The sequence below is a fragment of the Durio zibethinus genome, chromosome 6 (genome assembly GCF_047325235.1).
Source record: "Durio zibethinus cultivar Kanyao isolate XHJ-2024 chromosome 6, ASM4732523v1, whole genome shotgun sequence".
Lineage (NCBI taxonomy): Eukaryota > Viridiplantae > Streptophyta > Magnoliopsida > Malvales > Malvaceae > Durio > Durio zibethinus.
Window position 1 is genome coordinate 26,024,035 of NC_143167.1, and position 72,089 is coordinate 26,096,123.

General features: G+C 28.5%; 2 protein-coding genes across 2 annotated transcripts; one reads left to right on the top strand and one right to left on the bottom strand.

The window, feature by feature from the left end:
• The first annotated feature begins 17,475 nt into the window (after nucleotides 1-17,475).
• On the top strand, nucleotides 17,476-21,061 carry LOC111286306 (heptahelical transmembrane protein 2-like). Its single transcript, XM_022876207.2, has 4 exons — nucleotides 17,476-17,861; nucleotides 17,947-18,039; nucleotides 18,132-18,210; nucleotides 20,232-21,061. Exons 1-4 carry the CDS (start codon nucleotides 17,599-17,601, stop codon nucleotides 20,907-20,909), a joined length of 1,113 nt encoding a protein of 370 aa, XP_022731942.2. The 5' UTR covers nucleotides 17,476-17,598; the 3' UTR covers nucleotides 20,910-21,061.
• Nucleotides 21,062-21,270: 209 nt separating this feature from the next.
• On the bottom strand, nucleotides 21,271-34,919 carry LOC111286305 (Tetratricopeptide repeat (TPR)-like superfamily protein). Its single transcript, XM_022876206.2, has 23 exons — nucleotides 34,087-34,919; nucleotides 33,733-33,794; nucleotides 33,488-33,580; nucleotides 31,800-31,872; nucleotides 31,410-31,700; nucleotides 31,247-31,311; nucleotides 31,019-31,150; nucleotides 30,746-30,787; nucleotides 30,112-30,636; nucleotides 29,865-30,022; nucleotides 29,026-29,539; nucleotides 28,720-28,782; nucleotides 28,531-28,632; nucleotides 27,251-27,571; nucleotides 27,073-27,165; nucleotides 26,865-26,966; nucleotides 26,664-26,768; nucleotides 26,155-26,288; nucleotides 24,970-25,153; nucleotides 24,585-24,716; nucleotides 24,398-24,510; nucleotides 23,972-24,050; nucleotides 21,271-23,886 (listed from the first exon to the last, which is right to left on the bottom strand). The coding sequence occupies exons 1-23, from the start codon at nucleotides 34,154-34,156 to the stop codon at nucleotides 21,778-21,780; spliced, it is 5,562 nt and encodes a 1,853-aa protein (XP_022731941.2). The 5' UTR covers nucleotides 34,157-34,919; the 3' UTR covers nucleotides 21,271-21,777.
• Nucleotides 34,920-72,089: the final 37,170 nt, after the last annotated feature.

Here is a 72,089-nt window from a genome sequence, read left to right on the forward strand (position 1 = left end):
TCTAAAAAATAAAATAACATTCTCTATAAATGATAAGTATTGATAACTCTCTAACATCTAAGTAGAGTACTAATTAATTATATTTCATGGAATGCTATTTTAATTTTATTTATTCAAAACTAAAAATTTTAAGAAATTTTTTTAATAAAAAATGGAATATAATACAATTAATACTAAACATCCATACTAGAGCAAACATGCATATATGCATTTGAAACAAAACATATGCAAAATGATGATCAAGTGAAAATTTAAGGATCAAATTTTTAAATATAAAGAAACTACCTAGACTCTCCAATATCTAGATAGAGTTTGGATATGAATTTTTATATTTAAAATTTCATCCTATTATCCTTTTTATTTTACACTTGTTAATTTAACAAATTTATTTTGAGTAGCGAAAATGTATGAAAATTCTTAACGAAATAAAATTTCTTGAATACCCTAACATCTAGGCAACATTCGAAAATAAATTATTTCATAAAAAATTTTTATACAAATCATTAAAAATTTAAAATTTTAGGTTTTAGGCAAGGTCGGGTTTGAATCTTAAGAATTTATGAACCTCTCTAAAAGTCTTCAACATCTAGGCGAACTTTTGAGGTAAGCTCGTTTTTATAATTCTTTTAAAAATGAATTTTTATATTCTTATACATTTCGTAAATATTTCTTGCTTACTTTAAAAGTATTATTATTATTATTATTATTATTATTATTATTATTATTGGTATAAATAAAATATATCAAACATAAATTTAGGTATGAAAGATTAAATTAAAACTAGAATAGGGATCCAAACAATAAAGAAATCAATAATGCATAAATTAAGCTTGCAATTGAATTTAAGCAATAATTAACAAATTACATGAGTATAATTAAAATTAAATACACATAAAAATAAACTTCATAAAAAACAAACTTTAATTTTAATATTTAAAAATTTATTTATCACAAGACTCAACTGAGGTATTTTCAAAATTACCACTCTATTTTCTATTAATCTACTCATATTAAGCCAAAAGAAGCACATAAAATCCAATTACTCTTCCCCTATGATCCCCACGTCTTTTATGGATAGCTTTATTTCTTCTTCACACGGCTTTCTTTGGGTGCTTGTATGTATTATTCCTTTTTTTACTCAAAGGAAACCATCCAGCACACATCAAAGGCAATAGGAAAAGTTTAGACTCACAGCCAAATAGGGAACACAGCTAATAGTCTAGACATGTCCTTGGACCACTTCATTTTTTTTCTTAAAAAAAAAAAAGCCATATATATATATATATATATATATATATATATATAACATGTGAACTGAAAAGAATAGTAGAAGCTTTATCTTCTATTGCTTTTCAAAAAGAGAAAGAACAACCACCAGAACTAGAGCACTTTCATAAAAATAACAATGCTGGACGGGCTCCCTAATAGCATCAAACAGTTCACGCACGAAGGCAAACACGATAACAGAAAAGGAAAAAACTCTAAACTTTCATGCATGACCACCATGTCGTGACAACATTGAATGTATGAATGATTTCAACATTTCCCAAACAGAATACGTGCAAGGAAACAAATGAGCATTTATAGAAACATTAAAACCTCAAACTCATACGCATAGGCCACGCAGAAGAAAGAAACCAGAAAAGAATAAAAAGCTTGAAGCTTTATGGCTTGTACAAGACTCCCCACGTGAAACAAAGAGCAGGAAAAGAAAGAACGCAAACTTTTAAACCTTCCTTTCTCCTTCAACAACTTATCACTCCCTATTTTGGAAAGCATTTTCTGTTTAAGTCTTCTCTCCATGTCAAAAAATGTGAGATTGTATGGAAAGACATCCAAACCGTAACTACTCATGAAAAATCAAGCAGCACGGTTTGGTCATTCCAAGCTGATTTCCATATCTTATTTGTCTTAACTTAAGCTAACTAAAGGCTAGTTATGAAGGATGGAAAAGCAAAGGGCTTTGAAGTAGCAAAGCAATGGTGGCAAGGTTGGCAAGGTTTGTGGAGTGAGCTGACTGCTGCTGCCATTAGAGTAGACAGAAGCTGTTCGGCAATACCAGCAAAAAGGGAGATGAAATTTCAACCATTTTGTAACAAAAACATAGAACACATACAGCCTTAAACTTCATCAACATTCACACCAAAGTCAAAGCATGTAAGAAACAAATAAGAACATTTTGCAAAAGAGATCATGACAGGTGCAAGAATGGTGTAAAAACAGTGATGTAAACAGCAACATATGCCCTTGTATGGGCTGTCTTACCTTTGAACTTTTTTCTTTTTTTTTTTTCTTTTAGCTTCTTTTCTTTGTGTTTTGGCTCTTTTTTTTTTTTTTTTCCAGAAGCCTCTCCTCTTCTTCAGCCAGTCCTCCTTTTCTTCTTATTCGACAAACTTACCTCCAAGAAAGAAAAGATTTCAATCTTGATTCATGAGGACCCTTGGATGAAATCTCATTGGATGAAATCTCATCCAAGGGTCAAAGTTCCTCCTCTTCTTCTTTCCAATGAGCCACCTTTTGCTATTGGATCAAAAGTCAAAAAAAGATCCAATGGCCCATATTAAAATGCTGTAAAGGTTGAATTTTTATGCTCCCAAACCCACGAAAAAGATCATTTTACTCTTGGTGCAAAATTTTCAATATTTATGGTCATTTTCTTATAAATCAATGTTCTCATGCTCATTTTTTAGATTTTAAAGCAGCAAAATCATAAAATAATATGAAATTAAAATCTGAAAAGTTTTGTAAAAATCCAAATTTGAAAAAGTCAAATTACGAAAATATCATATAATTATGAAAATATCCCTATAAAGGTATTTTGGTAATTTCATATTTTTCAGGATACTGCTATGATTTTAAATGCACCTAAAATCATGAAATATTGTAAAATTAAAATTAAAAAAGTTTTGTGAAATTATGAGCTCAGAAAAGCCAAATTATGAAAATACCCCTTAAAAGGTATTTTGTTAATTTTACCCTTTTCAGGGGTATAGTTGTAATTTTAAACTCACCAAAAATCATGAAATATTATAAAATTTAAATCTAAAAGGTTTCACAAAAATTCAAGCTTGGGAATACCAAATTACGAAAATACCCTTATAAAGGTATTTTGGTAATTTCACTCTTTTTGGGGTATTGCTATGATTTTAAATGCACTAAAAATCATGAAATATTATAAAATTAAAATCTGAAAAGTTTCACAAAAATTCAAGCTCAAAAAGATCAAATTACGAAAATACCCCTTATTAGGGTATTTTGGTAATTTTACCCTTCCAAAGGCACAATAAAAATTTTAGTATTTCAAAAAAAAATCTCAAATTTGATTTTAAACCACATTGATTTCAATTAAGTTTTGAATTTTCAGAATTGACCCAGGCTCTTATCCATTTTGATCAAATTTTGTGCAATTTTGACTTTGTTTATCGAATTTAGCTCGACTTGACTTTGAATTTTCGAATAAAAAAATTTGTGAGTCCTTTATGGGTCATAAATGGTCTTCTTAAATGGTATCGATCAATGTTCACAAATGAGCTTTGGATCAATCATATTGAAAAATGTCTAAGATAAAATTTGGTGTCTACAAAGTGGTGGTGAGCTATGCTCACAATGGGAGATAGATGGTGATGGCCTGTAGGTAGGATTTTTATTTTGGTCAAGTGTTATCGATTCAAAAAAAATTTTACTTTGATGGCAGTGGGTTGTTCTTTATAAAACAAATTAGAAATTAAAATCCTTAATTTCCTATTACTTTAGCTTGCTTGAAGATTTGGTCTTTCCAATTCAAGTTTAGATCAAGTTTCTCACGAGGATGGGTAAATTATCATTATCAGAAAGAGCTAGATCTTGGGAAAAAGAGATGGTATGGATGATGATAGAATGGTTGAGTAGAGTAAAAATGGGCTAGGCAGTGCCGTGCATAACACCTATCCCAGTTTTTGTTCCTTTTTTTTTCTTTTTTTTTTGTTTATTTTAGATTTTTTTAAAAGATAATTAAAACTTACCAAAATTAGGTTTGAAACTTTGATCCTCACAAATGGGTTTTGGGCCTTAACATCGAGCTTAGATAACCTTTAGATTTTGAGCCTTCAAATAGTTACATTCAATCAAGATTTCAAAGCTCAATTAAGAAAATTGGACCTAATTAAAATAAATCACGAAAATTGCTCACAAGCAAAAGACCCAGATTTGGGACATGTTCAATAATTTGAACAAAATTAGATGTCCACAAATATTTGTTCACTCATTTGTGTTGTGTTTAAGACTTTGATTTCTATATTATGAAAAAAAAAAAAAGAATAGTAAGGTTTAAGACATACTTAATATGGTTTTTGTTATTTGGAAGCTATGAGAAAGGACTTGGCTTTGAATAACTAGAGCCACTTTGAAATTTGAATGATAATTGATGGGCAGTTAAATTATTTTTGTGAGAAATTAGAGTAATAAGATTGGAGTTGCTGCTATCTATAATTTATAAAATATATAAAATTCATCTTTAAATTTTTTCATGTTGGAATTTGGTAGATAGCTATTCAAAGTCTTAAAAAAATTTTAAAGGTAAATTTAAGAAGAATTGGTGGGTCAAAAAATAACTGGCAAAAATTGTTGTAATTAAAAGTCACCTATCTATCATGCATGCAATTTGCTTATTTCTTAAAGTCATCTATCCTAAATAATTGTTTACTTTTTCTTGATGTTTAAAGAAAAAAAAAAGGTTTTCATTTAAACGAAAAAGATATATTGTTTTCTACCTTTGATATTCTAGGTTTTACATTCTACATTCAACTAAGGTTGGTTTTTTTATTAATGCTTTTAGTTGTTGGGTTCGATTTATTTCTTCTGTTCTTTTCATTTTTTTTACGATTTTTAATATTTTTGTTATTTTGTTTGTTTTCTTTGTTCATGTGAGTTTCTTCTCTTTTTCTCATGTTTAATTTTTTTTTTTTGTGGGTGGTTCATTTTTTATAAATGTGTTTTTATTGGTGTTTTGATGTTGTTGTTTTTATGCATACATGTTGTTCAATTAATTGTTTCTAGGTCTTTTGCATTATGCAAATTATTCTTTTAATGTAGTCATAAGGTTTTCTGGGTATGAGTTTTATGTTTGGATTTTTTTTTGTGCATGGTATTTTTTTTGTTAAGCTAGATTTTTTTTGGTTTGGGTTAGAAATTATGGGTTGTGTATTGATGGAAGCTATTAGTCTTATGTTTAATTTTTTTTCATGCATGTTATTTTATGGGTTTTGAATTTATATTGTTGTGGTTGTCTAAGTTGTAATAGTTTATATTTGATTGTTTTTTGTTCATGCATGTTGTTTTGTTCATGAATTTATATTATTATGGTTGTTTACGTTGTTTTTTGTGGTCTATAAGAATATATTAATCTTGAAGTCATTTGGAATTCTTAGGGTGAATGTTGAAGTTAAGATTTGATCATTCTTTCTTTGATTTTGTTTTGGCTTTTGAGTCCATGTCATTTTGGTTTTATCTTTGTTGTATTAAGTTGTTAATGTTATGTTTATTATTTATTTGATTTGGTTTCTATTTTTGAGTGATGAAATAATGCAAAATAGAGTTGTAAACTCTTTTGATAGTTAGTATGCTAAATATCTAAGTTGTAATAATGTTGATATTATTGTAATTAATGAATAAGTGCTTGAGTTTGCTTATTAAAAAAGGTTTATCAATGTTTTATATTTTCTTTGAATTTTATGTAATTTGTTTTCTTCTTGCTTTGTAGGGTTTTAGGTTGGATTTTATTGTTTGTTGTTTTTGAAAGGTTTTAACATCAAGTTAAATGGTGAGTCATAAAGATTTGTTTCATTGATTTTAATTTAGATAATTCTAATCAATTGTATCATTTACAGTTGTTTGGAATTTTTATTTATTACTATTTATCAGTGTTTAGGCATTTCATTTGTGGCATTTTGTAATAGATTTTTTTCTTATAACGAGCTATTTCTCCTAGGATTGTTCGTCTTCGACCATAACCAATTTTAAAGAACCATCATGCTTTAGCTATAAAAATTTAAATAACTTATAGAGGTTATATGGTAAGTCCTTTATTTTTCTTATCAACAGAAAACTTCAAGTGCAATTTCATAGGGGCAAATGGTTTGAAAAGACAAATATTGAGAAATAGTTGGCAATTGAACTGAATAACAATGTAGAAGAATTTTATTGTTCATGATTTCATGTTTTAAGTTATTGATTGTGCAAGTTTGGTCTAGATTTGGTTACTTTTCTTTTCACTTTTCCAACTATTGATATTAATATATTGAAAATGAAACATAATTCCCTATGGAATGTAAAGAGCTATTTAATATGAGTAACTTTTACATGGACTCAAGTAATAACGGATGTTTTCGTAGGTAAATAGTTAATTACAGTGCTCTGATCATGTGTTAGTTGGTGCTATTATGTGTGATACACAGTAAATCCTTTTGCAATGATATGTTTTGCATCAATATTTGATTCCTAACTTGATTATCTTAAAACCTATAATATGGGCAAAGAGAAGTTTTAGAGTTTTTAAAGGCCTTGTGAGGCTTTAAGAAGTTGTGAGAGGTCAGAACATAAAACGCCAAACTATGAATGCCATGAAATATATGCAACTTTTGGTGCGAGTTTAATATTAGATTCAGTTATGCAAGATCCAAATGTTAGAAAACCAAGCACGATGGTAGGCTTAGTTTAAGAATGATAAGAAAGTGAAAAGTACCTTGGGCAAATGGACCTTCACCCAGGTAATAAGTTTTCATTGGTTTTGTTTTTGATTACATGTAGTCTTTTTTCTTTTAAGTAGCTACAGCTTGTCAAATCCAGAGATGCCTCTTGAAATATATAGTAAAAAGAAAGAATTGTCTAATTTTTCAATAGGCCCCGATGCCTCCTTCAAATGTAGCATTGATCTTTTTTCATCAAGACTATCAAGTTAAGTATTTAAATAACACAATACTTCTACTTTTCACCTTGAATGGTTTTTCTTTACCTACAAATGCTCTGGTTTATATGCCTTTGGGAAACTTAGTAAAACTTAGAGATCATATATTCCTATTTGTTTCATATATAATTACTCTTTATATTGCTATTAAAATGAGTAACTTAGTTGAATGTTGGATCAATCTAATGCGGGCAATGAAAACTAGGATAATAGTGTGCTAACAAAAGAGGAAATTGAGGTAAAAATGTAGAGAAAGGTGGAGGTAGTCATCAAAAAAGAAAAAGCAATAGCCTATGCATATTCCCACCAAGTGGTTTTATTTTTACTATCCTATTCTAGTTTCAATAGTATCATGTTGGACGGTTTAGAAATCATTTTTTAGGCTTTATCCTTTGTTGAATGCCTCAAGCTAAAACAATATTTTTTCTTTCTATGGATAGTTATATATTTTAATGAGGAATCTCATTATAGGAATCTTAATGAATAATTAACAATAATTTCTTACTAGGTTTATATCTAATTTATTAGAAAAGTGTCATATAATTGAAAATAACAACATTGATTTTGTTATTATAAATCTATTATGAGTTGTTACAGCCTTTATCAATAAAAATTCTGAAAATCAATTATCTTTGTGGAGCATCTACCTTATGTTTTTCTTTTTATTTGTAAAATCAAATGCAATCCATAGGTATGAATTGTCCTTTATTTTTATTTTTTTCCTGGTTGTCAATGTATCATTTTATTATGGTTGTAGTTGCTTTTTAATATCAATGGACTAATAGCTAATGGAAGAAAAAGAAAAAGGAAATGCCATGAAAGATAAGAAAATGATTAATAAAGAGGTTGGAACTAGCTTTGTGAAGAAGAAAAATTAGTCTATATGTTCTATTTTCATAAATGCAGATGGTATAGATATGTGGTTAATGGTTGTTGGTTTCATTGGAGCTATTGTTGATGGCATTATTTCACCTTTGATCACATATTTGATTAGCTATGTGTTCAATAGTATTGGTAAAGCTTCAACTGCTGATATTTTCACCCACATGGTTTACCAAGTATGGTATTATTTACAAGCTTAATCAAAAAATTTTTTGTACTTCAAGATTTCCATATATAGATGTAATATCGTTAAGATTGTGTTTAACTTGATAATATCCTTTACGTTTGTTTTTATAGGTAATAGGTTGCGATGTTTTTTTTTATTTTGATAGCGTATGGAGGATGGATTAGATTTTTTTTAAGTGAGTTTGAAGTGAAGCTGCCATTGTTCTCTTCTAATTTGGATTGTTTTTTATTCGCCTTTTTGAGTGATGGCATTCTTTTTTTTTTTGTTTGAGTTGTCTTTTCATCAATAAAATCTAGTTGTGAATGTAAAAATAGCACACATTTGAAATTTGATAAATCCAACAATAATCAATCTAATGAGATAAAAGTTAGCAAATGAACTATTAAAAAAATAAGTTTTCATTAAAAAAAAGTATATGCATATATATATTTATATATAAATAGTTATTTACTACAAAACATAATTTATTTTATCAATATTTTATTCATATTGAATTTTAATTTATGTGGTAGAGAAAGTCTTAGAGTAAGAGTGCAAGGTGAAATTATGTAAAAATCAATCAATAGCTTATCAATAACATAGCTAATGTTGTCTTTGTTTTTTGATTTTTAATTTTTTTCAAAATGTCAATTATGTTTACAATTCTATCAATTTTGACTCTTAAGTAAAAAAAAAAATTGTATGCATATTATATATATATATATTGTTGGATTATGAGGTCCAGCGGTCTCCCTTAGGGACTCGGTATGTCGATTCATCTAGGTGAGATATTCTATGGTGGATTGGATTCTGGTATATGGCAACCCAACCTGTCGAGGCCTAATGGGTGAAGTATCCCATGAAGGCTTTGCGAAGCCCTTTATGTCCACCTGTCGCTTAGTATGGGCTCTACGCTACCAAAAGAGAATAAGAAAATAGAGTTACACATTCACTATCAACTATAACTTTTGGTGTAGTGGTAAGCACTTGATCCTGAAAATTGGTATCAGAGCGAGGTTGCAGGTTTGAGTCTCCCAGGTGCCGCTAGGGGGGAGATTGTTGGATTATGGGGTCCAGCGATCTCTTTTAAGGACTCTGCATGTCGATTCATCTGGGTGAGATATCCCATGGTGGATCGGATTTTGGTGTATGATAACCCAACCTACCAAGGCCTAATAGATGAGGTATCCCATGAAGGCTTTGCGAAGCCCCTTATGTCCACCTATTGCTTAGTACGGGGCTCTGCGCTTCTAAAAGAGAATAAGAAAATAGAGTTGCGCCTTCACTATCAGCTATAGCTTTTGGTGTAGTGGTAAGCGCTTGATCCTAAAAATAATTGTTGGCCTTGAATTGATCCTTATTTTGAAATGACAAAACATTAAAGCTAAATAAACTTGATCAAGATTTTGAAAAAGATTTATTTAGTACATGTTCTTAAGTTTTATATTTTGGTACTAAATAAATAATATGATTTTCAAAGCTTAAACAAACCTTTCTTTATTTTCATATTTCTCAAACCAAATTTACTTTTAAAGATTATTTATTTGAGCTTAAATGAAAGTCCAATTATTGTTTTTAAAGTGAATTTATTCATTTTGGACTTAATACAATTTTGACAATATTGGTTTTGAGAAATAGATTAACTTAAGAAAGCTATTTTACAATAACACACTTTTCCAACATTGAATTTATTTTATTTTTCTGTATTAATTCATAAAGTTTTAATATTTGAATTTTATATGGTTGGAAAACTCTTTGAGTCTACTTTCTAATGGATGAAACAAAATCAAAATCCAAATTTTCTAAGAAAAGATTTTGAATTTTTACTAGACACTTTGCAATTGTCAGAAAAACTGCACAAAGGGTAACTTTTAAAATTCACTATAATTCGTACACAATGAATTAGGTGATGAACTTTATATGGATAGAAAGCCCTTTAAGTCTAGTTTCTAAATCTTCAAACGTTTTGTAATTTGGATTTGTATAACTCAAGTTATGATCAAATTAGTGAGTAGAATACAAAATAAAAAACTACCACCCAGCATAGACAGGATCGATCCCCTCTAGAAGGGATCAATTGGTTTTCAACTAGAATGCCTCATGCCTGAATTTCCAGAAAAGGATCGATCCCTCCACATAGGGGATTGATCGGTTAGGCATTTTTCAAGTGAAAAATGGTTCAAAATATGAACCAATTGATCCCTTCATGGAAGGGATCGATTGGTTCTTGCCCAGAATGCTCCAACGACTACTTTTGCATGCTTTCAACGGGCATTTTTTCACTCCAAGCTTCCCCAATGATTAGTTCATCAATTTTTTTATAAAAGGGGCACTCCAACACACCAAGAAGACAGAGGAATCAAGAGGGCAAGAGTCAAGAAGCAATATTTTCATTCTCTCAAATAATCAAGAGTTTTTAGAGCTTCAAAGTCTATATCTTTGTATTTATTGTATCCAAACTATTTTTGTTGTTCATTCATCATTCTCTTGTCTATACCTTTGTGTACTTCAACTTAGCAAACACTCAACCTTTGTGAGGTTCTTAGAGTTTGTAAAACACTTTATTTTTCTGTTTTGTGAGTTTGTAAGCTTAAGGAGGAGGATAACCCTTAAGAGTATATTGTGTTGAGTTTGTAAAGCTTAGAGAAGCTCGGTTGTAATCTTCAACACTTATAGTGGATTGAACTCCTTGGCAAAAAAAGCTAAGGGAGAGGACGTAGGTGCCTAAGGAAGGACCGAACCTCTATAAATCGCAGTGTTATTTTCTCTATCTCTATCTCTTATTTATTTTTAATTATTGTGTTTAATTGTTTAGCAAAATTTGTGCTTATTGAATATTATTTTTGAAATTTTCATTAAAATCAATTCACCCCCTCTTGATTTATTTCAAATCTTTGAGCTAATGTGTATATATATATATATATATGTATATTACAATCTATAGTGCTATAAAATAAAGCTGTTAAAAGCCATATACGTTAGATAAAAATGCAAGTCAACATTCATTATTTTGTTTATTTTGAATATATTATATATTTTTTAAAATATCATTATTTTTATTTCCATGATATAGTGCAAGCATACATTCTAATAAAATTAAAATCAGCAATAAAAATATAAGTATTTAATTAAAATATAGATGATAGAAAAAAAAGATAAATTATTATTAAAGATACCAATTGATAAATTATTTTAATTTGAATTTGATATTTAAATTATTTTAATGTATTGAAAAATTACCTTTTAACCCCTAAAAAACTGCAAGTGATAAAATTCAAATTTAGTGTACATTTTAAAAATTAGAATAATTTATCTTTATTCAAATTTGATTAGTTCGATCTTTATAGGCTCAAATATATACCAATCGCAGTTTGGGCTCAAGAAATTTTGTTGGGTCTCATTAAGCTTATCCAGCTTTCAGTCTAGTCGAAATTCCATGCTCTTAAAGCAGCCCACTGTTTTGCATTGCCAGATTTGGGTCTAAGCAGCACTTAACTCAGATGTGCTATTGCGTGTCCAATCTCCAAACCCCCTTCAATTTGGGGAGAAGAATTAGTGGTGACATAGATTTTAGAAAGAAAATATTACTATGATTTTTTATCCTGTATTATGTATAATTTCTAATCAAATTAATATCAGATTCTAAATTTTATGAAATATATAATTTAAAAATAAATAAATTACTTTTTCAATCACTTAACTTTTACATATATATATTTATTTATTTATTTTAATCATTGAACTTTGAAAGATAACGTTTTATAAATGTTATTGTTTTGATCCACTATTAAAAGATAGCAGAGTTGCCATCTAGTATTATAGGGAATATACTTGGCCAAATCTCATATTTATGTCAAAAGTGATTAATTATCTTTTATAATTGAGTGATTAAAATAACAAATTTTGAAAAATTAAATAGTGAAAAAAATTTATTTAAACTAAATGAGTTGCTTCCAATTAAATTAAAAATTAATTTCCATATTTGAATGACTTTTTGTAAGATTATACTCGACCCACCTGTTGAAACCACAAATGTTGAGGCTTTGAATATTGAACTTAAAGGAGTGACACACAGCCACAGTAAAGAATTACAAATTAAGCCAAAGTGCCGATCAATTGATAGCACGTAATAAACTTGCCTTCCTCATCATCGTTACCTTGAGGAAACAGATAATCTAACGGGTTAACAACCCAGAAGTTGAGTAAAAGAACATTCTTTGTTGAACAACTTGAAGAACATCAGCATTTAATTAATAAAAAAAAGAAAACTTTAATTAGCCTTCTTCAACGTGGAATAATACTTCGACTTTTCGCATTGAAGTGTGGTGACTGATCAACCACCTCTTCCACCGCGATGCAAGCCGTCTAAGCACCGGCAATAACATATATATATATATATATATATGTTCTCTCATTCCTGGATCAACTATCCAGCTACTATCCTCGAAATTCTGCAGGCTGGGTCTCCTCCACATGTACTCTTCCTATAGAGTCAGCAAAGATTAGACAAAATTAATAGCAATGAATTTGTGTAGCCAATTATAAAGAAAGCAGTACATGATTTTTGTTGAGTTGAAAACAAACTGAAGATTATAAAACGAGCTTTGTATTCCCTTCTACTTTGGGTATTGACTTTATTATAGCAAACCCAAATGAGAGGTCACAATTCACTCTTGTCACGAGCTTTATATTCCCTCCTCCCAAGTTGGTAAGGGAGGGACCACGATCAAGGAAGGATCAGGCAACCAGGTCATGACTCTTAAACATTTGAGTCCCCAAAATTTTTGTTTGCAATTTTAAGTCCAATAAAAGGTAAAACATGTAACATAACATAAAAATCTTGCATTTCAAATCTATACATTAGATTAAAGTCATACCCAAAAATTTTGTTTGCAATTTTAAGCCCAATTAGATTTGGCTTTAATTTTGATTCAAGGGGTGATTTTAGAAGTTAATTTTAAATGTGAAATTAATTATGGTAAGAATGTAAGGATTAAGGGGTTAAAAAAGTCTTTTAGATGTATATTAAAGTTATCCTACCAATCATTTAAAGCCATTTGCAAAATTGAAACATAATTAAAAAAATAAGTCCATTGTGACATCTATATTCTATACTATAATATTATTTTGGAATGTAAGAATTGAGATGACATTTGATCAATTAAAATATCTAATAGAATGACATGTGTCCTTGATTTAGAGATTTTGATTGGATTAAATTAAATGAGTTATAAGACATAAATTATATGATTTGAAATTAATTGATTCATTGATATTATTCACTAATGTTTTTATTCTTTATTTTAAATTGTATAAATCTAAGTATTCATGAATTTAACTATTTGTGAACTTAACCAAATTTATGATATTCATAAATTTAATTAATTGTGAATAAATATATTTCACGTTTAGTGTTATTTAAATTTAATATTTTGAGTCATATTCATATTTAATGTTGAGTTGAAATAATTGTGAATCAAACTTAAATCGCATGAATTTAAATATTCATAAAATTTATTAATTCATGAAATTATGATATCATGAATCTAATCAATTATGGGTAAATGTACTTAATTATTAGTATTATTTAATTTTAACATATCTATTGAATAATATAAATATTCATGAATTAAATTCAAATTATTATATTTTAGGTTTTTTTTCATGTTTGAATATTTTGTAAAAGTATAAGCTTTTTATTTGTATCATTAGAAATAATTATTCATCAATTGAGTTTCGATTGAAATAATTTTTTGATTTATCTACATTAAATATTATTTTATAAATATCTATTTTATACTGAATAAAATAATGATATGAATGAAACTATAAATTCTTCTAGTAATAAATGAAAATAATTCCCTCGGGGATTTCATGCGACAATTGTCAATTTTTTTAGCCTTTTATTTAGTTTTTTTAGTTTAACAACAATAAAAAAAAAAAAGAAAAGGCATGAAAAAAATATTTATATCTTATTATCTATACTACTTTATCTGTATTAAAAGAATATAAGGAGTTAAGAAAGTAGCATGTATCTATTTTTATAGGTTTATTGGGTTTTGGGGTGCAGATGTGGCTTTATATGTTTATGAGAGTTTGGCTATATGTTTATAGTTTATATATTAATTATTTAAATTTGATATATTGTCAGTATATATATTTTGTATATTATTAGTGAAATCAGATAATATTACTTAATTAATGAAGTTAATCAAATAATGTCATCTCAAATAATAAATAAGTTTTTTAAAAATTATTAATTTTTTTATATTTATTTTAAAGATTGATATTTGTTCACTAATGAGTTGTTATCATCTAATTTTTTGACAGTGTATAAAATTTATACATTGTCAATGAAATTAGATAATATCACCTCATTAAATAAGTGAATTAAATTATATCATTTGAAATAATGAATAAATTTAAAAAAATATTAATTTTTTGTATATTTATTTTAAAAGTTGATATTTATTTATTAATAAGTTATTATTATTAAATTCATTAACAGTGTATCAAATTTATATAGGATTGACAGCTCAATCCGTCTCTGGCAAGTTTCGACCCGACTTAACCTCATAAGGTTGGTTTTTTTTTTTTTTTTAAATCATGTTTCGGATTGGGTTGAGTTAGGTAATGTTAAGAAAAAATCGGGATCGAGTTAAGTTCGGGTTTTAGGTAAATTCAACTTGATTCGACCCGATATTATATTAAAATTATATTTTAATTAATTATTTATTTATATATATTTATATAATTATATAACTATATATTTATATTTAAAAAAATAATATTTTATATTTTAAAAATAAATATTTTATTAATTTCGGGTTAGGTTAGGTATGATTTATATAATATCAAATTGAATCAAGCTCGAGTATGAAAAAAATAAAAAAAAATTTTGAGTTGGATCGAATTCGGATTTTATAAATATAAAATCGGGTTGGATTTGAAGCGAGCAAAAACTCGGTCGACCCAATCCGTTTCTAACCCTAAATTTATATGTTGAAAATGCATTAAATATAAACTCATTTATTAAATGGGTTAAGTTAATACTTTAATTGATTTTTGTTGATTTTGGGAAATAAATCAATTATCATTTTAGTTGTTAGATTTTGTTTTAAGAAAGATAAATAGGTTAAAATTTTACTTGTTAAATTAAGACAAATTTCTCAAAAAAAAAAAAATGATAGCAAAGGTTTGGTTATTTTTAAATAAATAAATCTACAGATACATCCTTAATCCATTTTATGTAAACAGCTTTAATTCAAAATATAGTAATTTAATTTAATTTCTTTTTTTTTCACAAACATTTTTACTTCTTAGAATATATTTTTAAATTTTTATTTACATATATTTATTTTATGTATTACTTTAAATAATAAAAGAGATAGAGTTAAAAGTAAAAATGATCATTGAAAAAATCTCTAATGATGAAAATTATTTTAAAATTTGTAATAACAAATTTTAAAATATTTTCTTAAATTGAAGAATCATATAATCAATTTTACTAAAGCATAAAGTAATTCTCACAATTTTTTACAATAAAAAATTTATTTACATATATATTTATTTTATGTATTACTTTAATTAACAAAAGAGATAGAGTTAAAAATAAAAATGATAATTGAAAATATCTCTAATGATGAAAATTATTTTAAAATTTGTAATAACAAATTTTAAAATATTTTCTTAAATTGAAGAATCATATAATCAATTTACTAAAGCATAAATAAATTCTCACAATTTTTTTCAATAAAAAATTAACTTAGAAAGATCATAAAAAAATAATTTATTATCATTATCAAAATTAAAAATTTCAAAATTTGTATATAATTGAAACATTAATAAAAAAAAGTAAGGATATAATATAATATAATATATTTTAATAATTAAAAAACATAATAATAAATTTTATCAAAAATAGAAAGATTTCAAGTAATTAAAATATTTTTGGAGAATATAAATATTTTTTTAACCAATTTAATTTTTATTAATAAATTTGAAAACAAATCTCAAAATAAGATGAACTTATTCATTTAGAGATAATTTAAATAATTTAATAATTAAATTTTTATTAAAGAAATAAAATAATAAATTCACCTTTCCTTACGTTCCAAAGGGTAACGAGGCTAATTTACTAGCTAATACAATGGGTCACTGCTCCGACTTAAACTATCGAGGCGATCGAAGTTAAATTGAGCCAACCCAACTCATAGCCTGATATAAAGGTTTTTTTTTTTTTTTTTCCTTTCTCCTTTTCGTTTTCTACTTTATGGGTGGAGAGAAATATTTGAAATATTTTTATTAACTGGGTAATGATGATTTCATTTAAATCATGAAACCGCCATTAGCATTAAAAATTGTTGCCTTTTTTCTTTTTTCCTTTTTAATAAAAACAAAAAGAGTAGCAATATGCGTCAGGCCCTTGCTTTCTAATTAAGAACAAATTATTATTTTGGTTATGCTTTTATAAAACAAGATTGATAAGGAATTGTAGAAACACATTTATCAATTAAAAGTGAATTTTAATAGGAAAAAAAGATATTTAAAATTTATTTTTTAATACGAAATCATACAAATCAAATATTTTAATTAAAAAAATAAGTGATCATAATATATAAATTTTTAAATGTAAATTAATGTTTTCTAGGAAAGCACATGTAGCATTTTTTATTTTTTTTTACATATATTGGTAAACAAATCCCTAGGCATGAATTTGATAGGAAATTGCTTACAAGGAACAACGAAATACAACTATACAAGTTGCAGATTAGTTTGGTTTGAATTTTGAAAACGAGAATTTTAAAACTGGAGCAAAGTCGTGTCACGTGACTGAATGTGAGCAAGGACTTTGTCAATGCATTTTGAATTTAATGAAATAAAAAAATATTAAAAAATTAAAAATTAAAAACTGAAGCAAAGTCGTGTCATATTAACCATTGTTGATATGAACCAAAAAAATAAAAAAATTTGTTTGTGAAATTTCAAAATTTTATCATTTACTATTTGATTTCCTAAACATTTTTTTTAAAAAAAGCCAAATTTATTGAAGATGATTTTTATTTTTTGGAATGAATCATTTTATTTATTTTAATAATGTGAAAATATTTGACAAAATTTAAATATTTATATTACCATTTTGCTATATATATAGAAAAAACTGCCTAGTTTAACAATGATAACTCAACATGTGCAGGGGTAGTAAAGGGAAAAGAAATAATGAAAAATCCTTTGTAAAAATTCCTACCTAAATAAAATACCTATGTTACGAAAATTTCTTTTATGGTTAAGCAATAGCCTGAGGGCAACTATCACACGAGTCAAACTCACCTAGAACCTACTCATCAAAAACAAAAAAATGTTTTAAAAAAATTATTATTTACCAATAGGTTAATGCCACGTAGCAAACCTAAATTTTTTAAAAGCAAAAAATAAAAAGAATTTCCGCGTTTTCCTTTTTTCTTTGGTTTTCCTATATATACGTAAACAGAATTGCCGTTAGGCCTAAAAATATCTCCCCAGGAAAGAAAGCCTAGTTTATATTTCTTCGTCGGAAAAAACATCGGAGGCGTTTCTCCGACGAGGCGTTTGGAAGTAACTTTCAAGCAACATGCAAAACCATGAACATCATCATCGTCATCGAAAACTTGAGGCGGTGAAGAATGATGATAAGCAACTCGAGCGAGTTGACTCAGCTGAAGAAGACAAAGAGAAGAAGCAGAGATTCAAGAGCAAATTGGTGAAGTACGAAGAATTACCGGAGTATTTGAAGGATAATGAGTTCATTTTGGATTATTACCGATGTGAATGGCCATTGAAGGACATTTTGCTAAGCGTTTTCTCATGGCACAACGAAACGCTAAACATCTGGACGTAAGAGACTGGATCGTAATTTCACAAATTTCTGTTTCTTTCTTTCTATTTCTCCGATTAAATATATACCAATTATTTTTTGTAGGCATTTGGGAGGGTTTTTAATATTCGTTGGATTAACGGTGATGAGTTCCATGGAGGAGTTTGGAGGTAGAGGTTTGATCTCCAGTTTTTCCAGGTTAGGGCTTGATTGTTATTTTGAAGTTTTTATCTGGGTTTTCTGGGTTTTAAACAAGTAAAAAGGTAATTTTTGCGTGGGGATGTTTCCAGAGCTCAAGTATCAGGACCGTCGATGATGATGATGAAGAATGATGTTAACGCCTCTGATAATAATCACAGTATCGTTTCGGTCAGTTTTTTTTTCATTCATTCATTCATTTTTTTATTAAACATTTATTTTTTGAACTTTTGAAAATTTATATAAAAACCTAAATAAAACAAGAGAATGGGGCTGTGAATAGGAAGGGGGAAGGGCACTGGGCGGGACGTGACAGCACTTTTTGTTGAGTTTGGTTTGGTGGGTTACACTTTACAGAGGTAATATTCTGATTCTCAAAGCAAGGGGGTCCACACCATGTGATTTGTTATTATATATTTTACCTAGGAGTATGTTTTAAAAATGGATCGAATGCAATTTTCGATTTAACGGTCTAAATCGGTCGGTTCAATAAACACGTTAATTATTATAGTTTAAATACAGTATTTGTTATTAAATATAATAATAATTTCATAAATAAATGGATTTGGTTTGATGATTAAATTATTAATTAGTAATTTGTTTAAATAATAGATTGATCAAATCCGATTAATATGGTTTAATCAGATTTTGATTGATTTGATGAACATTCGGTTTTGGGCTGATCACCGGTTCAATCGATTGATCCGGTTCCCATGATACGAGTGTATTTCATTAATATTTTACTTTGAAAAATATTAAAGGATTATATAAATTATTACAGTGGTTAGGTTATATTATGTAAAAAAAGTTTTTATAATTAATATAATGTTCTTAAACAAGTATAATAGAATAAAAATTTAATTAACTTTTAATAAATGACGCTCTTTTAACTTGTACTGGTAAATATTATTATCTGGCATGGCCTGTAGTGATTTAAGAAAGCTTAGGTTTAAGCTGGCCGACAAATTATAATTTGCTTCCTCACGAGTTTCAGTGCCTCTCGTGAATACTCATTGGGCGGTGGCTGCTAGTAATTGCTCTCGGATGTAATTTTATTTTAATGGAAAATTAATTGGGAGAAGATTCAAATTTAGGAAGATGATCGAATTTGTTACCCATATTTAAACACAGGTACAATTTTATTATTTTACTTTTTAATTTTGTTGTTGTCAAAAATAAAATATTTTATTAAATATTTCTTCATTTCTTTATAAAATATTTTTTATCGTTAATTTTTACTAACTTTTTAATTACATTAAAAATTACAATAATAAAATTATAGTTGTTTAAATGATTAATTTGGATTTATTCCAAAAAAAATTTCCTCTTTTCTTGGATGGATATTGCTTACTAAATAGAACCGGTAGTAGTAATTCATACCATTTGAAGTGTACTAGTAATTCTTCTCTTGTATTTATGTTGCTTATTCCAAATGGATTTTCTTCTTCTCTAGGATGTATATTGCTTAAAAGCGATTTGTTTCACAATGCTTAACGGTAATAGGCCGCAATTTTGGGTGCAAGTTGGTTTGGGATTTTTGTAAGTAAAAATTATTGTTCTATTTGCTTCAATGTTTGAAACAAGTGTTACTGTCATAGACAAGTATGATCAGAAACATATATCTTTTGAGTAATGGATAAGTGACGTGATAGTCCAAAACACCTTCAGCAAGGAAATGAGCCAATGTGAATTGTTGAATTTCCGTGTCTGGAATGGACAAATCTTTGACGAATTATGGATACCTCTTGGTCGTAATTCATTTGCTTGAATTTAGTTAAATCTTTTGACACCCTTTTGGTACAATGGTACTTTCATATTGCAAGACACCTATCTTATACTAGAAACCATACAAGAAGAGAATAAAGGAATACTTTTTGTAGACGACTTGAATAGATTAAAAAAAAAAGAATTCGATGCCTTACTCTTGAAAAGTCATGAGCTGAAAAGGGCTTCAAGCATTTTGGCTAGAGGGCTAATGGCCACTGGGCCTATGGTCACTGGGGCCGATGGTCACTGGTGAATTGATCCAGTGTTCCATTTGTGCCTGCATATTACATACTTGATACTCCAAATTACCTAGGCTTTTGCTATAATTTCATTCTATTCGTCAACCTGCTAGCTACTTCAGTTTATGATGAGCAGTAAATCATCGAAGGAACACTAATGTATATGATTTTGATGCTTCCTTGCAGGATTCACACTTCAGGCAGATTTCTCCGCCACCTCTCTTTGAATTGCAGAAAGAAGATGGCTATAAACCTATTCCAAAATGGCCCTGGTTTGTTTTCTTGTTTGGTGCTATGGGCTGCTTGATTTGCAGCTCGGTCTCACACCTCTTTGCTTGCCACTCCAGACGCTTTAACCTCTTCTTCTGGCGCCTAGACTATGCCGGCATCTCTCTTATGATAGTCTGCTCCTTCTTTGCCCCTATCTACTATGCCTTCTTCTGCCACCCATATCCACGTCTCTTTTATCTCGCATCCATAACAGTGCTCGGAATCCTTGCCATCATCACTCTGCTTGCACCTGTTTTCACAGCACCCCGTTTCCGATCCTTTCGAGCTTCCTTGTTCCTTACAATGGGCTTCTCAGGAGTGATCCCAGCGGCACATGCAGTTGCCTTGCACTGGGGCCATCCGCATATATTTGTATCCCTTGGATATGAGCTAGCGATGGCCTTCCTATATGCTGCAGGAGCTGCAGTTTACACTAGCAGAATACCAGAGCGGTGGAAGCCTGGTGCATTTGATATTGCAGGTCACAGCCATCAGATATTTCATGTATTTGTTGTTCTCGGGGCACTTGCTCATTGTGTTGCCACGCTAGTGATTATGGATTTTCGCCAGGTATCAGCAACCTGCGTGTGTTAGGGCATTCTACATTTTAGGTAGACAATGCTAGTAATGAGAGATTTCCTCATTGTTTCTCCCGTTGTTTGGCTTATTGTATCACTTCCACGAACATCATTTTCTTCAGAAAGTGAGAGAAGTTCAGGTTGTTGTATTGATGACATTCAAAATCATATTTGATTGCTCATACTGACTTTGGAACTCAAAATTACACCGCTTAAATCTTTATTCATTTGGAATCCAGAGCTTAACTCTTAAGCTATTCATGCAGTCACCTGCCACTCCTACTATCCTAAGTTGCGGTTTCTTTTATTTAACAAAAAAAAAATCTTAATTAGCTTGTTATGGATTAGGCTTAACTTAAAACATGTACACTTAGTGCTTGAAAGCAAAGAACAGAATATTGCTATTGCATTATATTTTACAGGAAAGAAAACTGAAGCTTTATTATTGTCAATTTTACATGAAATTATTATTCTTAGGAGAACTACATAGAAAGGTACAAATTTTCCACGGTTCTTTATGTTTTATTGACATCCAACGAAAGTGATGGTAAAAAAAAAAAACCAAAAATTTGGTAAAAAAGTAAACGAGCAAAAAGTACCAGTCATCAATGAACTACTCAACAGATGGTCATGGTATGTGCCTTTCGCATACCAAATCTCTCAACAAGCCTCCTTGCGCTGCAAAATCAAACTGTATCAGAAAGTATTCACTCCATCTCGGTCAACTCTTTACTGTCAAACATGTCACAAAACTTTGTAAAATAAACTTCCCCATCCTTGCCCGTCTCTAGTGGCTCTGCATTGTTTATCACTACTTGTAACTCTAGTGCTATACAAAACCTTGGCTACGAACAAATCATTTAGTATCCAAAATCTTGTTTTCCTCAACTTGTAACCTCAACAATCTCAGCTTCGCTATCGCTATAATCTCCCCAACACTTGGTCAATTTTGCATCAACTTGTACTTCACTGCAAGCTTCTTTTGCCACAGTAACAGCACCAGTCAAAGGAACCACATCTGCAGGCTTTCCTTCATTTTCAAGAACCTTGTTTTCGTTGTCTAAAGATTGATCTTTTGGTGGTTTCTGCTCACTTGACTGATTTTCACCTTCAACTTCAGTGGAGGAACTCTCTGGAGTCTGCTCTGCTACTGCTTCACTTTTGGTTTCAGCTCCAATATCAACAGTTACAACAGCTGCTAATTCTACTGGTCCAGTTGGAGTTATGAGAAATCCATTTTGAGTCACAGGAACACCATTTGGTGTCATTGGGGACATGGGATAAATACTTGGTGAAATTGGCATGCCATTTGAAGAAGCCAAAAATCCATTTGGAGAGACAGGGTAGCCATTAGGAACCACCCAAGGTTGGCCGGGTACAAACTCAGCTGCATGTGGGTTCATTATTCTTGGAGGACTGTAGCTGTTTCCTTCTCCAGAATGTTCACTGCTGTGGTAGCTAGACTTGTTCCGTGGAACTCGATTTCCGGATCTGTTATAGCCTCCAGAGAGCCTAGGTCCATATGGTACTCTAGCTGTCGCAGATTGATGAAGTGATCTTCGGACAGGGTTGACTTGAAGCATTGGGGGTATATTCACTGGTGGGGGCAGGATTCCTCCATGATCCTTGAAAGCAGGAACTGTAACTGAGCTAAAAACAGGAATTGTGGACGGATTAAATGGGGGTGCAGCAGCAGAAAGTTTCTTTGTTGTCTCTTTAACAATTTCTGCTTCATCTTGCTTTTCTCCTTCAGTTGGCAACTGCTTAACGCTAACTTCACCACTAGGTAGCTCTTGAGGATCTTCATCTGACACTTTTCCAGTGGGCATAGAGGCCTCTTTCTCTGGCAACTGAGCTGTATTTTCAGTTACAGCAACCAAAGGTTCTGAGTTGGAACATGTAACTTGGCATTTGTCTAAAGATCCAATTTCTAATGCTTCAATTTTCGAACTAGCACTATTTGACTCATTGCAAGAATTAGAATATGAAAATCCATTTGCAGCTTCCGTTTTTGTGATTTCAACATCACTGTTGACTTCTACCGTCTCAGCTTCTATTTTTATGTCTTCAATTACAGTGCCCTTTTTTTCCACCAAAGTTTCTGTCAACACCAATTCACTTGTCTGCGCTTCTCTTTCTTCATTAGCAGTGCTTTTCATTTCTGTCTCAGAACCTAGAAACTCTTTCTCTCCAGTTGCTTTTTCAAGTTCTTCCCTAGTGACCATTAGTGTTGCCACATCACTTGGTGTGACATCTGGTGCTGCTGTCTCTTGGCTTGCCTGAACATTCTGTTCTGGAAGAGGATTTCCTTTTGGCAACTGCTCTGCCACTGCCTTTACGATTGTCCCAGGTGGGGCCAAAGCAACTTCCTTGTAGGAGAATAGTTTTCCAGCTGCTTGCACACTGATTGGAGTTGCTACTTGAGTAGGCTTGGTAACTTGATCAGTTGAAGCTGGGCTAGCAGGGGCTGATTTTGGGTTTACCAGTTTCTCCACTCCACCAGTTGTGCTGCTTGGGTTATTTAGCTTTGGGCTAAAGCTTGAACTTTTAACGAACTTTTTTGAAGCAGAAAGACTAGGTCCAGCTGAAGCAGTAGGCTCATTGGGGTTTGTTCTTGGAGATGTGAAATTATTGGGCTTTCCCCGATATCTTGAGGATTGGGACACATTCATAAAGTTTGTATTCAGTTTGGCTAGACTTGGCCTCCTTGAAGCAGAAGATTTACGAGCTGCAGGTGAACGACCTTTAGAAACAGCTTCTTGCCATCCTTCATCTGAGGTGTCATCCTCTTCTTGGCCAACATTTTTAATCAGCACTTGTTGATCTGGTAGAAGTGAATCAGGTTTTTCATTACCAGATTCCATGAATTGAGCTTCAGATTTGTTTTCTTTATCACTTGAATTCTCCTTAATAGGATAAGTTGGTGATGAAATCTCATCATTCTGATATTCATCTGAGACTGTCTCCCAGTTTTGGCCTGGTTTGCCCTTAATCTGTTTGTTGAAGGAAAACTTTGCTTACATATGTTTTCCATCAAGATGATAAGTAACCAAAAGGACAGGTTAATATGGGACTAACCTTTGCACGGGCTTTCTTTTGGGCATCTCTTGCTTTCATATCTGTGTCGGGGGCTATATAATCCAAAAGATCCGATACACTGATCCAAAATGGGAAACTATTGTCAATAATTCTTACCACCACAGAACACTAAGAGAAGAGTTGCATAAAACTAAGTGACTCTACAAATAAATTTATTTAAAATGTAAGAGGTTTCCTTGGGTAAATCATATTCTTCAGGAAGTTCATTCATTTCCAAGAGATTAATGACAACTAAAAAAAGTATAACAATTTTAACAGAAAAATACAAGTCAACTAAAGTTTAGGCAAACTTGAGCCTACGGTTCAAAATTTTGAATTGTCTTGAATTGGACAATAAATAATAAACTCTCAATTGAACAACATGAACTGCTATTCAACTGTATTTATTCTGCTTGTAGATTATACCTTAAATGGCCTTTGCTGGAGATTGATGCATCAGGCTTAGGCGTACCGTTACGTGCAGCTTCTTGCTGCTCTAAAGCCTTAGACTCAAAGTACTCAAGCCATGCAGCCGCATCCTACAGAAGAATTAGTACATAGATAATCACTAATTCAATCAGATTAATCACAAACATATAAAACAGCAAATTACCTGTGTACGTAAGTCCTCAGGCCCTAGTTTTGCCTGCAATATTTGTAGTGTAGTTTGTTCATGCTGAACACTTAAGGAGTAAGCTTCCATCAAAGAGAGAGCAATTGCAATGGCATGGTAGCTGGCAGCAGTCTGTAGAACCCACAAATACATTAAACATGAACCTTAGTGTTCCAAGTCTACTTTCAGCTTAGATTGAGAATTTTTTTGGGATAATTTTGATAGAGCTCAAATTCATAATATAAAATCCAGAGTTTAAGTTTCCGTTCATTCAGCGAATACAGCATTCTTTCAATCTTAGCATCAGACATAATTCAATCTAGTACATCTAATTAAATGATGAACAGACATATTACTTTACTCAGTTGTTAATATGATAGTTTACCTGTATATGATCAGCTCCAAGTAGTCTTTGGTTGCATTTGAGAGCCTCATGGAGATATCTAAGAGCAACATGAACATTTCCCAAGCCTTCTTCCATCATTGCTACATTAATATAGGTGGCTGCTGTGTTCGGATGAGATGGCCCACATGTTAAATGCAAAAGATACAATGCACGATTCACGTACCTAGAATGAGAAAAAGACAAGATTAAGCATGAACTCTGATACAATATTCAGTCAATGATGTTTCTTGATAATGAAATTCATCCTACAAAATAATAGCACTTTTGCCTCTCAAAGTAACGGGCTTTTTTCCTCAAGAACCAGGTTTCACTTCTAATGGCACAGCATCATGTTTAAGTTTTTGGCCAATCAATGTTAAGTTTTCCTACTAATCTCTACCAACAACACTCCTTGGGACACAAATACCATCATGAAAAGGCTAGTCCTCATCAAATATTATTTTTATGAGGTATAAGTTCTATGATGACCATAAATATGGACATTCATGAAGTTTGCAACTATATAAAAATGGATGTTTATGAATATCATTATCATTAGCACCTACGCTCTTCAGGACATAGATAATGTTCTGAGAGAGAATAAACCCAATTACATCTCACTTTTTAATGGGATATAAAATTTGGTAAAAAATATCATGATCCAGATGCTTCATGATAAGTTTATATGAAACAAGCATGTAGTTAACAATTGAGCATGACTCGTGCAATCAGATTGCAGTTGATAACAGTTATCTTATTCAATGCTGAAATCATTGATTCTATTGACGGAGTTGTAGATTTGAAGTTTTTACCAGTATAAGAATTCTTAAGCACTAAACAGGATAAATAAAAAGGGGGAAAAACAGCTATCAGCTTTTAACATGGTTATAACCTAAAAACAACCTATCATGTGCTCAAGTATATGGCATTAATTCTGCAGCATGGGGATATCATATGAACATGTATTTTCTATACAGCAAGTGTGTAAGCATAACTCATCGTCTTACCTCTCCTAATCAACAGCATGCATTCTTTTGACAAAGAAATGACAAAGAGGATTATCTCACAAGGAAAAGTTCCTTTCTCTTTCTGCTAAGGCTTAGGACTATCTTTCAATCTCAAGGTTAAAAACAAAGGGAGCTAAAAGCAAACAATTTCTTTAATTAGAAAGATATAAAAGCATACTTCAACGCCAACTCTGTATGTTGAAGGCGATAATAGAAGACAGCTAGGTCCCCATAACTTTTCATCGTATCTGGATGGTCAAGACCAAGCTCTCTTTCATTTATATCCAATGCTTTCTGCTGATAAATGGTAGCCTAAATAATTGAAAACAGATCAGTATATTGCAAACACTGAAAGAATCATCAATGTCGGACAGAGATAACCCAGAAGCATATGTCTAGCATGCACTAATCCTTGATTCAATGCTTCAAATATCAAATAAAATAAAATTTTAAAAAATACACCAAAGGTGCCTAAGGGACAAAAAATCCCAAAAATTAAAAGATGATTTCCAATTTATTATTTTTTATTTCTTTTGATCATCAATGGATTTCAATAGGGTTCAAAATTCTGGGTCATTTAGAAAGCAGTGTAGATAAATTTGGTCTCCAGTCACATATTTTAACATTTTTTAAAATGCAGATAAAAATTCTAAGCAAAGAAATTTTAACATATTTTAAAGCAAATACCTGATTGAAGTCTCCAGTATGGTAAAGCACAACAGCCAGAAGACTGTATGCTCCTGCAGTCATCCGATGGTAAGGACCACAGACTGAGACAAGTTTTGAAAGTGCCTACATCGTCAAAGTCAAATATCACTTCAGATGTCTTTTATATTGCTGAAGAATAAAGCCATTTAGAACAGTATATAGAGAGACGCTTCTTCATACCTTAGTGCCATAATTGACCGCATCCTCCAATTTACCTTTATCCAGGGAAGTCTTGGATGATTCCAACAGTGTACGCCCATCTGCTGACGAACATGCAACATGCTGTGGGGAGGAAACAATGTCACCAAAGTCCAAATCAATCTCACCAAAGTCAGAATTGTAAGACAAATTATTTCCAGTTTTAAATTCCACTCAGTGGTTTATTTACCTTGAATACAGGAACCATGCTTATGATATCTGACTTCCTAAAAGGAGATGGAGTATCCATGTCATATTCCCTAGGAACAAGCTCAAGCCCAACCTGGGAAATTATCATTTCAATTAGAAAATGGAGATGAAGCAGAATTCATTTTAAGACTCCTCACAATATGGCAAGATGATTGTACCTTGTGGCACAGTCCACGAAGAATCGCAAACTTTCTCAGATCCTTGCAGCTTTCTGATTTCCAATGCCACCCAAACCTCTTTGAAAGGAAAGTTTCCACCCATTCCCATTTGAGTTTGTCATCATTAATAATATCTATTTCACCATTCCCAATTGATGGTGTCCCCAACAATATATTTAAACATGCTGCTATTGATGCAGCCAAGTCACCAACACTATCAACTGCTGATACAACAGCCTGTAACACATGTTTGTAGGCTCGAACAACCATTTCATGTATACAAAGTGACTGCACATGAGGCAACTTGTCTGCAAGCTCAACCTAAAATGATAGGAAAGAGGAGAAGAAGGGGAAGAAGAGACCAGGGGGAGGGGTTATCAAATTTTTACCAGTCCTCTATAGTAGTCATTGATATGTAATAATATAGAAAGCCAAGCTCCCTAAATGAGATCAGAAACTCTTCAAAAAGATTTTCCATTAGAAGATATTTTGGACAAAATAACACTAAAGACTACAATATCTAGTAAATTCTGCCCCTACTCACACAAATCTGTTCCTTGTTCATAGTACACAAGTGATATTAAAGGACAAAGAACAATGTGGTTAAAGAGTGCAAGAAATCTATGCCATATATCTACAATTGCTAGAGGCATTCCCTAGAGTCTGAGACTGTCTTTTCAATGTAATAATTGCCACAACTAGGTTGAAAAAAATTACCAATGAAATGTAAAAGCAATTCAAAACAACATTCAATAGAAAATTTTATTAATGGCGTAGCAATAACTTTGGTCTTGGTCCTTTTAGTGGATACAGTTCAACAATTTCAAAAAGGTCAGAATCTACCTTTTTCCTCTTTTCTTTCTAGGTCTTTTAGGGTGGATTGACTTTGTTTAAAAGCGATTCACGTTCACTATTCAAAAGAAATTATATTTCTTTAAACATATCTTACATGGTGACCCAATTCTGCTGCAACAATCTGTTGTCTTGATCATCACAATATATTATATTTTGTCATTTGGTTGACATACTTTCTCATAGAATGACCAAAGAAAAATAATACTCTTATATTAGCTTTAATTATTTTTTGGATAATTTGAAAACATTAATATTACTATTATTACTTTTTGCTCCTTTATGGAACAGATTATCATCACTACTTGCTACAGGCATAAAGGTATGTATCACCTGGCTGGACTAGACGTAATCTAAAATTCAATAAGAAAGTTAATGAGGTTTATATATATATAGATAAAATAAAAAATAATGAGATGAATTATTACCACACACCCCAGCGAACATATTTGCAAACCCCTTGTATGCATAAAATCTGTCAAAGTCCTTCCATCGACTGGTGAAAGTTCAAGGGAGCCAAAATCTGCCACCTAAAAGATTTGAAGTCACACCAACCAAATATATTAAGTCCAAAATATCTCAAAGGAAAGGGAAACATTGATTGTTAAAGAACTAACCAGTTTTAGAAGAGCAGTATCAGCATAGTATTTATGCACCATTTCAATCAACTCATCAGGAGACTGACATATGAACAAACCATAAAAACATTAGTAACAAACTTAAAAAGAGAAAATACCTACAAACAACTTTGTTTTTCTTGAGAGAGAGAGAGAAAGAGAGAGAGAGAGAGAGAGAGAATTGCTTAATACATAAGAATTTTACATGTTAACTTTTAGGGAAAGGGAATACATAAATAAGTTCAAAGAAACCATGGATGGATCAAATTTTTGCAAAGTTATTCTTCTGGGAAAGTAGAAAGAAACCTTAAGATGAAGGCCAGTTTGTGATTCTTTTAGTCGCAAATATGCTGCTTCAGGAAGCAGTTTTTTCCACAACATTTCCATTTCCTCATCTCGCTTCTGCAGATCCTTCTGATTACTGACTTCTGATTTCTTGCTCATATCCAGGCTGTTCTCTGAAGAAACCTCCTTACTCTGTTCAGTTTTACCGCCTTTGATATCTGTTTTCTTTTTAATTTCCTTTAGCAATGCACCTTGCTTTCCAAGACCCTTCACAGCAGGCTCAGGCTTAACATCTTCATTTTTCTTAGACTCGTTTTTCCCAGAAGACTGATTCTGAAGATGTTGCAGCCAGCATGCTCCTAGCTCCCATCTAATAGACCTGGAGTTATTAGAGGGTTCATTCTGCAACTTCTGCAAGCTATCCTCTAACACTTTCCTCACTGAAGCCCTAGCAGAATGCAAGTTCTCAAAATCCACATTCTGTGATCGCTGAGCTGATGTAGGTGTGGTTGACTTGTGCAATAGCATCCTTAAGCTGAAAGGTGTTTGTAAGAGATGGACATTAATATCTCACAATCCAGTAGTGTAAGCTATGGTCATAGATATCAATGCCACATGCGATTGTTTCAAGATTAAGTTTGTGCACATTTTCCTTTGCATATGCCTCCATGCTTTGATTCTTTCTGTGTGCTTGCATCTCATTGAGGGATAGTTAGGGCATAATATGTCTTTGTTTTTATAAATGAAAATTTTATTTACCCAAAAGAAAGCACGTAAACCTGCCACATCAAAATAAATAATATGCTTTGTGTATTCAATAAGAACTACTTGATAATGAAATAGACATGAGATGAGCTGACCTATTGACATTTAAAGCGTTGGCACCTCCTTCAGGCTGGTCCTCAATGTCAATGTCTTTAGGAATGGGATTTCCCTCCCAATTTACCTTAGCTGAAACTTTTACTATAGCTGTGTAGCCACAATATCTGACAACCACAACACCTAAAGTAGAAGTATCCTGCAAGACAAAGAAAAAGTAATCTCAGCAACACATCTCCACGTTCTTAGTTCACCATAGTAAGCATTCAGCAAAAATAGTTCACTTACATGAACAGTTGCACTCTCATCAGCAGTTATGCCTTTAAGTAAATTTCTCCGAGTGAGCTCCTCTTGTGGCATTCCAAGAATCCGACTCCCATCATTTTTACAATCCAATTTCACACTTGCATCAGGAACATCTCTTGTCACCTTAATGATCAAATCTCCCACTTTCCCTTCATGCAAAATTGAAGCAGAAGGGTCACTTAAAGCATTCTGATTGGTTTCAATGATGTTCTGGATTGCTGCAACTGCTTTAAAAACTGAAACGTCAACAAATAAGCTGTGAAGAAGAAAAGCCTTCCTATCTCGTATTTGCCTCTCTTCTGCTGTTTTGCAAGGCATGGCAGCCAGTATTGCAAACTCTTTTGCCCATTGCCTATTGTCATGCTTACCATCTCTTCCTTGTCCACCTCCATTTCCTCCCCAGTTTTCATCTTCCACTGGAAGTGGGGGAAAAGCTGATGGGTTATCCGCTACTACAGGAGGAACAACCCATGTATTTGCCCGAAAACCATAAGGAAGGTTGCCAAACTGAATTGTAAATGTAAAAATAATATATAAAAAAAAGAACAAAATTGAATTTAAAACCATAGACTCTTATTAATATCAAAATGCGGCAACTCATTGAAAATTTACATACTTTATTGTGCTCAGTGAAAGCTTTCATAAGAGCCTTGTATGCCTGCAAGGAAAATTAGAGTTCCTCAAAATGAAAGCATTATGTACCAAAAATAAATAAATGCATTTTAGAGAAAAAGTGAACATGTTCAAGGAGATACCTAACAGATAGAATTTGAAAGTTTCAATTTAGAGGTGTCAAGTTGGAATCTTAGAGAAAACCCAACGGGCTTTTACATGGAGAAAAATTTTAAGGGAAAAAAGCCGGAACAAGAGGAGATGAAATGGAACTTACAGCATCAAAGACCCTGCTAATTTGCTGCAGAAGAGCGACCAGAGAGTGACAGATAAAAGGGCGCTTTCCGGCCGGGTAAAACCCTTTTCGACAAGCAACTATGGTCATCGGTTTCCCACTACAAACTCGAACCTACAATTTTTAGTTGGATCCCAAAGAATCAGATTAGCACCCATTTCTGAAAGCACAAAAAAAAAAAAAAAAATCAAAGTAAAGCATCTCACTTACATCAATTTGGAAAAAGTCATCTTCTGTTTTATCCTCCAGGAATGAACGACTTGATCTTCTAATATCTGTTAAAATAAAAATAAAAAAACAGAGAAGAATTTTAACTATGGAAAAAATAGAATAAAGAGTTCATGTCTACAAAGAAAAGAAAAAAGACACTTACATTGGATAGGAGGCGTGAGGTGAGAGAAGGAGAAGAAATCGTAGAACTGACCGAGCCGCGGTGGAGGACACATCGACACCGCCGCCGCGTCGATTTTCTCCTTCGCCTTCGAGTTGTCGGAAGATTCACTACCATGGCTTGGCCCGTTATCCGAAGCAGCCGATTCCTTAAAACCTGGTTCTTTTGGTACGGTTCGAGCAGCCGGTTTAGGCGAACCGAAGGAGGTTGTGCAGGCAAAGATGTCGAGGAGTCGTCGGATATGTGCGATCGCTAGATCCTCCGTGTAGTCCTCTGCGCCATTTTTTTTTTTGAAGTTAGATTTTCTGGGGAAGGATTAGGTGTAACGAGGAACACATTTAAAACAATGGGACCGTTGGTGGGGCAAATTACCTTCAGTTATGGACAGGTGGCAGGGTTTGAGAGAGACGATGTCAACGGAGTCCTTAAGTTGAGGTCCTCGCACCTTTAGGAGATTTGCCCACGAGATACCAAGCATATGGTATTGTATAAGTATCGGTATTATAAGAGAGATAAGAATGCAACGGATAAATTATTAAATACATTGATAGTATAATTTTTTAATTTTATAAGTAAAATTAAAACGATGATATATATATTTTATATATTTAAAATAATTAATTTTAAAAAAATGTATTATTATCTTTGTAAAATTAAAAAAAATTTCATTATTAATATATTAAATAAATTTTCAATAAAAATATCTAAATTACCTTTTAAAGTCTTCTTCTCTTTTATTTTTAAAATAATTTAAAAATGTTTTTTTATAAGAATTCCAGCAATTATCTCAGTGTTGTTTCCTTCTCTTTTTTCTTTCACATAAATAATTACTCCCATCTTTTTTTCTGCCCTTTTCCTCTTAGGAAAAATGGTAAACAATTTTCTTTAATTATAGTTAAAAACGTTCCATAATTTTTAAGGTTTTGGCCTTTTAAGGAAGGAATATATATTTTTTATTTGAAATAGGAATCAAGAGGCAAATGTAAGAGTGCAATAAGTATCTTTACTTAATTAACCTTTCTTCTAATCATTTTAACATAGAGTTCTAATTAATTTATGGTTAAATATTCATAAAAACATTTATCCTGAAAATAGTAGCAGCATCTCGAAAATAACAAATCGTATTAATTCGATCATTATGATTAATGTATAACATTTTTACAAATCGTATCAATTTGATTATTATGATTAATGTATAGTATTTTTAATTTTTAAAAATCAATATGAATTAGAATCAAATTTCTTTTAAATTCAAATAAATTTGAATTGAATTTTATTAATTCATTAATTATTAAAAATTAATTTTTTAAAATTTTACTATTATTTTTATATTATTTTTAGCATATTTAAATAAATTTAAATATAAAATAATTATTTTATTTATAAAAATAAATTTATATAAAAATTAATAAAAATCAAACCAAATTAAACACAGGCATTTGTTTTTTCCATGCCTAACAAATCCTCATCTCATCTTCCCTCACTTCGCCGCGACAATCAAATAAGACCGTTGATGGACAATTGGGTATGGACCATCACATCTCAGAATTTGATATTTTGATGTTTTAAAAATGGTGACGAAAATGGTGTATCATTTTGTAGAGTAAAATATTAATAATCTAAAAATAGTGATTATCTAAATTATTTTTTCTTTTAATGAGGATTTTTTGAAGGTTTGATTCCTTATTTTTGACAAATAAAATTCGCTCGAGATCAAATTATTTACCATTGAACTAATGAGAACATTAATTCGAGCGATAAAAGCTGGTCTATTTTCTAAAAAACAAAGCTGGTCCACCTTTTATGCTTGGGATCTAAATCAAAAAATGCCGACGATGATGCTATATTTTTCCATTCCCAAATTGGAAAGGGGACAATAATTGAGCGGTAAAAGGCATGTGTAATCTTAGTTTTAGTAGGATTTTCTTTTCTAACATTGAAACTAAAAAAAAAATTATTCACATGCAAAACATGTGATATTATAAAAAAGAAACATGTACCTAAATTTATACCTTGTGAAATATACGAAATGGAAAAAAACTGTGTAAGCATACTTATACCTCGTGAGATAGGGAGATGTTGGTCAAATGACATGTCTCAACGTGGACCCCTAAAAGCTTTCTTACATCTAAGATCCTGTCCGTAGATATCCCCTTCACAAATGCAAAGAAAATAATTATTGTTACCACTAACGACAAAAAGAAAAAATATATATATATATAAAGAAAAAAAAGAAGATGTGAGAAATGTACGTTTTATTATGCATTTTGCAAGAACGAAGGAGATGGATGAATCGATGGGATACCTTGAGAGTAACTTGGGATTCTTCAGGTGTTTCGACGGTAATTTCGATTACAGTCGGTAAAACTGTAGAGTAAATAAGTTTTCAGTTTTTTATTTTGAAAAATACAATAAAATGGAAGAGGCAAGAATAATTTTGAACCATAAATTAGCATATAACAAGATAAGATAGGAAGTAAAGGATTTTGAACCAAACATTTCTGAATTGATAAGAATTGTGAAAGCAACTAATATCAATCATATTGTTGATTTTTTTTTTTGGTAAGTTTAAGTGGTTATTTTTTCTCTTCGTTTTCCTTCATGGAAGTAGAGATGCATATAGGAGAAGAAATGGAAAGAAGGAGAGCAAAGATAGTACCTTTCTCTTCTTTCTTCTTCTTCTCGCCCTTGGCTTTGTGTGGTTTTGTCTTCCCTGTCTTGGGAGCCATTTGTGCACCACAAGTGTGGGATTGGTTATAAAGATGGAATTATTTGACTGCTTCAACTGGTAATTCTTTGACGATAATAACTATGACCCCAGATTGAATTTATCGACTGATAAAGTCTCTGCATGCAAATTCTGAGAGAAATCTCCGTCCAACACTCAATAACTTTTTCTTTCTATAATAAAGAATAAGAAGACCTAGGAAGTGATGACTTGACAGCACCGGACGGCAAAAATTTCAGCAAAAACTCAAAGTTAATATAAAGAAACACATAAAAAAAAAAAAGAGCAAAAGAAAAGAGAAGCAACTGCTGAAAGAAGGTCAAGCAAAAGGCGATAGTAATATAAACTAGAGCTTTGAAATGAGAAGATGAGTGAGATATTCTGACGATGAAGACATGACGAGAGGGAGTTGGATGATGATATTAGTGTGCATAAATGGAAAACTGGAAACGAAAAAAGTGCAAGCGAAAGAAAAGAAATTAATAAGGGAAAAGCTGGGGGACAAGAGGGAGAGAATGAGAGAGATGGGAGAGTGTTAATGTTTGGGAAGAGAAATGGAGAGAAATAGAGGTGTATAGGATAAGGGTAAGCCCTAGTCCTTTTTTGTACACAAGCAAACCAGAATGTAAGGCTAGCAGGGAGAGACCGAGTGAAAGAGGCTTTGACGTTTGGGGGAGAGAACGAGAGGTGGATAGGATAAGGTAGCCCAACTCTTTTCTTGAACACATGCAAATAAAAAAAAGGCTAGCAATTTCAGGCCTCTCATTTTTCTCATCATCTCTCTCGCTCTTTTTATTTTGTTTTTTCACTCTTTTCCTCCTTTCTTTTCCTTGGAAGGCTGTTGTTGGAAAGTCGAAAACAGCTACACTGAGGGAGCTTATCAGCCCATTGGTTGGGTGAGTTTCAAACCAATGGTTGCATGACACATTGAGTACTTCCTATATTTAGTTAGCCAGCTTCTAAATGGTAGTACACGAGCTTGTCTCCATTTCTTCCTTCTCCATTCTTATATTTTGAAATAAATTCCCATTAAACAAATAATCGATTTTATAGCTCCAAAAGCAATGAGTAAAACTCTTTATCTAATATTTGGCTTCAATTGATGAGGATCTCGATTCTGATGGATTAAATGTTCATTTTTGGTACTTGTTATGCGCATAACATATTTTAAAGGTGTTATAATAATCTAAATAGTCTATATATAAATATAAATTGACTTCGTGAAAAACATGTTGTTTTTTTTATTTTGTTTTATTATTTATTTTTTATCTATTTATGAGATATTATCTTCAGTGTCAAAATATCAATTCATTACTCATATGCATGCCCTTTGATTGTCTCTACTTTGTACTTTGTAGGCCTTTCAATTGGATATCATTACTATAAATTTGGATTTTGATAAAATTAGTAATGACTCTTTTGTAAAGGATAGAAAATCAAAGATATATATTACTCATATTTGTCCCATCTTGGTTTTTGGGTAAAAAATTTAACTTTAATCATTATTTTTAATAAAATCATAAAATTATAAAATTTTAGTATCAAATTCTTAAAAAACATATTTTTTTTAAAATTTAATTTAATATAATTATTTTAAAAAAAAGGGTTAAAATCGAGTTTGTTTGACAATAATTCAAACATGGACATATAAGAAAATGTTATAAAAATAAAAATTATATATTCACAATGAATGATAGAAAGCAGTATATAGTAAAATTTATATTTTACAGCTGTTGTGTGGTTCAAGCATAAGCCTAAGTAAGAAAAGACAAGACGTGAGAATCAGAATGGTTTTATAGAAAGATAAGATGAGTGTGTGTTGCATATTTTTTCATTCTTTGCAATGGTAAGTGGATACAAAACGAAACAAAAATTAAAGAAAAGACCTTTTTTCCTCTATCCTTGTTTTGTGAATTGTCATCCTCTTCAGTCTCCCTCTATGTTAGACAAACAAAACTTTAAAACCTAGAAGTTCTTTTGTCTCCTAACATTTTCACATATTTATTTATTAGAGATGGTAATGGATTGAGTTATTACGGATTTTTGTTCGATCTAATTTCGACATAATTTTTAATATATTTATTCAACTTTAATTCAATGTTAAAATATTTTTTATATTTAATCAAATCCCTATAGTCATAAACAGTAATCAATATGATTTGACTCGAAATTAATTTAATAATTTTAATTTAATATATAAATTATATCTTTATTATATATAAAGATGGTATTTTTATTAAGTTAATATCTTAAATTAAAATATTAAATAATAATTTTTATTAATATAATACATATATATAATTAAATAAATAATTAAAAAACATATTTTATATATGTTTGAATCAGGATGGTGCCACCTAAAACTTGATTTTGATTCGAATATGATTTTAGGGAAAAAAAACCCCAACTTGACTCGACCACCGATTTAAAAAAAAAAAAATTCAACCTTATTGAATCAAGATGGATTAAAACTCGTCAAATACAAATTATTTTACCATTCTTAGTACTTATTCATTCATTGTAATATCTATTGAGAATACTATTTTTTTAATATATACTAAAGATTGAATTTTTTTATATTAAACAAGTAATATTAATATATTTATTTAATTAAAATATTGACATTCATGATTTAAATGAATAAAATATAAAATATAATGATTGGATTAAACAAATATAAATCATTTAAAAATTATGAAAGAGTTAGTTTAAGTGAAGCCTTTTTCTCTCTCATATATATATATATATATTAGTTTTTGGGGTGTGTAATTCTTGTTCATAAAAATTCATCTCAATAAATAATTTTTTTGATGTTACGATAACAATAATTATAAATACTAACAATTTAATTTTGATTTTGGTATAATATAGGTAAAATTTGATAACTTTTTATATACTTTTGAAAATAATGATAAACACTAACAATTTAATTTGTATTTTGATATTATAAGTAAAATTTGATAGCTTTTGATACAATTTTGATAATTTTTTATAAAATTTTGGTAACCTTTTGATGTAATTTAAATTATTTTTTGGTAACTTATGATATACTTTTGGTAATTATTGATAAAATTTGTGCAATCATTTATTTAACAATGGATTTTTTGCATAAAAACGAGAGTTCAGTTATAATATAATATAATATTTTTTATATAATAATATTATATTTAATTCAAATTTAGAATTTTTTTACTAAATCTTTTTATTGAATAGGTTCGTGATAGATTTATCATAATTTCTCAAGATAAAATTTGTAACTTTGTTTTTGCTAATAACCAAGGTTCAATCTTTGATAATTTCAAGTATAAAAAATTTATTAATTATTGATAATTAAGTTATCATTAATTCAGTACTATTTTATCATTAATTTACTATTAAGCTATCCATGATATATTACTAAATTAGCATTGAAGTAGTGCTAATTTATAATTTATTTACTATGAAGTTATGAATGATTTACTATTAATTATTAATAATTTACTACTAAGTTGCTGATGATTTATTATAAAGTTACAACTGATTTATTATTAATTTATCGATAATTTACCATAAAGTTATCAATAATTAACTAATGTACTACAAAATTATTATTGATTTACAATTAAATTAGCATTGATTTGCAATTATATTATTACTAGTTTACTACTAAGTTATCAATAATTTACATCTAAATTATTAATAATTTACTATTATATTATTTTGCATTTACTACTATATTATCATTGATTTACTACAAAATTACTATAGATTTATTATTAAATTAATTATGATCCATTACCAAGTTATCATTAATTTATATTAAATTATTTATGACCTATTATTAAGTTATTAATGATTAACTATTAAGTTATTAATGATTCATTACAATTGAATTATATTAATTTATTTTAAGTTTCCAATAATTAATATAATAAATTATCATTAATTTATTATTAAATTATTCGTGATTTACTATGGAGTTTATCAATGAATTACTATTAAATTATCACTAATTTACTATTAAATTATCATTGATTTATTATTAAGTTATCAATGATTAACTATTAAGTTATCACTTGTTTTTTATTAACATATCATTGATTTACTAATATATATATATATATATATGTTATTATGCATTTACAATTACAAAACATGAAATTGAAAAAGTCCACTAATAATATATGAAATAATTTTTTTATATAATAATATTATTATTTTATTCAAATTTAAAATTTTTTACTAATTTTTTTATTGAATAGGATCATGGTAAGTTTATCTTAATCCAAAAATAAAAGTTTTTATTTTGTTTTTGTTAGTAACTAGGGTTTGATATTTATCAACTTCCAGTTTTAAAAAAGTTATTAATGATTGACAATTAAATTATTAGTGATTTACTACTAAATTATCAATGATTTACTACTTATGAATAGTTTACCATTAAGTTATGAATAATTTATCATTAAATTATAAATGATTTCTATTAAATTATCATTGATTTACCACTTAGTTATTGATAATTTATTATAAATTTATAATCAATTTACTACTAATTTATCGATGATTAACTAAAAAATTATCAATGATTAACTAATTTACTATTAAATTATCATTGATTTACAATTAATTTATTAATAATTTATTATCAGTTATTAGTAATTTACTACTAACTTTTCAAATTATTATTAAATTATCAATGATTTACTATTATAATTTTATATATTTACTACTATGTTATTATTGATTTACTACTTAATTTTTGATTATTTACTACAAAATTGTCACTAATTTATCGCTATATTATCTATGATTCACTATCAAATTATTACTTATTTATATTAAATTGTATATGATTTACTATTAAATTATCACTAATTAACTATTAAATTATAAATGATTTATTACTAAATCATACTAATTTACTTTTAAAATTTCAATAATTAACTACTAAATTATCAATTATTATTACTAATAATTGATTAAATAATAAGTTATTTATGATTTACTACTATCAATTAATTACTATTAAGTTATAACTGATTTACTAATAAATTATCAATAATTTATTATTAAGTTATTATTGATTTATTACTAAGTTATCAATAATTAAGGATTAAGTTATCACTTTTTGTTTTTATTAAGTTATCCTTGATTCAATATTATATTATTATGCATTTACAACTATATTATAATTGTTTTACCATCAAAGTATTATGCATTTATTACATTATTACTTATTTATTAAAAAGTTATGAATTATTAACTACTAAAGTATTATTCATTTACTATTAAGTTTTACTAATTTACTATTAAGTTATCGATAATTATTACTAAGTTATATTGATTACATATAACTTTTTAATTATTAATTACTAAATTATTAATTATGTACTATTATGTTATTATTAATTTGTGTATATATAAAAAAAGTAATATCAATGTATGCTAAATGATATAATTTGTATGGTAAAGTACGAAAGCAATAAAAAGTTTAAGCGTAAATAACTTGAAAAGGATAAGTAAATGATCTTAATTTATTATTTATAGTTTAATACATGACAACATGTTAAAATCATAACTTTTCATACTAATACAAGTATCAAAACTAAATTAAATAAATATATACAATACATATTATGTCAATATTTCTAAGATATTCTTCAAATTTTTTATTTTATGGTAAAATAGTACATATAAAAGATAAGATTTGTCAATAATTTAATTGAATTATTAGTGTAGCATTTTCATATCTGTTAGCGAAATACAATTGCATATAAATAATTAAAATTTTTAAAGTATTCTGTCACCAATGAATATAATAAACTTTACCTTATGTTTCTATCTTTAAGTATATAATTTTTGGAAAATATTTTGTTATATATATGATAAAAGTATAATAAGAACAAATTTATTAAATAGAATTTATAAAAATTAAATAGACAACAATTTTAAAAATATTAAATTCACAATAATTACCTTCACATTTTTTATAAAAAAATTCTATTGCTAAATGAAAAAATGATATATTTTTAATTGTTATTTCATTTTTATTACCATATTCAAAAGGATTATATATATATATATATATTTTGTTTGAGATTTTTTTTAATATTTTGATATCAATTAACTTTTCTATGTGAAAAGAGTAAAGAATATTGCAAGGGATCCTAACAACCTAAAAAATATTTAATTCTATGTGGTCTTTCTAAATTTATATGAATTATGATATCTCTTTCAAATAAATTATTTGAATTATTTTCCTCAATCTAGATTGATTAATAAATGAATGATTATAAGTTCGTTGATCTAAATTAATATTTTTGCAATATGAATTTGAAAATCCTTAAAAGAAGATATATCATTTAATCTCTATACGACTTGGATATAAGGATTTTGTTTTAGAATTATCAATAATATCTCAGTCACTTTTGCACTTAAATTTTTGTTGTATTGTGTTCTCATTTTATTTTGAAATTTATTACTGATGTCATAAAAGAATAGTTAGAATAACATAAATTAATCAACTCAAACTTAAAATAATTTAAAACTCAAATTGAGTATAAATAAAATTTTTTCTTATGTTAAAATTTAATTTAATTAAAATAATATAATACACAAAATTATAAAATTGAACTAGCTTGATTCGATTTCAATTGCTTTTAAAAAGTCAACCATTTAGTAGTTATTTAAAATTTGAAATGATTGAATATAATCAAAATTCGAATTGAAATAGTAACATTATCAGAATTTAATATTTCTTATTCATTTTCTATAACAATTTAAAAGTTTATTATTTATACTTTTTTCTTTCATCTTCCATGTCTTATTTGCATTGTTTTTGTGGTTGAATTAATTAATTTTAAAAGTATTTTAAAAGTAAAATTACGATTATAAGTAATTGAATATACTTTTTTTATTTGAATTTATGATGATTTGAATCTAATTTTTTAAATAAAAAAAAGCATGCAACAATTATTAAGTCAAATTTGCTTGGATACATAAGTAAATAATTGAGTACATTATGAAAAGAAATACATAATAAAACTTGATTTAATCTAATTGGTCGCTAATCATAAGTTTAAACTCAAACTTAAAATTATAAAAAGTTAAAATTCAAAAAAATTAAAATACTAAATACACAATTAAATAAATATTTACAAAATAAATTTTGTTAATTAATCTCATAAATCACTTTTAAGTTAAATTAAATTATAATTTATATTAATATTTTATATTAAAAGTGATAACGATAATTAATTTGATGAATTTCAATTCTTTTGAACAAATAGTGCTTAATATGGCAATTTTAAAACTTCTGATGCAATAGTAAACATTCTTCAATTGATATAAAGGAGAAAACAAAGGAGTTTACAATGTTTCTTTTAATAAAAGAGTTTCATGTTAATCCTAAAAAATTTAAAATCAATATATTTGTTTATTTTTATCAAAACATCATATAATATTAAAGTTTTTTTGTCATATAGAGAATATAGAGCTCTATATAACCATCAATCTTTCATTTCATTTTTCTACTTAGGATAATCTTTCATTGGTGTTTCTATTAATTGAATGTAATTATATGTTCTACCAATTAAAAGCTTAATTTTTTTATTTGAAAAATTTTATTATATATAATTTTTTATTATATAAAATATTAAAATACATAATTTTAAAACTTAAAATGAAATAAAATAAATTTCTAACCTTTGTAATTGTCATGTTTTCTTAAGAAAATTTCAATTCTCAAAATAATAAACTTGTATAATGCCTATACAATTTATAATAATTTCATTTTCAGCATTAACAATATAAATTTTTATGAATAAATGTAATTTTGGTATAACAGATAGTTATAATGAATTTTGTTACACTTTAAAAGAAATAACCAAAAACAATTAAGTTTATTTCACTCGATAATTCTCTATTTAAAATAATTTACGTTAGGTTGTTCAATCACCTAGATGACCAAAATGACCAAAAAAAAAAAAGCAAACAATTTAATACAATTGAAAAAATTTAAATAATATTGAGATATAAATTAATCATATATATGTACATTAAGATAAAAGATAAAAAAAATTAAATAAATTATTGTTTCAATTAAGGTGAACAATTCTAATGGTAATTTGATGGGACCTAATCCTAAACTATTAGTAACTCTATCACCTCTTAAATTATTTAATTCTACAAGTGAAAAACCCAATTAAAATGTCTAATAAATCACATAGTATTAATTGTTGATGAAAGGTGTGCAATTGATTTGCAATTGATTTGATATTAATTTTTATTTATGGGAATAATAATTATAAAATTTTAAAAGAAAAAATATAAAAGAAAATTAATTGTAGAGATTAGACTAAACTGTATATATGATATATTAAAAAATTATTTCAAGAGACTAAAAAAATTAATTATGTTATCAATAATCAAATTAAATCATCAATTCATATAAATCATAAAATCATTAGCATACATATATAGTTGACAAATCTATTAAAACAAAAAATTGAAAGGCAAAAAATAAAAAAAATAAATTTGCTTCAATTACTTAATTATGATTATTTTTAACAAATTTATTTATCAACATAAACTACATATACAATTGTTTTTACAATAACTAAATAAACAAAATTCATATAATTGTTTTATTCTTATGCATACTAAGTTTTGATATCGTTCTATTTATATTTTTATTTGATATGAAAAATCATTCTAATTGTAAAAAAAGAGTCTAGTAATAAAAAATTATTTAAATTAAAATTTATAAAAAATAACTAATGGTATTTGATCAATCACTTTTAACATTTTTAAATTAAAATTTTATGAAGGTAATTTTAATCAATCACTTTTAATACTTTTTTAGTTTAATTATAAAAAAGTCTAATAGTAAAAAAGAAAATTCATTTAAATTAAAATTTGTAAAAATTTTACTAAAAATATTTTACTCAATCATTTTTAATATTTTTTGAATTAAAATTTTAAGATTTTAGGTAATTTAATTTCATATAAACTTTATTTTTAATTTTAGCTGATTTAAATTAAATTTAAATTAATTAATAAAAGTTATACATTTAAGGATAAATTTGTTAATTTAAAAACTTATATGGATATTTAAGTCAATCACTTTTAACACATTTAGAGTTCATACTTTTATATATAGATGATATATAATTAGGGATGTTAATTTTACTCATACCTAATAGGAATCCGATTTTTTATCGAAATAGAGATGAGGATGGGTATTATGTTGTGGAGATGTGGATGGAGATGTGTATGATTTTAAATTTTTATTAGTTATGGGGATAGAGACAGGTAATTGTACTTGTATCATATATATATTTATATATATATTTAATAAATATATTTTTTATTAAATAATATAAATTATTATTTTAGATTAATTAGAATTAATATATTTTTATTGAAAAAAAATATATTAATATATATATTTATAAAAAATTATCTATATATACAAAATAAAAAATAAAAAAAAGTTAAAAAATTAAATTTTAGTCTTTATTTTTTTCAAAAGCTATAGATATAGGATTACCCATACCCATTAAATACCCACAGAGATGGAGATGGAGATAAATTTAAAATATCCATTAAGTATGTGTAAGGGGATGGGTATAATATAAAAATCCAAGAATAGAGATGAAAAATACTCTATCCTATCTAGACCTTACCTATTGATAACCTTATATATGATATATAAATAAGAATTCTATTTTTTGATTCCTTTTAATAGTTCCTTTTGATAGTTCTACTCATAATTATTCCACAATCAACATTAATTCGTTTGATCATGCACTTTCTTATTTAGCTAAATACCAAATTATATATATATAGCTTTATATGAGGAAATGACATATATTAAAAGTAAAGAAAGGAAACTTTTCTTGCTCTAAATGCAATGAAATCCTGAGACATGTAAGAACAGGACATGATGGAGCAAAGGATAGGAAATGGTAAACTTTTAATGCCAATGTAAAGGAAATAGTTAGATAATTGTGTTTTTTCGCCACCAATGGATCCAAGTTCAGTCGGCATGGCAACTTTTTCTATCTAGTGGTAGCCTTGTTAGACTATGTGACTTTTATATTAAGGCATCGGTCTGTGATGCACAAATCATTTTTTGAGCACATGGCTTTATTCGATGATGAATGCATGGCACGGTTGAAGTTAGGCAACTGCACCAGAGGGCCAGTGAATGGGGCAATCATGCCGTGGGCTGGGACCTCATGTCAACCCACTCCCATTGCATTTCTCTTTCATGTCTCTAATTTGTGTTTTTTCTTTTCAACTTTATCCTTATAATATATGTTAGTTGATTCTTATTTTAAAACAATAAAACATTAAATTAAATAAAATTAATTAACATTTAAAAAAATTATTTAATATATATTTTTAAGTTTTACTTTTTTTATATTAAATAAATAATATATTTTTCAACGTATAAACAAACTCTTTTTTATTTTAGTATTTCTCAAATCAAATCTATTTTAAAAATTATTCATTTGAGCTTAAATGAAAATTCAATTGTTGTTTTTAAAGTTAACTTATTCATTTGAAATTCAATACAATTTTGATAATATTGGTTTTGAGAAATAGATTAACTTTAAAAAGTTATTTTGTAAGAACAAAATTTTTCAACATTGAACTTGTTTTATTTTCTTGTATTAATTCACAAAGTTTTAATATTTAAATTTATATGGTTGGAAAGCTCTTTAAGTCTATTTTTCAATGGATTAAACAAAATCAAAATTCAAATTTTTTAAGAAATTTTTTTTAAATTTTACAAGAGATTATGCAATTGTTTAAAAACTGCATAAAAAATAGTTTTGAAAATTCATTATAATTTTTATACATTGAATTAGATGACAAATTTTATATAAATAGAAAGCTATTTAAGTCTAGTTTTTAAATCTTTAAACGATTTTTGATTTGGAGTTATATAACTAAAGATATGATCAAATTAATAAATAAAGTGCAAAATAAGATACTACCAAAGGCACTGTTCATATAGAATCACTTCATATCCAAAACTTGGCTTACTCAACCGATCTCTTAAGATACCTGATAGATCTTGTATGCTGTAATGGTCAAATTTTGAGTGAAATTTAAGAATCAATTGATCCCCTAATGTACTGGATCAATCCCCTATGTCTAAAAAACTCCAACGACTAGTTTCAAAGGAGAAAAATGTGTGTTCTCATTTCCTAAGCATTCCCAATGGCTCCAACAAAATTTTTTTCCTATAAATAGAGCATTTCAACACACCAAGAAGATCGATGAAAATGAGGACAAGTACCAATAAGTCTTACTTTTATTCTCTCAAGAATTCAAAAATTTCTAAAGCTTAAATTTTATACCTTTTGTATTTGTTGTATCTAAGCTATTCTTGTCTTTTATTCATTCATTCTTATACTTAAACTTAGCAAACACTTACCTATTAGAGGTTGCTTTATAGCTTACAAATTTTTTTGATTTACAAAAGGTGTTAGAGAGCAAAAAGTGAGGTATCTTCTTGAGAGCTTTGTAGTAAAATTAGGTAGATTATTATAAAGGGTAGAGGGTTGCTATCTTAAACATTGAAAAAGATAAGGTTTGTAATTTCATTCAATTAGTAGATTGAAACTTGATGAGGATAACTAAGAAAGGACATATATGCCTTTGGAGAAAGATTGAATCTCTATAAATTTTTGAATTTGATTTCTCTAGCCCTATACTCTTTACTTTGATTATTGTTTATATTTGCTTCTAAGTTCCTTAATTGTTGATTATTGCATATGTTATAATATATAGATTTGTAGATCTACTGTTAGATATGATTAAAGAAGTCATCACTAATCTTTTTTGTTTATGTGTGATTGACTACCTGATCGAATCTATCATATTTAAAAAAGAGTCCTAAAATTAACTTAAGTATCTTTAAATAATAGATTCTGATCCACGAAATCAGATTTTAGGTTATGGTGTAGGGTTACGTTAAAAGATATTATAGCACCTCTACAGCGCCCATCCAAAGAATGGTACCGGTTTGATTTTAAATTATCCAAACATTAAATATGTTTGTAATTTTCCAAAATATTTAATGTTAAAATTAATCATAAAATTACTCCAATAGTTTAATAGCAATTTATGAAAATTTTCTTACCTCAGGAATATTTATGGAGACTAGTCTCTCACCTTGAAAAAGCTCCATGGTTGAATTTATTAATATATTTTATTTAAAAAAATTAGTAAAGTTTTTTAATAGTTTGGTAGAATTTATTTTGATGCGATTTCTTAATAGTTTCGAGAAATTTTATTAGAAAATATTTATAAAATTTATTTTTGAGAAAATTCATTAAATTTCTTAATAGTTTGGTAAGATTTAACTTAAGATGCAAATCTTCCAATAGTTTGGTACGATAAAATACAAAATCTTTATTAGAAGAAAATATTTTTTATTTATGAAATTTTTCAATAGTTTGGTAAAATTCATAAAATTTAAACTCATGAAAAATCTTCCAATCGTTTGGTAGGACTTATGAATTTATTTTAAAAGAGTTTTTTTTAAAAATAAGTTAACAAAATATTTAATAATAAATTACTCAACAAAATAAATAATAATAAAATGAGTAAAATAAAATAAAATAAAATAAAAAACTCAAAATAAAAATAAAAACTTAAAATATAAAATAATAATAAATAAAATCAAAAAATAAAAATAAATTGAAAAAAAAAACTTGTGATCGGGTCAGGTTGAAGTATGGGTCAATACATGGGTCAACAGGTTTATGCACAGGTCTAGGACCTTTAAAATGGTGCCATTTTTGGATACTATAAAAGCCAAATTCCTCTGTTTTCTTCAGAAGCTCCCTATTCTCTCTCTTTAGTCCAGAAATCCATTGCCTTCTCTTTAAAAGAAACCCAATAACACCTATAAAAAATTGGAAAAATTTGTTGGTTTTTGAAAAATTGATCGAAATCTTGTCAAAAAATTCAAACCTTGCCAACAAACTTATTGAAAAATTCAAACATTCAACCCCCAAAACCCAAATTTTTCCAAAAATTTTAAAAAAGTTTCAAAAAATCCCAGATTTTCTAAAGATTTAAACTTTAATTCAAACACTTTAAACCAAACCAAAAATCCAAACACCTTTCAATCACCAACCTTGAATCCAGAAACTTTGAAACTAAAATCCCAGAAACCCTACTACCCAGACTTTTTCCCAAAATTGCAACAACAGAATTTTTTACCCAAAAATTCCCCATGTCTTCTTATCTGGAATATTGTCTAATTTATAGGCAGTATTCAGTAGGGATTTTAAGGATTAAACAGAACCCATCTAGGCTTGAATCCTAGGATTGGATTTTTTCCACTGTGATATTTGGCCTTAGATTTGTCAACTCATCCAACACCAAAACTTTTGCCAATTTGTTCAATCTGATTTAACTTTGAATTGAAATCCCTTGATTCAGTTGACTTAGATTCAATTGCCTTATTTGATTGTAGATTAGGTAGTAAAGGAAAGAACATGATAGTAATAATAATAATAATAATAATAATAATAATAATAATAATAATAATAACAATAACAAATAATAATACTAATAATAAAAATAATAATAGTAATAGTAATAGTAATAATAAAATCGACCTTATTGACCCTAAACATAGATAGGTGTTTATAGCTGCCCTTCTTTGCATATTCTTATTAGACAAGGATTATACAAAGATTTAGACATCCACTTTGGTTCGATTTAAAAGCAAGAGTCAAATCAATAAGTGAAAATGACCGAGATTGAGCTGTAAATCTAAAAAAAAAATGATTTGGATCGAACTGAAATCGAACGATCAAGAATGAACCATAAATATGAAAAAACTGATCTAGATTGAGTTGAGATCGAACAATTAAGATTGAAGCACAAGTTTGGAAACCGACCTAGAACGAGTCAAAGTCGAAGATGGGTGACCGTGGTTGAACCATGGTCAGAAAGATGATATGGATAGAGTTAAAATCGAACAATCGAGATTAAATCGTAAGTCTAAAAAAATAATCTAGATTGAGCTGAGATCAAATGATCAGGATTGAACCGTAAGTTAAAAAAATGATCTAGACTGAATTGAGATCGAACAATCGAGATTGAATCCAAGTCTACAAAATGATCTGAATCGAGCTAAGATCAAATTACAAGGATTAAACCACAAGTTTAAAAAACTAGCTTGGATCGAGTTGAGGTCAAAGATGGATGGCTATAGTCAAACCATGGTCAGAAAGATGATCTGAATGGAGCCAAGATCAAAACAAGTGATCAAGATTAAATTATGAGTCAGAAAGATGATCTGGATTGAATTGGGATCAAAATGAGTAATTTGGATCAAACCATGAGTCAAAAAAATGAATAACTTGGGCTTAATTGAGATCGAATATGAGTGACCAGAATTGAATTGCAGGTTAAAAAAATAAAGATCAAAATTTTTTAGCCTGAAATCTAAATATTCACAATTTGAAAATTCAAGGGTTTGTCACAAAACTGCAAAGATTCGCAAAGTTCCAAAATTGAAAGAGTCCAATACTCCAAGTTTCACAAAAATTTTGTAATGATTTCCAAATTTGCAAAGATTTTCAAATTTGCATAGATTTTTAGATTCGCAAGAATGAAAGATTACAAGATTTCAAGTTTTACAAAAGTTCTAGATTCGTAAGATTTTAGGTTTGCAATGACTTTTGATTCATAAGAATGAAAGATTCGCAAGATTTCAAATTTCATAGAGGTTCTAAATTTGTAAAAGTTTCATAACAAAATTTAAAGAGTCAAAAAGATAAAATGACCAAAACCGAGTTGAGATCGAAGATAATGATTGAGATTGAACTGTGGATTAAAAAAATATTCTGGATTGAGCTAAAATAAAAAATGAGTGACTGAGATTGAACTGCAAGTTAAAAAGATAGAGCAACCAAGATCGAGTTGAAGTCAAAGATGAATGATTGGGATTGAACTACAACTCAAAAAAATAATCTAGATTAAATCGAGATTGAAAATGAGTGATACGTGATAATGCAACGATGTAGTACATATCCTATCTAGGATGCAATTATTGAGAATTTAATCATAATGTATAAAATGCAAATGTTACTAAATCAACCTTATGAAATTTTAATCATGGTAACAAGGTTCTCAAGACCCCACAATTCCTTCTTAGCTTCTCAGTATTAACAATCTTAGAATAAATTCTATCAACTGATTTATGTCATTCTTCTCATATGGTCATAATTCATAGGTCATGTCAATCAATCTATCATTGAATTTATCACTAAGTTACTTTGTTTGCCCTTTTTAAATCATTTTTTTCATGCTTCTTTCATTTCTTTCATCTTGAATTTCTTTCAAAAGAATGAAAAAATCTTTTACGAATAATGTCATTCATTTATTTACCATTATTTTAGTTTATCACAAATATGATACATTTTTTATTCATTTAGGAAATGTACACTAGGTAAAGAATATGAAAAATAGGTCTTTATTATTGAAAGAAAAAAAAAAGGTATTGTTAAAAACAACTCAAAGATAAACGAAAGTAAAATATTATGAATATAAATGGGATATCAACATTCAAAATAATGACTATTTAGACAATTTTGAATTCCAAATTAGAATTCTCTTTTAAAAGTACATTCAATCAATATCCTTAATCTTTGAGCCAATTATCATCCTTATTCCTAGGCTTCTCACATGAAGTTATTTTTTTTGAGTTTTTTTTTTTACTTAAATCACCCTTTTGGGTTTTCAGCTTAAGTCTCCTTTTTTTTTTCTTTTTTTTTTCTTTTTGTTTTTCAATTTTCATTTTTTGCACTCCACTTTTTCATATTTTCTTTTCATTTCTCTTTCCTTTTTATCCATCAGTGACACTTTGATTAAAGTCCCAAACAATCCAATAGCAAATTTGCCTTAATTTGATTCATGATTCTCCAATTCAAGTACTCATATTAGATCAAAATAGATTTTTAATAGATATAATGTAGGCTAGCGTGAGGGGTTATGAAAGAAATGGATAAAACAGACTCAAATTGTATTTAAAAGGTTATCAAACCAATGATCATTTTTCTATGTAGAGCACCTTAACATATTGCCCCATCAATTTTTTCTTTTTTTTCCTTCATTTTCTTTTTTTTCTCTTTTTTTTTCATCATTTTTCAAGAAAAATTTGAGCACTACAAGATTTTACCCTTGAAATCACTAAGGATAAATAAGTTTCTCAAACTTTACCCCTAGTGTGGGGGTGATCCTTGGTTAAGGTTCCTAAAAAAACTTTCAACAGGTTCAAATGGGCTAGCAAAAGGTAATTTTACTCTTTTTTTTGAAGGATGGAAGAAAGATGATCATTTTTTAACTTGAACTTGAGTACTCTTAATGAAGAATATTTATTGATTAAAAGCATACTTATGAATGGATAATTACAAAACTCATATATTGCATCACTTTTGAAATTCTTCACCAAATTTATTTATTTTTTATTTAACAGTCCTAATAACTCAATAATCTCCATCTATCAATCTAATCATCATGAATGATATTTTCAAAATTGAATCCTGAATTATCATTATGACTGTTTGAATATTCATTATTTGAAATCAATAAATGGAAAGGTATGAGAAGGTAAAAGTAAATAATGGTGATTCACACAAAAGAAGAATGTCATGAAAAGACATCAAATATATCACTTTTATTAAAATAATAAAAAAATGAAATCAAATACATAAAAGAGATCCATATTCTTAAGAAATCCTACGATGATAATTAGTTTCAATCAGCCTCTCTAAAGTCATGCCTATGAGTGATTAGACAAAAGGGCCTTTATGGATATTCAGCTCTTTTGATTCATTGAAGCTTATTAAGCTTGCTCGAATCAAACTTTGTACCTTATGCTTGAAAGTAATGTAGGTTTCTATAGAGTGACTCATATTCTCATTATGGCAGTCACATGTGGCATTAACATTGTACTATTTAGGATAAGATGGCTTCAATGGTTTTAAAAAGACTAGAGATACTAGGTCATTCTTATCTAATTCTTAACATAGCTCAGTAAAAGTTATAAGGATAGGATCAATGCAATGTCTCTCTTAATTGTCCTTGAATCTTCCCAAATTACTCATTTAATTGTTAAGCCTTAGAACTAGTGTAGTAATAAGATTAGACCCATATGTAAGTGCTTGAAAAGCTAGTTGATGAGGACTTCGAGTGATGTTTCTTCATGGTTACTGGTAAAAAACTTACGCTACATTATTGCTATTAGGTAGTAAACAAGATGAACATATGGTGGATATGAAGCATGACTTTTGGATTGTTGCCCCTCAAAACTCACCATTTGGGCTTTATCTTTTTTTTTTTAGGCATCTCACCTTTTTTAGCACTATATATTTTTTTCTCTTTAAGTTTGCCACTCTTAATGGCACTTTTAATAATCTCTCTTAAGATCATCATATCAGTAAAATTTTTTATTGCGTTCCCTATCATTTTTTTATAATAGGGTGCTTTTAGAGTGCTAATGAATAATACAGTCATTTCTTTCTTAGTCAGATAAAGTTAAACTTGAGCAATCATAACCGTCCATTGTTGAACATATTCTTTGAAGGACTCTGTTGTTTTTTTTCCATGCTTTGTAAAAAAAGATAATCAGGGGGTCAAGTTTATGATGTAACGATACTGATTAATAAATAAATAGATCAAGTCTTGCCATGTTTAATTATGAGTCCTATCCAACTGGATATACCATCTTACTGTAGACCTAGTAAGATTGTCTTAGAATACATGCATGATTGAATTTTTGTAACTGGTGTGGGCAACCATTTTTTGATAATACATAGTGACATATGTGATCAGGCACTTAGTAATATTGTACTTCTCAAACACAGGGGCCTTGAACTTTGATAGGATTATAACATCTGGGACCAAGCTGAGGCCGACTGCATCTATAAAGCCATAAAAGTTTACACTTTCAACAGCTCATAGTTTATCCTCCAGTAAGCTTTTCTTGTGTTTAAACTTTGAGTCCTCTAATTTTAGCTTCTCGTTCTCTTTTAGGTCATCTAAATTAGAGACTGTGATTAGCTTTATTACCTTTTTAGTGAAGACAAAATTAGCAAAACTTTAAAATTGCCTCTGAGTTGGGGTAGATGGTATTCTAGTGTAAGTGTACCTTATTGGTAATGTGAACTACTGTGGTGATATGCTTTAAATGGATTAGGCCTAATATGGGTTGTAGCTAGGAAGATACAGGTCAACAACATCTCATAATGTATGGTTTTTAGGTCTAGCCCTTTCTTCTACAATCTTTCTTTTATTCAGCCTGCTTAGTTCTTCCAAAATTTTGCTTAACTTTTTTTTAAACTCTTCTTAATTTTTTTCCATCTTCTCAATGCGATTTATATTGTCTTGTTCCATTATTCTGCTTTAGGCTTGGATGTTATACTAGGATTGAGCTATCCTCGAACCTTGATTTCTTATAATGTGTAAGTTTAAAATGATGTCTATGGAACCCTCATGAAAATGAATGCACCCTCATGAAAATGAATGTAAAAACAAAATGCATGAATGTAATAAAGAGAATTTACCACATAAAAATTATTATTAAAGAAAATTTTTATTGAATTAAAAGTTATTTTTAACCTAATCCAATATTACATCTATGAAAAATCTAAAATTTACTAGAAAAAAAATCCATAACTCGTCGATACTAACTTTGCACTTCATTAAGGAAATCTATCAATTCTTGACCAGTGTTCCCACTGGTGGCACTCTTGCCTTTCATTTTTTATTCTTTTCTACCATGTCTTTGCCTTTATAAATAGCCACAGTAATTCGATCAAGTAGAGACTCCAACTGGTCATGTTTTCTCACATATGCTTCTTTCATTGTTCATATTCTCCGGTTATAGCTTTTATTTGTGTTTTGATTCCCACCATCACTCCATTTAGCATTTGGATGTGCCTTTATGCTTCAAAGAGCATTTCATTTTTTTTTTGTAGCTTTTCTTGCAATTGTTCATTTTTTTTCAAAAGTTGGGCCAATTCTTGATTAGTGGATGATTGTGTTGTGTTAATGTCAATGAACAAACTCTTCCATTCATCATTTGCATTTTCAATTGCTTGGACTTCCTTTTTTAACCTTTTGTTTGCAAGTTTCAACTCTTCAAACTTTCTTTTCAGGCCAGTAGAGGACTTTGCTAGGCTTTCCATTAATGTAACTAAGACTTTCCTTGTTAAAGTTATTTTGTAGCAAATAGTCCTTATGATAAATCTAATGATATGAATGCATAGTAAAAGAAAAGGGTTAGTAGGCATAAAAAAATAAGATATAAATATAAAGACCAACATATAGGATTAGTATAAAAAAATTTATACAAAAAAGATAATACAAAATCTTACAAGTGAAATAAACATCTAATAATGTATCATATTTAGGATTTTCTAACATGGGGGAAGGCATGGCTCCACTTATGGTTAGGCTCTTAAAGTTAACTATATGTGGTTTGGATTACTTCTAAAAAGTTTTTAAATTATTCTTTACATCATTGCGTCATAGACTAATAAGGCACCTAGATCTTTGTCTATCATAGGCTACAAATGAAAATGATTTAATTTGAGTGTGAGTGTTTCATAGGTCTAGACGAAGACATAAAATTTTACGAAGGCAAAGGTACTTCACTTTCTCTTAAGGGATAGAGCTTGGGTGGAGAGCTTATGTTATGCACATATAAATGAATGACAGATATATGCAATAAATAAATGAATAACTAAACAAATATAAGCAAGGAAAAGAAAGAAAGAGGAAAAAAAAGAAAAAAAATCTCCAATTTATTAAGCAAGGCTTGGATAGTAAGCAATTATCTACTAGCTTGACTCTCGATTTTTCTTAATAGAGTTGCCAAACTATCATAACATATAGATCCGTGGACCTACCGTTAGACATGATTAAAGGAGTCACCATTAATTTTTTTTGTTTAGGTGTGATTGGCCACCTAATCGAATCTGTCCCATTTAAAGAGGAGTCCCAAGATTAACTTAGGTATCTTTAAATAGTAGATTTTGATCTATGAAATTAGATTTTAGGTTTAGAAGTATGGTTATGTGTAAGGAAGGTTATAACATCCTTACAGTGCCCATCTAAAGGATGGTACAAGTTTAATTCCAAATTATCCAAGCTTTAAATATGTTTATAATTTACCAAAATATTTAATACTGAAAATTAATCCTAAAATTACTCCAATAATTTGATAGCAATTTAAGATAATTTTTTCACTTTATGAGTATTAATAGAGATTAGTGTTCCACCTTGAAGAGTTTTCATCGTCTAATTTATTAATATATTTTATTAAAAAATATTAGTAAAGTCCTTCAACAGTTTGGTAGGGTTTACTTTGATGTAGATTTCTCAATAGTTTAGTGAGATTTTATTATGAAATATTTCTAAAATTTTATTTTGAGAAAATTCATTAAATCTTCCAATAGTTTGGTAAGATTTAACTTAAGATGCAAATTCTCTAATAGTTTTGTAGGATAAAATACAAAATCTTTATTAAAAGAAAATATTTTTCTTTTGAAAATTGATTTATAAAATTCTCTAATAGTTTGGTAGAATCCATAAAATTTAAACTTATAAAAAATCTTCTAATAGTTTGGTGGGATTCATGAATTTATTTGAAAAGAGTTTTTTTTAAAAAATAAGATAACAAAAATTTAATAATAAATTACTCAACAAAATAAATAATAAAATCAATAAGATAAAATAAATAAATAAATAAAAATAAAAACTTAAAATATAAAATAATAATAATAAAAAAAAGAAAACCTGTGATTTGGTCGGGTTGAAGCACAAGTTGGCACGCGGGTTAACGGGTCTACGCGCTGGGACCTTCAAAATGATGTTATTTTAGGATGCTATAAAAGCCAAATTCCTCTATTTTCTTGAAAACCTCCTTGCTCTCTCTTTCTAACCCAAAAATCTTCTGCTTTCACTCTAAAAGAAACCCAAGAACACCTATCGAAAAGTAAAAAAAATTCATCACTTTTTGGAAAATTGACCATAATCTTGTTGAAAAATTCAAACATCGCTGGAAAACTTATCAAAAAATTTCAAATATTCAACCCCCCAAAACCTAGATTTTTCTAAAAATTTTCAAAAATTTCTAGAAAATCCCAGATTTTTCATAAATTTAAACTAATTCAAACACTTCAGACCAAACCAAAAATCCAAACATCTTTCAATCACCAACCTTCAATCCAAAAACTTTGAAACTAGAATCTCAGAAACCCTACTGCCTAGACTTTTTCCCAAAATTTCAACAACAATTTTTTCCTCAAAAATTCACAATATCCTGTTCTTTGGAATATTGTCCAATTTATAAGCAATCCTCAGTAGGGATTTTAGGGATCAAACAAAACCAATCCAGGCTTGAATCTTAGGATTGTATTCTACCCACCGTGATATTTGGCCTCAGATTTGTCAACTTGTCTAGTGCCAAAACTTTTGCCAATTTGTCTGATTTGGTTCAACTTTGAATTAAAATCCCTTGATTCAGTTGACTTTGATTCAATTGCCTTATTCAATTACAGATTAGGTAGAAAAAGAAAGAACATGATAGTAATAATAATATAATATAATAATAGTATAAAATGATATTATAATAATAATAATAATAATAATAATAATAATAATAATAATAACAACAACAACAACAATAATAACAACAACAACAACAAAATAATAACAAATAATAATAGTAATAGTAACAATAAAATTGACCCGATTGACCCCGGATATAGATGGGTGTCTACAGCATCATACTTTCATCAAAGAGTATACTAATTTTAATTTTCATTCTAGTTTATTGAAATCTATTTTTGGGAAGAATTTAGAGAAAATCCAATTCACCTTTCTTGGATTGCCTATCTACACTAAAAAGCTAACAATATAGAATATTAAAACAAATGTCTTATGTACCAATTGATATTAAATTTTGGTTTTCCTAGTTTGTCCATACCATTGCCTTTTTTTTAGTGTTGAGCTATCCGATAAGAGCAATAACTTGCAATCACAAGTTTAGAGGTTGATGAAAAACAAAGGTTGAAAGTTTTTCAGACGTTTGTGCTTTGATGCTAAAATCAATGCTTAAAAAAAAAAGAAATAGAGAACTTGAAAAGAAGAGAAAACATAATATCTCTATCTAGCATACGAGGAGTTATTTATACTTGTAAGATGAAAGAGTCAACTCAAGGTAACCCAACTTTAAAATGGTGAGTCTAGAGTTGACATTGTTGGCTTAACCTAATCTAGCGGTCCCAACGCTAAATAGGAAGTGACAAGTCAATATTCCATGTGCCTTTAGGTGACAAATTGAGGTGGCCGAGTAGATGTGGGTCTGAGACTTCAGGTTGGCTCAACATGTTAACTCGAATCAAATGATAAAATTACCCTGTTTGGTTAGTGATTCATTCTCTAGGATGAAAAGTCTATCTTACCCTTATAACTATAAAATACTTGTAACAATATGTTCCCCTTATCATATAGCCTAACATATCAGACATTAAGAAGTGGCATTGGCTAATTTATTGCTGTTAAGATCAAGTTACAAGTTGAGCATGAATATCTTTAAAGTTTTCATGTTATTGACGAAAGAGTTGTTTTTATAACTTGTCTCAACATGATTCTTGTTGAGGTAATCTTTATGATAATCTTGATAAGTGGTCTTTATGATAATCTCAACATGAGCGGTATGTATGTCTCGACTTGAACAATGTGATCGACATGATACTTATATAGTATGCCCGATGTGAAATTTACTTTGGTATACATATAATAAGATCGATGTAACATTCATATATTATGACTGACTTAACACCTATAGGCTCTAGATGAAGCACTTGTAGATTCATCTAAATTTATATTTAATAAGAAAAGAGAAATTCATGTGGGAATATAAAAATTGGGTTGTACTTTGAATTTGAACAAAGAAGTTAAAGGGTCATCTTCGATATTTGTATGATGATGTGGCTCAATTTAGGCTATAGATTTAATCTGGGACTTAGCTATCTATTAGGACTTCTGAGGCCTTAGTTCCTTCACTCCCCAACTCTTTTTTTTTTTTTTACTTTTTTACTTTTATGCAAATATGTTTTTGTCGATTTCTCATTTTCTTAAACTTTAGTTTGACCTTTCTCTTTTCTTTTTGTATCTTTTTTACATTTTCTAACTTTAGCTGTGTTTTTTAATTCATGTTTATCTAACTTTAGGGTAAAGCTTAAGAAGAGCTAGCTCAACCAGAAAGGGGTTAAGGTTCCTTCAGATGATGAAGTCTCTTCTGTCATTGTAAAAAGAGATTACACTTGAGTTACCTACTGGTTGAACCCTATGTCAATAGAGGGGAAAAACAAATTTTAAAAAATGCCAAATCTAAAGGCTATCCCTACAAAATCCCCTTATCCCCATAAATTTAGTTAGTTTGGCTCATTTGGCTAACTTTCCATTCTATTTTTTAGCCTTTTTTTCTTTTGCCTTTTCTCCAACTACCCTTTAGTCAAATTCCCTTTGTGTCATGCCTTTAATGATTTTGCCTAGTGTCCAACCAACTGTTAGCTCGATCTTAAATTTTGACTCTAGGTCATCTTTCGATTTCGAGGAATCTTTTGTGTCTGAAACATTTTCATCTTCTTCTAATATGGTATGGGGTCTTACTTTTTTTCAAACTCAATGACCTGCTCAAGATCCACTAGTTAAGCAAGATAGCTAGATGCTTTTATGACTAGATAGGTTCAAAATTCTAAACAAGCAAAAGGGTCTAACCAGGGATCAAAAGAAGGTGAGGGTGAGAAAAAAGGCATAAGATGCTGAGGATTATGATGACTATAGGCACCTTATTTCGTCGCGAGTTATTATTAAATTTTGAATTAGTTTGAATTGGGCTTTGAACCTAACCCATTAGGTTTTAGATTTAGCATCTAAGCTTCAAGCTCAAGTTATATTTTAGACTCAAAGCTAGCCTATTTTTATTTATTTATTTATTTTTGTTTTGAAAATAAAACAAAAAAGAAATAAAAAAGGGATAAATCAAGTAATAAGATTCGATGTTTTAAATTTAGAGTTTGAATTAAATTTTTAAAATTTCAATGCTTTTTGAAACCAAAATTCATTTTGAAAGTGATAGGATATTTAGTTTTTTTGAATTGAAATCATGTCTTCATCATGTTATATGAACTGTTAATCTAAAAAATAAATAAAGAAAAAATACAAAGAAAAACCCAATAATTATTGGCAGCTTTATCACCATTTTTATTTTTTGTCCACCACAAACAGCAATAGTTAAGAACAGCTGGCAACTAAACCTTCATACCATAATCGGCCATTGTCATCAACTCCACAATCTTCAGCAAAACATAGCCATTTAGCCTAACCCGAAAACCATATAACAAAATACAACTATCTAGCCTAACCCAAAAGCTACATAGCAAAATACAAAAGCCCTACTACCAGTGTACTACCAAACAATCATAAGTAACCGAAACAACTATCTTTACACCATTGCCTAATCTCACCATACTTTAACCATCATTACCTTATTGTCCACAACCAATCTTTACCCTAATTAGCTCGTAAGCCATCGTTCGTGCCATATCTAAGCTTCGACAATCACCACTTCATAGCCAAAACCAACACCATAGCAAAAAAACATAAAAATACAAATGAACCATTGCTAGCCACCCATCAACAAATTCCCAACAAAAACCACCATCTTTTTTAACTTCACTAACAGTAATTTTTTAACCAAAACACAAACACAAACCCAATTCCCAAACACCATCACCTAGAAAACTCAATTGAATGAAATCACATCAAAACAAACTAATCCACCCATAACTCCATGCCTATTAACCACTAAAGCAGATTTACATCTGTAAATAGAGGGAGCTAAAAGAGATGCAATTACCAACCCATGAGCTGATAGTAGAAATGCCAATCTTCACCAAATGACCATCTCCTATCAATATAAAAAAGAAAGGTAAAAAATAAAAAGCCAACACTGAGCAAAAAAGAATAAAGACAAAAATGAGTCAGACATAACAACAATTTTAAAAAACCTTAAAATTACACAAGTTTATAGAAATGATCTGTCCTAGCAGTGGTGATGCGGTGATGGTCTACGGTAGATAGTGCTATTTGGAAATCGAAAAGGTAAAAATAGAAAGTGAAAGACAGTTAATAACATATCCAAAAATTAGCCTGATTGGACTATGGAAAGTGGCTGAAATAGTGAAAAAGTCATAGCTAATAGCTTTAAATCTAAGGCATTTGAGAAGGATTTTTGAAAATTTGAGCTTGTATTCGAAACTAGGAACTGAGAGCAAATGATATGGAAATCTTAAGCTCAATTGAGCTAAGTCGACAACGGCGCTTATTGGCTGGAATTTAGAAAGCCTTGAAGAATCGACCTTGTTCATCTAGGGAATTGAGAGAAAAGATAGAGATTAGATCTGTAGAGAGAAAGTGAAAAAGAAAAATGAATGAGAATAATTTTTTTTACTTAAATAAAATAGCAATACGATGCATTTTTTATTTGGGTAAAAAGGCTTAAGACCTATGTGTCAACCCATGGGCAACTCGACTCGATCACTACCCGTTCCATAAATCTACATCTTATGAGCCACCAAGCTGAGCTATGCCATTTGAGCTATAAGCCGAGCCACTAAACTTTCAAGCCATCATAGAGTTTATAGCCGAGCCACCTTAGCCAATTTTTTTAGCTGAGCCAAGACATGTATTTTTTGGTAGATTTTGTTCTTTTTATTATTTTTCTTATTTGTTTAATATTTCCTTTTAGTGAGTTTTTTTTTTTTAAATAAAAATAATTTTAAAATGATAAAAGTTGAATCATTAAGTTTCTTTAAAAAAATATTTTTTTTAAAAAAAATTGAATTATCAATTTTTTGTTAACAAATAATAATTTCATTCAAATGTTTTAAGAAAAAGTTGAAATATCAATTTTCCTTTAAAATAAAAAATTTCAAAAAATATTTTTTAAGGAAAAGTTGAAGTATTAATTTTTCCTAAAAATAAAAATTAAAAAAAAATGATTTTGAGGAAAAGTTAAAGTATCAATTTTCCTTAAAAAGATTTCAAAAAAATAATTTTGAGAAAAATTTGAAGTATCAATTTTTCTTAAAAAATTTCAAAAAAAATGTTTTTAAGGAAAAATTGAAGTATAAATATTTCTTTAAAACAAAAAATATTTTAAAATAATATTTTTGAGGAAAAGTTGAAATATCAATTTTCCTTAGCCAAAAAATATTTCCAAAAAATGTTTTAATGAAAAGTTAAAGTATTAATTTTCCTAAAATAAAGAATATTTCAAAATATTTGAAAAAGTTAAAAGTATCAATTTCTTAAAATAAAATATCAATTTTTCCTAAAATAAAATAAAATAGAGAATTCTTAGTATAAGGTTAAAGTATCAATTTTTTCTTAGAATTTAATTGTTTAATTATTAAATAATTTGTCGACAGAGCTTCTGTAAGAAAAATAGTAGTTTTCTTGTATACTCTTTAGGTAAAAAATTTTTTTTAATTTTTTACCAAAATTATTAAAGTAATTAAGAATTATTTTGAATAATTAACTATCTGGTAAGATTTTTTAAGGGTTAATGGATAGCATGAAATCATGTTGTTCTATTATTTGATGGATGTTACGAGGGTGCTATAACCTTTCTCACATATAATCTTACTTTGAGACCTAGGTCTAATTTTGTAGACATTGAATCTACCTTTTAAAGATACATTAGTCAAGTTTGAAACCTTTTTTTAAAATGAGACAGATTTAGTTAGGTGGCCAGTCACACATAAACAAAAAAAAGCTTGGTGGTGACTCATTAAGTCTATATCTAGTAATAGATTCACGGATCTAAATGTTATTATAGTTTGGTGACTTCACTAGAGATAAGCCAAAAGTTAAGCCAACAAATAAATTTATGTTATCTAAAAGCTTAATAAATTTGATTTTTTAAGATTTTGTTTATTTATTTATTTTGCTTATTATGTTATTCATATGTATGTGCATAACATGAGCTCTATTCCTAAGATCTATCCCTCTAGAAGGGAGTAAAATACCAATGCTTTCATAAGATTTAAATGCCTATGCAATGGTTAACAAAATATTTTCACTCAAATTAAACCATTTCCACTTATAGCCTATAACGGGTGAGGATTGGGATACCTCACTAGTCTTTAATGAAAAAAAGATGTGGGAAACAATTTGGGAACCTTAGATTATCAACTTTAAACCACATATAATAACCATAAGGAACTAACCTGTAGCTAGAGCCTTATCTTCCTATTTTGTAGAAAAGAAATCCAATAGTTAAGTTACATTTTTGTAATGATTAATTCATCTTGTATAGGAGTTAACCTTTTTGTATATATCATGTTGCTGAATTGTTATAAAGTGTATGTTAACTGAATTTCTTCCTTCATCTATTTTTCTTTGTTTAAAGTAAGATAACATTAGGCTACATATATTTTTGTATTCATTTCACATGTATTGACTTAAACTCTTGGTGGTTGCATATTGAGATGATTTTTATGGCACAAGAATATAGTAATGCAAGTATCTTAATTTTTGATAATCAAAGGTTCAAAGATAGCTAGACTATTGAAGACTCTTGCCTAACCTACCTGTCATTCATACAATATTCGATCACAAACAAGGTAAATGGCACAAGAGCAATAACCGTATGGATAAGATCAAGAAAGCTTAGGAAAAGTAGAAAAGACTCCTAATTCAAATGAGAAACAAGATATCATAGATCCTCTTTACCCTTTCAAGTTTGGCCCAAATCAAGGCCAATATTCTCAAAACACGCAGGCCCTATAGATGCCATATTTTGGGGCATATGCTTACACTTATCCTAAAATGCCATTTCATAGCTACATTAACCCTACTTTCGAGGCAAAGGCATATGATCCAATTAAAGTTCCTGATTTTGATGATTTTAAAGAGAATGGGGGATTGAAAATAGAAACCTATAACATGATAAAGGATTCAAGCATACAACAAAAAATGAACCTTTTATAAGAAAGAGTGCAAGCTATCAAAGGAATGGATTATTTCTACTCTATAGATGCAATTGAACTCTATTTAGTCCAAAATGTGGTCATTCTACCAAAATTTAAAGTCCCTAAATTTGTAAAATATGATAGGATAAAATGCTCGGTAACTTATGTTACCATGTATTATTGTAAAATGGCTACCTATACTCAAAATGAAAAGCCATTGATGCATGTATTCTAAGAGAGCCTTACTGACTCAGTTGCAAGGTGGTATGTCCAGTTAAACAAAACTCGTATCCACTTTTGAAATGAGTTGGCAAAGGCATTCATTGCCTAATATAGACACATTATAGACTTAGTTTTAGATCATTTATCTCTATAAAGAATAAAAAAAAAACTTTCTAAAAGTTTCAAGAAGTATGCATAAAGATGAAGAGATGTAGCTATTCAAGTTTAACCATCTCTCACTAAAAAAAATAATAGTCTTATTTGTCAATACTTTGAAGGCTTTATATTATGAGAAAATGATCAAAAATGCCACCAAGAATTTCACCGATATGATGATCTCTAGAAAAATGATAAAAAAGACCATTAAAAGTGGCAAGCTTGAAGAAAAAGTGATCTTCAGTACAAAGAAATATAGGGTGCCAAAAAAAAAAGAAAGTGAAGCTTAAGCTATGAGTTTTGAAAGACAGTAGTTAAGAAGTTACGCTTCATACCCACAACTAGTATATCCTACCTATTATCCAGTTATTAATCATGTCACACTAATCTCTTATCATCTTGTTCCACAACCAGCTTACCAACCAGCCTTTTAAACACTTACAAATTGGCTTAGTCTATTAGTACATCAGCTTCAATGCCTAATAACCAAGCAAGTGATTTGAAAATATCTATGAACAACTGAGAAAAAGCTCTTATTGATCATATCCTTATAACCTACATAAATTTATTCTTAGAACTAGTCAAGAATGACTTGGTATCTCTAGTTATTTGAGAACCATTGAAACCACCTTATCCAAAATGGTATGATACTAATGCCACATACAATTACCATAGCGCAAACATGGGTAATTTTATAGAAACTTGCCTTGTTTCTAAACACAAAGTGTAAAGTTTAATCTAAAAAGGCTTGGTGAACTTTGATGAATTAGTGGGGTCAAATGTCAATAAAAAATCTCCACTTGATCACATAGAAGCATAATTTTAAGAAGGACAAGGACGTTAAAGCTGGTTTAAAGTTGCTAGTGATTTTAGGATTTCTTTTAGAATAATGTTAGAATTTCTTTTATATAATAAGATTTCATTTTTTATCATTTTAATAAAAAGCCAGTAGATGCATTTAATTACATTTTCTCTTTCATCCAAACTACTATTTTATGCTTTGTTATTTTTCATATCTTTTTATTCCCATTCTCAAATTTCAAATGATGAATGTTTGGATAATGATAAGCAATAATTTTAAGATTTAATTTTGGAAACTCAATCATATTAATTTGTAGAGATTATTTGAGTAGAAAGAGTAATCTATGAGCAGATATCATTAATGGTAAAACGAAATAGATATATTTTGAAAGCATCCATCAATCTATCTTTGTTCAAAACATAGACTTCAAACAAAGCATTAACATTTGATATGAAAAATGACCAGCTTTCTTTTACTATCTATAAAAATGAAATTATCCATTACTACCTCTTTTAAACTTGTTGCGATTTCTTTTTCTAAAGAACCCCAACCAAGGATCACTTTCTACACTAAAGGTAAATTTAGGAAGGAACCTACTTGGAAAAGAAAAAAAGTAAAAGATTACAAAAGGTCTTAAAAATGAGAAGTGAAAAGAAAAAATAACCCCTTTTATAAAAAAATAATAAAAAGAAAAATGAATGCCACAAATGACCTAGGGTAAAATAATGAAAATTCTTTTGTAAGAAATAATAAAAGATAAAAAAAAAAGAAAAATATGAAAATGAAGTGAAATGGGGTAAAGTGCCAAGTTGCATTACATGATAAGAAATGATCTTTTGGTTTGAACCCTTTAAACATGTGTTTTGAGCCTATTTTTTATGACCCTTCACCATAACCTACATTACAATCTTTAAAAGTTTATTTTGATTAAATGTGAATGCTCAAATTGAATGATCATATATTGAGCTAAGGCAGGCATGTAATTGAATGATGGAATAATGATCTGTTCTCATATTTTAGAGATTGATATATGGGACATATCAATAATGGATAAAGTGAAAAAAATTAAAAATTAAAAATGTGAACAAATTTTAAAAAAAAAGAAAGAAAAATATTACTTAAATTGAAGACCCGAAATGGCAATTTAAGTAAGAAAACATCTAAGCTAAAAATTAGATGGGCAATTAAATATCTAAAAAATCAATTTCATCTAAAGATTCTTCAAAATTGAGATAAAGTTTGATGAGCTCAAAATGATTGTGAAAGTTAATGGAATGAGTTTTTGAAAAAGAATTCTAGATTAATGTAAAAAATTATATGAATATTCGTTGTATGGACATTGTTATACCATTTAAATACTTATTCCAGTGACATGCTTTGAATTTATTCTTTTGTCTATTTATTTTTGTATTAGACTTACTCTTGTATTGATTACCTTTTTTTTCAATTCATCTTAGCTTCTTTCTTTCTTGCATCATCATAATAAATCAAGAAAATATATGATTGTATTATATTTGTCATGAATTGAAATGATAATGAATGAATGATAATGTCTATAAGAGATTTATGCGTTCATTTGAAAATAAATCTATGATGATAGGAGTAAAAAAATAAAAAAAAGATTTGAAAAGTGAATATTGTGCTTAAGAGGTGAATATAGTGATGGATCAGCCAATATAACCTGTGAGTGGTGACCAAGGATCAATTGATGAAATTTGTGAATTGATTCTAAAATTATTAGTGCTAGGAAGTAAAAAAGGAAATGTGAGATAATGAAGTCTTGAGAACCTTGTTACTACAATCAATTAGAATTTCGAGGTATTGATTTTAATAACATTTGCATTACATTGTTGTTTAAATAATACATGTAAATATATGAATATTTGTTTTGATAATTGTATTTGGATCATACAGTGAATATTTGATTCATAGTTTAGAGTATTGCATCTATATTATTGTGAGAATTTGGATTGTTGTATTTGCATCATTGAAAAAGCATTTGCATTATTATCATACAAAATTTTGACTTTGGTAGGGAAATTTTGAACTTTTGAATCTTCGAATGAGGAAAATTCTTCATGATGAGATTTTTGACGAGGAAAACATTCCAAATTTTAAGGTTGTGAAACCTTTTAAAAGAGCATTTTCAATGTTAAGAATGATTTGTAAAACCTCCAAGCATAATCTCTAAGAATTTTCAAAAGAGAATTTTTGAGTTTTAAATGAGAATGTTAAAAATTTTTTAACGTGAATCCCCAAAGTTTTTGAATCAGAATCTTTGAAATTTAGATGAAACCCTGAAATTCTTAAATAAGGATCTTTGAAATATTGGATCTGAAATACTAAAGTTTTTTTTTTTAGTAAGAATTTTTGAAATTTTGGTTTTGAATCCCTAAAAGTTTTTCGAATGAGAATTTTTGAAATATTGAATGTAAATCGCTAAAGTTTTTCAAATAAGATTATTTAAAATTTTGAATGTGAACCTCTAAAACTTTCGAATATGAATATTTGGATTTTGGGTGTGAATCTCTCGATTGAAAATCTAAAAATTCTTGCAAACTTGAAATTTTTACTAATTTACAATTCTTGTGAATTTTTAATTCTTGCCAATATGAGTTATTACAATTCTGAGTTCATGTGAATCTTTTTTTTTAAAAAAAAAATCTTATGAATCTGAAAAATCTTGCAAAATTGAAAATTCTTGTGAATTTAAAGTTCTTGCAAAACTGAAAATTATTGCAAGAGTAAAAATTGTTGCAAAGCTAAAAGTCATGCAAATCTCTAGCAAATTTTTAAACCTTGCGAATCTTTTAATTGCGTACCTTTGAATTATGAAATTGTGATTCTTTGAACTCAAATTGTGAATCATTAAGTTTCAACTTGTATTGTGAATTTTCACTTAGTAAGTTTTTGAATACTTCAAATTGTGAATCTTTAAAGTTTTGAAAATTTGTAGTTGATATAAGCTAAACTCAAACATATTTGGTGTCTAAATCTTTGCATAATTTCTATTTCACAAAAGTTGTGTAAAAAAGGTAAATTGTAGATACTCTATTTCGTCTTGAGTGATTCCCAAATCTTGAGTTAGTTTAAATTGAGCTTTGAGCCTATGCCATTTGGTTTTGGATCTATCATATGAGTTTTAGGCTTAAGTTATATTCTGGACCCAAAGCAAGCCCCTTTTATTTATTATTTTTGCTTTTGTTCTGGAAAGAAAGAAAAAGAAAGGAAAAGAAAAGAAAGGAATAAATCAAGTGATAAGATTCAGTGTTTGAAATTTAGAATTTGGATTAAATTTTTAAAATTTTAGTGCTTTTTGAAACCAAAATTTAGATTGAAAGTGATAAGATACTTAGTTTTTTTTAATTGAAATCCTATCTTCATAATGTTATATGAATTGTTGATCAAAAGAACAAATAAAGGAAAAATATATAAAAAAACCAACAATTACTAATAGTTCCATCACCATTTTCATTTTTTTCTCCCATAAGCAGCAATAGTTAGCAATGGTTGGCAGCCAGACTTTCTAACCACAATCGACCATTACCGCCAACACCACTATCTTTAGCAAAACATAGCAATCTAGCTTAACCTGAAAATGACAAAGCAAAACACAGCCACCTAGCCTAACCCAAAAGCCATATAGCAAAACAGAAACCTAACCACCTTATTGTCTAATCTTCACCCTAATTGGCCAAATAGCCGAAACAACTATCATTACACCATTGCCCAATCTCACCATACTACAACCATCGTTACCTTTTTATCCAAAACCAATCTTTACCCCAATTGGCTCGTAAGCCACTGTTCGTGCCATATCCAAGCTTCAACATCACCATCTCATCGCCAGAACCAACAGCATAGCAAAAATGCAAAAATGCATAAAAACCATCGCTAGCCACCCATCAGCAAATTCTCAGTAAAAACCACCATCTCTTGTAACTTCACCAATATTGATTTTTGAACCAAAACATAGTCCTAATTTCTAAACACCATCACCTAGAAAACTCAATTGACCATAAGCACATTTAAAACAAAACATTCTAGCCATGACTCTATACCTATTAACCATTAAAGTAGATCTACATCTATAAACAGAGGGAGCTAAAAAAGAAATAGTCACCAACACATATGCTGATAGTAGAAGTGCTAATCTTTACCAAATGGCCAATATAAAAAAAAAGGTTAGAAACAAATGCCACCGCAAAGCAAAAAAAAATAAAGACAGAAACTGTCAGACACAACAATTTTTGAAAACCTCAAAATTATAAAAGTTTATAGAAATGATCTGTCCTAACATGACGGCATCAATGATGATCCAAAATGGAGAATGCTATTTGAAAATCAGAACAGTGAAAAAAAATGCTAACATATCTAAAAACCAGCCTAATTGGAAGGTAAAAAGAGGCTGAAATAGTAAAAAAAATACTACTAGAATAAACTAGATCCAAAAACAAGTTATTAAAAATTGTTTGAAACAAAAGGCAATGAAGCAAGTCAAAATCAAACTTAGTGACAAGTAGTGCATTAAGATTTTAGAAAATGAGTTTGAATTTGCTTCTAACAAATAATCAAATAAGTTTTATGAAAAAATGCTTTTCCTAAAAAATGGGAATATTTTATGAAAAAATGGAAACTAAAAAACAAGGTTTCAAAAGGTAAAAAATTGGTTGTTAGAAGAAAATTTTCTAATAAACAAAAATGTAAATGTTTTATTTGTGAATAAGAAGGGCAAATTGTACCAAATTGTTCTAAAAAAGAAAAAGTGCAAAAAAGGTTGTAAAAACTCTCGAACAATGAGATTTATCCATTTGTTTTGCAAAAGACTTATCTAATGATAAAATTTTTTATGAATTATTTTTAGAAACTGATTCAAATACCTTTGATAGTGAGAAAAAATTATTTTTATGATGAATACTTCTAATCAATAGGATAATTCAAAAACAACCTCTTCAATATCATTAGCTAATCAAGCTGAAGAACAAATGATCAAAACCCATATATTTTTTGAAGAAAAACTCAAAAAATTACAAATCATCAACAAAGATGATATAAATCAAACAAAATTTCTTAAAAATTTTCTATGTTTTATAAAAAGACACATTGAAAAGGTTAGTGGTGATACAATAGCTAATGATTCTAAACAAGGATCAGTATATATACCTTTATTTACAAAATCAAACATAGAAAAATTTTTATCTAAATTTCCTTAAATCAAATATATAAATATAGGAGTTATTATGATCACCATAAAACTTTTTTTTTAATCAAGAAAGGACATTACAATTTTAACAGTTTTAATGGTTAAACATTTTTTAAACCTTGTAAAATCTATAATTGGAAGAATCCAATCTAATTTAGTTAGAATAGTAGTTTGGTTTAAAGTAAGATCAAATTATTTTATATCTATTATAGATCCTTTAATAGAAGATTGTTTAAGGCTTCGAATCAAAACAAAAAATTTTGATTTGAAAGAAATTGCTCATGATCTTTCTATTGACTGGTATGACACAAAAGTCTTGGGCTCAAATAGGCTCTGTTAGCTTTTTAGGTAAGATGTTGATCCAATAGGGGATGAATTAGATTTCTACAAATTCTTCCTAAATAATGATTTCAAAATAATTGAATGAAAAATTAAAATTAATATCACAATATAATGCAAATGACAACAAATTGATGACTTTGAAACAAATATAAACTATAATCAAAGCAAATAGATAGGGATAGAGAAATCAAACACAATGATTTATATAGGTTTGATTTTTTTCCATAAAGTACCTACATCCTCTCTTCTTGGTTGTCCATACCAAGGCTTCAATCGACTAATCTTGAATTGAAATTACAATCATATTTTTTTTCTTTCTAAGGCTTAAGATAGAAACCTTACACTCTCTACTTTTTAGGCTAAGTAACAACCTCTCAATCCCACAAATTTAAGAGGATACCTCACCTCTTGATTACAAAATCATTTAATAAAAATACAAACTTAAAACACCTCTCAAAGGCTAAGTGTTTGCCTAATGAAGTACAAAAAATTTTGATGAATAAACAATAACAATGATTTGGATACAACAAATACAAAAATATAGATTTTAAAGCTTTAAAACTCTTAAGAGAATGAATATATAGCTTGTTTAATCTTACTTTCTTGATTCATCAACTTTCTTGGTGTGTTGGAGTGCCCAATTTATAGAAGAATTGAAGAACTAGCCATTAGGGATAGTTTGGAATAAGAAATGCCAATTAGAAACTTGAAAAAACTAGCCATTATGCACAATTTGGGTAGACTCGATCAATCAGGCAAGGGGCTCGATCGATCCCCTACCCAGGTGATCGATCCCTATAAGGAGGGGATCAATCTGATCAAGTTGGGTGGTCGTATCTTATTTTAGACTCTACTCATTAATTTGATCATATCTTGAGTTATACAAATCCAAATAAAAAATTGTTTGAAAATTTAAAAACTAAACTTAAAGGGCTTTCTATCCATATAAAATTTATCACCTAATTTATTGTATACAAATTATAGTGAATTTTTAAAACTACCTATTGTGTAGTTTTTAGACAACTGTAAAATGTTTAGTAAAAATTCAAAATCTTTTCTTAAAAAATTTTGATTTTGATTTTGTTTAATCCATTAGAAAGTAGACTCAAAGAGCTTTCCAACCATATAAAATTTAAATATTAAAGCTTTGTGAATTAATATAAAAAAATAAAACAAATTCAATGTTGAAAAACTTTGTTCTTATAAAACAACTTTCTTAAGTTAATCTAATTCTCAAAATCAATATTGTCAAAATTGTATTAAGTTCAAAATTAATAAGTTCACTTTAAAAACAGCAATTGGACTTTCATTTAAACTCAAATAAATAATGTTCAAAGATAGTTTTGATTTGAGAAATAAGAAAACATAAAGAATAGTTTGTTTAAACTTTAAAAATCATATTATTTATTTAGTATCAAAATATAGAACTTAAGAACATGTACTAAATAAATCTTTTTCAAAATCTTGATTAAGTTTATTTAGCTTAATGTTTTGTCATTTCAAAATAAGGATCAATTCAAGGCTAACAATCTTTCCCTTTTTGATATGTCAAAACTTAAAGATAAATTTGCTTGATAAAAAAAAACTTTTTTTAAAACATTTAAGATTTTGAAAAATATTTTGAAAAACTCCCCTTTAAACAATGCATAGCAAAACTCCTCCTTAATTAATACATCTTAATCCAACACAACTCAACAAATGTATGTTACTCAAATATATAAAATAAGCACAATCAAACATATGCATAAGTGTGCAAGAAGAAATATCTTTAAAATCTCTTTTTTTTTGTCATTTCAAAAGAAAGAAAGATCAATTTAAAGCATTAGACAAAATGCTTAATACTAATAATATCAAGAGTATTTTGAATGCATGTAATTAAGTGTAATATGCACAATGAAGTTCACATACATATATTCAAGCACAAAAGCATAAGTGTATCCAATTAAAATGTTATAGCACAAAATCATTCATTCAACTTAACCACCTAAAATTTATGAGCAAAAGGATAATAAATGATATGCAACCTACTCATAAATCATGTTATCATAAAATGTACTTAGAACCTAAAACATCAATAGTAATTAAGCATAAATTCAAGCACATACATACAAGCTCATACCAATTGCTAAGGGTATGTTATCACAAAGCATACCAATTGTTATCAGAAAACAAATCAAGCAAAATTGTACTATAAAATTGCTTTTCATTTTAAAATAAAGATTAATCAATTTAAGACACACACAATTTTGAATAAGAGGAATAAGTTATATCAAGAATAAGCACCTAAATAAGCATTTATGAAAGTTCAAAATTCTTTAGCAATTTTGATACCAATTGTTAGCAATTTTATTCAACAACTTTCATAGAGCACACATACTTTAAACATATGAAAGATTCATTCAATACATGCATAAATGATAATGGTAATCTTTCATAAACTATCATTTCAAATAAGAACCAAAAGCTCATATATATATATACTAAATCATAAGTACTAATGAGCAATAACGTTCAATTATCATCATGTCGTAATAAAGATTATTCAAACATTTTCCAAACATGATGAACACATAAGCTATAGCAAAGAAATAATAATAGTATAATTATTCAAATATGTTTCAATACATAGCAATGAATTTAATCTAAACATATGCAAGTATCTAAATATATATTTTAATCAAAATCATACAAGCATATGCAAAAATATTTCAAATCACATATAGTAATATACCAATAAAAATACAAATATTTAAACATAATATGGTATATGCTATTTCAATATTTTTAATCAATGAACATGTTTAAAGAAATCAATCAATTTAACTTATATCTATGTTCAAGAATTCATGCATTAACCAAATATTAATGCATTAAAATTATTAATCTCATCAAAGCAATTAAGAACTAGGCATGAATATCAATGAAGATGAGTTAATCGATCCAAGCTTTCAAAAATATTAAAACAATATCTACCAAATGGCTTGGTGATTAATTTATGCAAAATGTTCACAAATTCAAACGTAATATCTCATTTTTGCATATATGAAAGTAAGCATTTATCAAATCATGCATTAAACATTATAAATCATAGGCACATAGCATAGATTCAATACCATTACCTCAATCCTTGTTAGGCTATATT

Bases quoted from the DNA above. Each gene is read 5' to 3' on its own strand.
- LOC111286306 (XM_022876207.2), top strand. From the start codon at position 17,599: ATGCAAAACCATGAACATCATCATCGTCATCGAAAACTTGAGGCGGTG. The intron at 17,862-17,946 runs GTAAGAGACTGG...TATTTTTTGTAG, and splicing joins GAAACGCTAAACATCTGGAC to GCATTTGGGAGGGTTTTTAA. The intron at 18,040-18,131 runs GTTAGGGCTTGA...GGATGTTTCCAG, and splicing joins TTGATCTCCAGTTTTTCCAG to AGCTCAAGTATCAGGACCGT.
- LOC111286305 (XM_022876206.2), bottom strand. From the start codon at position 34,156: ATGGCTCCCAAGACAGGGAAGACAAAACCACACAAAGCCAAGGGCGAG. The intron at 33,795-34,086 runs GTACTATCTTTG...TTTACTCTACAG, and splicing joins GAAGAAGAAAGAAGAGAAAG to TTTTACCGACTGTAATCGAA. The intron at 24,511-24,584 runs GTAATTTGCTGT...ATTCTTCTGTAG, and splicing joins CTGAGGACTTACGTACACAG to GATGCGGCTGCATGGCTTGA.